At 37.8% G+C, this 72,089-nt stretch overlaps 2 protein-coding genes and 1 pseudogene across 2 annotated transcripts; 2 read left to right on the top strand and 1 right to left on the bottom strand.

Annotated features, from left to right (window-relative positions):
• Positions 1-29,198: 29,198 nt before the first annotated feature.
• Positions 29,199-30,158, top strand: LOC101964983 (mas-related G-protein coupled receptor member X1-like). Its single transcript, XM_078044908.1, has one exon. The coding sequence runs from the start codon at positions 29,199-29,201 to the stop codon at positions 30,156-30,158; it is 960 nt and encodes a 319-aa protein (XP_077901034.1).
• A 30,629-nt stretch (positions 30,159-60,787) lies between these two features.
• LOC144376651 (mas-related G-protein coupled receptor member X2-like) lies at positions 60,788-61,707 on the top strand (annotated as a pseudogene).
• An 8,412-nt stretch (positions 61,708-70,119) lies between these two features.
• LOC101965280 (mas-related G-protein coupled receptor member X2) lies at positions 70,120-71,088 on the bottom strand. Its single transcript, XM_005335969.3, has one exon. The coding sequence runs from the start codon at positions 71,086-71,088 to the stop codon at positions 70,120-70,122; it is 969 nt and encodes a 322-aa protein (XP_005336026.3).
• Between the last annotated feature and the right edge of the window lie 1,001 nt (positions 71,089-72,089).

The raw sequence follows: 72,089 nt of genomic DNA, 5'->3' as shown, positions 1-72,089 counted from the left end.
AGAGCTGGATTTCAGGAAAAAATTATTGATCTTATTTTACATTAATTAAATGTTTTATTTGACTTTTTCCTTTCCTGAATATATTCCTCTATTTTGGGAGGTGATTTCAAATAAAATCTCAGGACTTAACTTTGTAAATTCCTCTGGGGAAAAAAAATTAAAACTATCTTTTCCTTTGTGGCTGTAGAAAAACAAGTACATTTCCTCAAATTTGTGGGGGAAATAAATTGGTGAATTATAGATTCACCACAACATCAGGTTTTCTTTCTACAAATTGTTACTGACAATCATATATCATATTATCTGAATATAACAATTTAATGATAAGTCATATATGTCATAGTACTTATCAAATCCTAGAATTGTTCACATAAGATTTACTATCTACTAAATGAATTATTACCATGGAGATAGCAAAAAAATGAATTGTATGTATTATTAAGAGAACAAGAAATTACAAATAGACAAATATTGTGATTCACATTTTGATTAAAAATCATATGCAGTTACCTCTCTACAGGAAGAATGTATAATTATAAACATTTTTCTGAAGATTTTTTCTTTTTTTAGTTGCTTTAATTTTTTAGATACATAACAGCAGAATACACCACAATTCCTATTACACATATAAAACACAATTTTTCATATCTCTGTATATAAATTATGTTCACACCAATTCATGTCTTCACATATGTACTTTGGATAATGATGTCCATCACATTCCATCATCATTGCTAAGCCCCTGTCCCCTCCCTTCCCCTCCCATCCCTCTGCCCTACCTAGAATTCATCTATTCCTCCCATGCTCCCCCTCCCTACCCCACTATGAGTCAGTCACCTTATATCAGAGAAAACACTCACCATTTATTTTTGGGGGATTGGCTAACTTCACTTAGCATTATCTTCTCCAACTCCATCCATTTATCTGCAAATGCCATGATTTTATTCTCTTTTATTGCTGAGTAATATTCCAGAAAATATTGTGTTGGTCCTCTAGGTGATGACAAACTAGGAATTAGAACTGATCATTAAGAAGTGAAAAGCCCTCTAACACTCAGGAAATAAGCATTATGAAAATTCAAAGAAGGGCCTTCCCTATCTGTGAAGTTTTTAAGTGTTCAGTTTTAGATATATTGGGACACTCATTCAGAGCAAAAAACCAACTGTTCTCATTTTCACTTCCAGCTACCTAGAAATGAACTCAAGGTGTGGTCAAACTGTGGGTTCTAGAGGCAGTACATTTCACACTGATTGATACTGCTCTGATCCATTTTGTGAGAGATGTGGAAGGATGCTAATATTGAGGGGAACGCAAACCAAGAAAGGGTTCTGCAACTGGTTCAGTCTGCCCTCTATCACCACTTCTATTCAATATAGTTCTCGAAACACTGGCCAGAGCAATTAGACAAACGAAAGAAATTAAAGGCATAAAAATTGGAAAAGAAGAGCTTAAATTATCACTATTTGCGGATGACATGATTATATACCTAGAAGACCCAAAAGGGTCTACAAAAAAACTACTAGAACTAATAAATGAATTCAGCAAAGTGGCAGGATATAAAATCAACACACACAAATCAAAGGCATTTCTGTATATCAGTGACAAAACTTCTGAAATGGAAATAAGGAAAAACACTCCATTCACAATATCCTCAAAAAAAATAAAATACTTGGGAATCAACCTAACAAAAGAGGTGAAAGATTTATACAATGAAAGCTACAGAACTCTAAAAAGAGAAGTAGAAGAAGATCTTAGAAGATGGAAAAATATACCCTGTTCATGGATACGCAGAACTAACATCATCAAAATGGCGATATTACCAAAAGTTCTCTATAGGTTTAATGCAATGCCAATCAAAATCCCAATGGCATTGCTTGTAGAAATAGAGAAAGCAATCATGAAATTCATATGGGAAAATAAAAGACCCAGAATAGCAAAAGCAATTCTAAGCAAGAAGTGTGAATCGGGTGGTATAGCAATACCAGATTTCAAACTATATTACAGAGCAATAGTAACAAAAACAGCATGGTACTGGTACCAAAACAGGCGGGTGGACCAATGGTACAGAATAGAGGACTCGGAGACTAATCCACAAATATATAACTATCTTATAGTTGATAAAGTGGCTAAAAGCATGCAATGGAGGAAGGATAGCATCTTCAACAAATGGTGTTGGGAAAACTGGAAATCCATATGCAACAAAATGAAACTAAATCCCCTCCTCTCACCAAGCATAAAAGTTAACTCAAAATGGATCAAGGACCTGGATATCAAATCAGAGACTCTGCGTATGATAGAAGAAAAAGTTGGCTCCGATCTACATATTGTGGGGTCGGGCTCCAAATTCCTTAACAGGATACCCATAGCACAAGAGTTAATAGCAAGAATCAACAAATGGGACTTACTTAAACTAAAAAGTTTTTTCACAGCAAGAGAAACAATAAGAGAAGTAAATAGGGAGCCTACATCATGGGAACAAATTTTTACCCCTCACACTTCAGATAGAGCCCTAATCTCCAGAGTATACAAAGAACTCAAAAAATTAGACAATAAGACAACAAATAACCCAATCAACAAATGGGCCAAGGACCTGAACAGACACTTCTCAGAGGAGGACATACAATCAATCAACAAGTACATGGAAAAATGCTCACCATCTCTAGCAGTCAGATAAATGCAAATCAAAACCACCCTAAGATACCATCTCACTCCAGTAAGATTGGCAGCCATTATGAAGTCAAACAAAAACAAGTGCTGGCAAGGATGTGGGGAAAAGGGTACTCTTATACATTGCTGGTGGGACTGCAAATTGGTTTGGCCAATTTGGAAAGCAGTATGGAGATTCCTGGGTAAGCTGGGAATGGAACCACCATTTAACCCAGCTATTGCCCTTCTCGGACTATTCCCTGAAGACCTTAAAAGAGCGTACTACAGGGATACTGCCACATCGATGTTCACAGCAGCACAATTCACAATAGCTAGACTGTGGAACCAACCCAGATGCCCTTCAATGGATGAATGGATTTAAAAAATGTGGCATTTATACACCGTGGAGTATTACACAGCACTAAAAAATGACAAAATCATGGAATTCGCAGGGAAATGGATGGCACTAGAACAGATTATGCTTAGTGAAGCTAGCCAATCCCTAAAAAACAAATACCAAATGTCTTCTTTAATATAATGAGAGCAACTAAGAATAGAGCAGGGAGAAAGAGCAGGAAGAAAATATTAACATTAAACAGAGACAGGAGGTGGGAGGGAAAGGGAGAGAAAAGGGGAATTGCATGGAAATGGAAAGAGACCCTCATTGTTATAAAAAACTACATATAAGAAGTTGTGAGGGGAATTGGAAAAAAAACAAGGAGAGAAACAAATTACAGTAGATGGGATAGAAAGAGAAGATGGGGGGGGAGGGGGATAGTAGAGGATAGGAAAGAAAGCAGAATACAACAGTTACTAATAGGGCATTATGTAAAAATGTGTATGTGTAACCGATGTGATTCTGCAATCTGTATTTGGGGTAAAAATGGGAGTTCATAACTCACTTGAAACTAATGTTTGAAATATGATATGTCAAGAGCTTTGTAATGTTTTGAACAACCAATAAAGAATAAATAAAAAAATTTTAAAAAAGAATTGTAATGAAAAAGGTACATGTATAATGACATAAACATACTTTATATACAGAAATTTGAAAAATGTGCTCTATATGTGTGATAAGCATTGTAATGCATTCCACTGTTGTGTATTTAAAACATAATAAAACCAATAAAAAAGATTATGGAATGAGTTGGACATCATTACCCTATTTACATGTATGACTGCATAAATGGTGCAACTCTACATCATGTACAACCAGATTGAAAAGTTGGTCTCCATTTGTGTACAATGAATTGAAATGCATTCTGCTCTCATGTATAAATAAGTAAACTTTTTAAACATTCAAAAGAAAAAAGAAAAAGAAAAGAAAATCTGCAGTTGAGCAGAGCCTCCTTCATCAATTATCTTGACTCGATCCTATGGATATTTTGTTGGAGCTTCTTGTCAACACCTGATGCCTCATTTTGCACTTACCTGTTATGGAGATGATTTCTTAAACATCATGGAAGAAAACATTGCTAGGATCAGACTCTCCTTCCACAGCTTCCTTCTTCCTTTTCTTAACCCTCAGATCATTTAAGACAGTCAGAGTCTTGACCAGGATTACACTTTGGCTTAAGAGAAAATTATGGAAGGTGTGATTTTCCTTCTAGATGACAAAAGCTTCCCCCATATCACCAATCAGCCCAGTGTTCCCTGGAGCAGCACTTTGAATTTTCCACAAGAACTTTTTCTTTGGAGCTTCCACGTGAATAAATAGAACAAGAGGCCAAGCTTTCAGCCCAGGGTGGCTTTCATCATCTTTCTCACTAAGCTTCGTCATTTCTCATGTTCCATTTAGAAGGAGAGATGTAAAATTCATCCTTTCACTTGAACATTTAGAATGCCTTTAGGGTTATTAGTTGAACTGATTTCAATATTGTGGTGTTTCAGAATAGAATCAGGCCTCAGGAGAGGGGAGGAATGTAGAGTAGCCACTCCATGCAGCAGTCAGAACACACAGCCTTTATCACTAAGTTCACTGTCTAACAAAGCGTAATTCGTGGACACCCAAAATAACGATAGCAACATCCAAGAACACAGGTCACAATTCACCATAACAGATACAATGAGAATGTGAAAGATAGAAATATAGTCAAAATTCCCAAAATGTGACACAGAGACATGAAGTCAACATGAGCTATTGGAAAAGTGATGTTGAAACACTTCCTCAAAATAGGGTTGCCTCAAACCTTCAATTGGAAAAGAAAAAAATCAAGAAGAATGAGGAAGAGAACAAGATGGAGGACAGAAAGAAGAAAGGTGGAAACATATATGGATCACCATAAAGAAAGATGCAACAACATGAGGTGAGTCTGAACTTATCTATTAATAGTTACCTTAAATGTGAATGAATGACATCCAAATACAAAGGCACAGTATGACTTGTAGGATTTTAAATAACTACAAAGTCGACTTTGGAAAATTCCCAAATACATAGAGAATAAACCTGTTCCTAAACAATAAATGTGCAATGAAAAATTTACAAATATATTGAGAAAGTAAAAATTGTGACCAAAACTTACCAAAACATATGGAGTGTAGCAAAGGCATATCTAAGAAGAAAACATGCAAAAACATGCGAGCATCCAAAATAAAGAAATATTCCAAGCAGACAACCCAATGTAATGCTTTAAGTAAATAGAAAAGGAATAAACTGAGTCCAATTTAGAAGAATGAAAGAAATAATAAATGTTAGAGCTTAAAAAAATGAAGTTGAGAAAAACAATACAAGAGATGAAACAGGATAAAGATTTGACTTTTAAAAGATAAAGAAAAAAGCAACAAAATTTTAACTTCACTAGCAAGAGTAAAGCACAAGTCTCACATAAATTAAATCAGAAGGAAAGATAAGACACTGTCTCAGATACCACATAAATATGAAGGATAAAAAGAGGTGATTATGAACAAGTACACACCACAAAGAAGGTAACCTAAAAAATGAATAAATTCCTAGACATGTACAGCTCACTAATGCCTAGTCATGAAGAAGTACAGGATCTGACCAAATCAATAATCAGTGAGGAGAATGAAGCATGGATAAAAATATGTGGTTAAATAAAATCAAGGACTTGATGGTTTTGCTTCTCAACTGGATTGAATACTTAAAGAATTCAGCAACCCTCTACAAACTTTCTCAAAAAGTAGAAAGGAAGAAAATATATTCTATGTCTATTTACAATGCCAGGATTACCGTAATACTGAGGTCAGACAAAGACAAAACATGACAAGAAAACTAGGATAATATCCTTGGTGAACATAAATTCGCCAACAATCTTCTAGCAAACCCAATTCCATTCATGCAAATATCATGTAAAATAATTAAGTGGAAATTATCGCAATGATGCAAATATCCTTAATCATTCACAATTCAATAAATGTGAATCTACATCTTAACAAAATGAGAAACAAAAATCCTATGGTCATCTCCTTACATGCACAGAGATCATTTGACAAATTCAACATAATTTCATAATAAAACGCTAACAAATTAGGTATAGAAGAGCAGTACTTCAACACAATCAAGCCCACATATAATAAATTTACAAATAACACTATCTTCCTTAGTTAAAAGTTGAAACCCTTTCTCTAAGACATGAAGCAAGACAAGAATGCCCACTGCTGCCAATTCTATTCAATATAAAAATAGAAGTCTTATCAGGACAGTAAGGCAGCCAGAAAAAATGAAATATAAAAATAAAGGAAAGCAGTGTCACTGTTTTCGGATGACATGATCATATACAGAGAAAACTCTATAAAGATTACATTATAAATAGAATAGATAAATAATTCAGTATAGTTGCAGATACAAAGTTCTCACACAAAATGAATAGTGTTTATCAATAATAAAAATTTCTGAAACAGAAATTAAGAGTAATTTCATTTCTGAAAAACACAAAAAAACAGTAATAAAATAAAATACTTATTAGTAAATTCAATTGAAGAGGGAGAAGACCTGTACACTGAAATAAATAAAATATTTTTGAAAGAAATTGCAGGAGAGATAAATAAATAGAAAGACATTCCAAGTTCTTCTGATGGAACAGTATATACTATTTCAATGTCTAAATGGCAATAAAGGATCTACAGATTTAATGTTATAATTAAATGTGCTATTTAGTTTCCTTACTGCCTTGATAAGACTTTACACTTTAGTTGCCTTGCTGCCCATATAGACTTATATATTTATGTTTAAATATGCTATTTAAATATCCATATCATTTTCACAGAAAATTTAAAAATCTATAATTAACATGTAAATACACCAAAAATGTTTTATATAACTGAATCAATGATGAACCAAAGAACACATCTAGAGCCCTCATCATCTCTTATTTCAGGCTATACTGCAAGGACAGAGCAAATAAAATGTGATGGCGCAGCATCAACATTGATACACAAGCTCCTGGAACAGAAGAGTGCTCAGAAATTAGCCCCAAATATACAGTCTAATAGTTTTCAACAAAAACATTATGAATATATAACAGGAAAAGATTAGTCTCCTTAAAAAATGCTGCTGATAAAATTCTATATCCATTTGCAAAAAAGTAATTAAGTTGGTTTCATACTTTAATTCACATACAGAAATAGTAGCTCAAAAAATGGATTAAAGATTGCAATGGAAAACCTTATATTTTAAAACCACTACAAAAGAATGTGGGGGGCAGGCAGTGGAGGACTACACATTGGTATGGGCAATCACTTCCTAAATTTGACCCCAAAGTGCAGGGAATTAAATAAAAGTTAATAAATAGAATTTTATCAAAATTTAAAGCTTTTGCATAGCAAATGAAACAACAGAGTGAAGAGACAATGTAAACTGGGAGAAAATATCCCTAATTCTACATTTGATAAGGGATAAAGATCCAAAATATTTGAAGAAATCAAACTCTGTAAAAAGAAAACAGACAATCTGATCGAAAAAAAAAAAAAGGTTAAAGAACCTCAATTTTGTACTACAATTTGGAAGTCTTTCCCACTCCAAACTAAAAGTAAATGGTTTAAGAAGTTCTGATTGTATTTTCATCATTTATTTTTAGGTATTTAGTAATTTGGATTTATCACATCATATGGAAAGTGTTTGTTTTATTTTATATGGACCCTTGTTTTTCTCAATTCCATTCATTTAATAGTCCATGTTTTACTCATTGCTTTGACATGCAACCTCTGTAATATTTTAAATTCCCACATGCATTATAAGTTCAATTTCTAGGACATTTTCAATATTGAGGTTCTATAATGCAAATTTATATTTATTCAGGCTTTATACTATGTTTTAATCATCCCTATTAGGCTTTTCTTTCAGAATATGTCATTGTGTTTTATTTTCTCTGATGTTTACTTGCCTTTTTGAGATAGAACAAACTAATGATTGCTTATATCATCACATGTCATGCCATCACCTGTTTAAACTGTCTCTTGGCTGAGGTGATGTTTGAGACCTGTAGTGTCCAGGAGGTCCAAGCCATCCCTGCAAGTTGCTTACACAACTTGTCCCACTTGGCCCTCAGGACACCCTCCCTCTGAAAGCATGTGTTATCATGATCAAGAGTGACTCCACATAGTTAAATCAGAGTTCAGTTTATCGAAACTATCTACTGACCAAAGACCCCATACCTGGGTTCTGGAACACACCCTCTCCTTGTTTTTCCATTTTTTGTTGTTATTTAAATTATTTATTCTAATTTGTTATATATAATAGCAGAATGCAATTCATTTCATATTAAACGTATAGAGCACAATTTTCCAAGCCTCTGGTTGTACACAAAGTATTTTTACACTATTCCTGTCTTCACACACTTACTTGGGGTAATGATGTCTAACTCATTCTACCATATTTCCTACCCCCATGGACCTTCCCTTCCTCTCCCTCCCCTTTGCCCTATCAAAAGTTCTCCTTTCCTCCCATGTCCCCCCAATTGGCATTATGTATAAGCATCCTCAAATCAAATAAAACATTTGGCTTTTGGTTTTGTGGGGATTGGCTTACTTCATTAGCATTATATTCTCCAACTCCATCCATTTACCTACAAATGTCATGATTTTATTCTCTTTTAATGCTAAGTAATAATCCATTGTGTACCAATGGTACAGAATAGAGAACACAGAAACAAGCCCACATAATTACAGCTATCTCCTAAAAGAAAAAGGAGCCAAAAACATATGTTGGAGGAAAGATACACTATGCAACAAATGTTATTTGGAACCTGGGAATCCATATGTAACAAGTTGAAATTAAACCTCTATCTCTTACCATGCACAAAACTCAACTCAAAGTGGATCAAGGACCTAGAAATTAAACCAGAGACCTTGTGCCTAATGGAAGAAAAAGTAGGCCCAAATCCTCATCATGTCTGATTAGGTCCCTAATTCCTTATTAAGAGTCCTGTAGTGCAAGAACTAAAACCAAAAATCAATAATGAGGGGCTGAAGTTGTGGCTCGGCGATAGAGCGCTTGCCTTGCATATGTTGAGGCACTGGGTTTGATCCTCAGCACCGCATAGAAATAAATAAGTTAAAGATGTTGTGTCCATCTGAAACTAAGAAAAAAATATTAAAAAAGAACAGCTTTAAAAAGAATCAATAATGAGATGGATTCAAATAAAAAGCTTCTTCTCAGCAAAAGAAACAATCAGTGAGGTGCATAGAGAGCCTACAGAATGGGAGCAAATCTTTACCAGAAACACATCAGATAGAGAACTAATCTCTAGGACATATAAAGCACTCAAAAACCAAAGAAACAAATAACCTAATATGTAAATGGGCCAAGGAACTGAACAGAACTTCTCAGAAGAAGATATACAGTCAATCAATAAACATATGAAAAATGTTCAACATCTCTAGCAATTAGAGAAACACACATCAAAACTACTCTAAGATTTCATCTCACTCCAGTCAGAATGGCAGTTATCAAGAATACAAACAACAATAAGTGTTGGCGAGGATGTTGAGGAGAAAGCACACTCATACATTTCTGGAGGGACTGAAAATTGGTACAGTCAATCTAGAAAGCAGTATGGAGATTCCTTGGAAAACTGGGAATGCAACCACCATTTGACCCAGCTATCCCACTCCTTGGTTTATACCCAAAGAACTTAAAAACAGCATACTATGGGGACACAGCCACATCAATGTTTAGAGTAGCACAATTCCACAATAGGTAAATTGTGGAACCAATACAGATGCCCTTCAATAGATGAATGGATAGGGAAACTTTGGTATATATACACAATGGTTTTACCATTTCTAAAACAGCTGCACCTTTTCCTGATTTTTCCACTATTCTGACATTAAATTTTTACTAGATTCTCATATGCATTTCTGCTTAATTCTTAATTTGGTGAACTCACTAGTTCTTCTAAGCATTGACTGCTGGATATAATGCTTCCTCCATTTTTCTAATAAAGACCCCCTCAGAACTCTTCCCTTTTCAATCATTACTTGCTTTCTCAAAGAATGATTTAGTCCTTTGAGGTTAATCTCCAAAGTGTCTACAGTCTAATTTAGGTCACATTGAGACAGATTCCTCAAATAATGCCTAGGATGCAGTGAGTGTATATTAGTTTGCTAGGGCTGAAATAATGAATTACTGTAGACTGGGTAGATTAAGCAGAAATTTCTTTTCTCACAATGTTGGAAGTTAGAATACTAAGATTTTGGTGCTAAATGGTCCAGATTTTTCTGAGAATTTCCCCCTGTCCTTGTAGATATCATCTTCTCCTTTGTATAATTTATATTTTCTTCCCTCCGTGTGTATCTGCCCTAATCTCCATTTCCTTTAAGAACGCCAGTCATATTGAATTAGGAAACACCCTAATTATCTCATTTTAACTTCATCTTCTCTATAAAGATCCCTAACTTCAAAAAACATCCTATTCTTCAGTAGTGAAAATAAGGTCTTCAGAACAGCGATTGGGGGAAGAAAATAATTGAGCCCATAACAAGATACCTATAAAATATTTGCTAACTAAATCCTCTGAACCTTTCTTCTGAATATTGGAAACAGGTTCCAGCTAAAATGTCATGTACAAAGTGACTAATAACTTGCTTTGACTGGTACATGAGAAGAAGAAGGGAAGTTGTAGGAGAGGAATGAAAATTTTAATATCTATGATGTCAAATGAGGTAAACAACAATGTCATTAAGTGTAAGGAAGGGGAATGATGTTGAATGTGTGCCAAACTCTTTATTTGTAAAGTAAATTGATTCATTTGATCATATGGATAAATTAAAAATAGATGTTTATTTTTATCATTCAGAGCTGATAATGATACTAGAAAGAAGCATGGAAAGTTTAGTATGTGAAGGCCAATGGAGAATAGGATTCAGGTATACTCACTTTAAATGATACTTTGTGTTTGGGAAAGAAATAATTACTTCTGTGATGAAAAAAAAACACTAAAAAGTGAGAATGAGCCATGGTGATACTTGAAGACCTATTCATGTATATTTTATTATATATATATTTTATTCCTTAGGTACAAAGCCACACATTGCAAGATTACATTGCTAACATGGCAACCTAGCATTACAGTGGCTATGTAAGGATCCATAACAACAATGACTTGCAGGAAATTGAGCTGGTTGGGATGGGAGAGCCTGAGTGAGTGGAAATGGAACAGCAATCAAGACTAACTTGGTAATGGCCCACACCTGGAATGGCTGTGGATTCTGACTAGCCCCCAGTACTGTACAGAAAATAGCAGGCTGTTCAATAAGTTCATTGCTTTTTGGTCACCATCTTTCATGCCAATTCTTCTAGGCATTTCCCAGGTAGAGGATGAAATAGGGTCCTCTGGCCTCACTCAGTCCTATAAAGGCTATCCCCCTTCATCCTGGGTAAATACTACAATCTGGGTAGAAAATGCACAAAATGAAAGGCAATGTTCCTAGACTTTTTCATTCCCTTTTTGAATTATGATTTTTTTCAAAGTACAAACCCCTTTTTTTCTACCTTGTGGTGTTATATGTAGTTTCCTTCATGAAAAGGCAAGATACAGGAATCAATTTCGTGAAACAAGGTGCTGGCATTGCTGACTATTGGGTGTCTGATCCATCTCCCCATAAGCTCTCTTGTATTCACCTTTTGAAACCTGCTTTCCTAGAAAGAATGGCAATTTCTATATGAATTTAAGGAACAAGGTGACAGGAAGGCATTTCATGCAGACATGTGTTGTTATGAACTTGATTTCACTGATTTACTTGCTTTTCAAAAATGATTCTACATTAAGTATCTGAAAAATCTAAAAGAGGAAACAGATAAATCCATCTGAATTCATTGTGGATAATTCCATGAACAGACCATGCATAAAATTGGGAAGGAATGAGAAGTTTAAAATGCACAGTAAAGCATCCTAAGCAACAGTGCCACATCATTTCTATTCTGGGTTTAAAGTGACAAGGGAAGAAGCATGTGCCAATGAAAGCAGGTATAACTACAGCTTCAGAAGCAGGAGATGATGACCAGACAGGAGAAGAACCCCTGCCATTGTCAACCCAGAGCCTGTGGGAACATACACTCCTCATTCATTAGACAATATGTTTGACTGCTCTAATAGACACTAATTTTCATAAAGTCTAAGACCTGAGCTAGAGGCTCCAACACAATCAGACATAAGAATTCCTTTCAAATTGCTATTCTACCATCAAAGAGAAGTTACCCTTATTCTTCTTGTCCTACAAGGTTTCTGGACATATCATGGTGCCTCCTAGAGGAATGGGAAAAGAGGACAAATTATCTCCTATTAATCCCATGATCCAGGATTTGGTTACATTGCTTCTGCTCACATCCTCTTCATCACTACCTAGTAATATGGACTTTTTCTTATTTACTCCTCAGAAAATATTATGTCACAGAGGTTAGAATCAGTATTAAAGAAAATTAGCAGTTTCTACACGCCCCACAACATTCACATTCAGCATTCACAAGAAAATACTTTCATTATTTCTCAAAAATAGCGAGTAATATAAGAGAGAACAGTGAGAAAGTTATAGATAGTGCTCCAAGAGCTGGGTGCTGTGGCATAAACAAGTAATCCCAGATGCTCCAGAGGCTGAGACAGGAGGATCAGGAGTTCAAGGCCAGCCTGAGCAATTGAGTGAGGCTATAAGCAACTCAGTAAGTCCCTGTCTCTAAAATACAAAAAAAGGACCAGAGATGTGTCTCAGTTGTTAAGTGTCCCTAAGTTCAAACAATGGTACGAAAAGACCAGGGTGGGAGTAGGGTGGCTGAAGAGATCTGAAGGTGGCATTGGAATGACTACACTTGGTGTCATTTCAGAAAATTCTGTTGTCTGTAAAAGCCTTAGTTTCTTCAAGGAATAAGTGAGGAAATTACAATAGATGGCCATTAAGGAACATCATTAGTGCAAAAGAAACAAGCATGACCTATGCCTTATTGAACTTCTAATTTTAAGGAATCAAAAGCATCACACCCTAATGACAGACAATTGGGTGAAATGTAAGTCCTCTGAGTGCAAATAACAAAGGTTCTGGTTTTCCTCCCACAACTTTTTCTGGCCACTCCTTCTCTTAAAGAGCACATGGTGGAGGCCATCCATTCAGTCCTGGATGCATCTACATATTCAGGAGATATGCATTCTCTCTCCACTCAGAGATCCCATTTCCCCTGTGAGTGCTCTTAATTCTGAAGTCCTAGCTCCCTTTGTGAGACAACAAAGGGCACCTGGAATATCTATTCCTAACTGACTTCTATCAACCTTTCTTTTTTTGCTTACATGAGTGGATTCTCTTCCTCCCTCTTTGTGGAATGCACTTAGGCTAGATTTCATTTTCATCCACAATTTGACTGTGATGTTGTATATAACATGGGAATGACTCCTCTGCTTTTCCTGCATCTTTGTGGGACAGCACACAGAGAGTGTGAGTCACAAGGACTGTACTAAGGGCAGACAAGGAGACAGCACTTCTGGGTTCAAATTCATAGCACAATAGGACAATGGCTAATAACTTATCCTGTTTGTACTAAAATTCCATTCTCTATAAAATGGGAAAATACTAATTCTTGCATGACAGGTTTTTCAGAGGATTCAAGGATGATATGCCAGGTAAATTCTCAAGCCCATGCTGTTTGTCTTTCCTCAGGTAGGAGCATGTCATATGCTCCAGTTGAAATTTGCATGAGCAACTCTCCTTCCATTCAAGTCCTGAACTGCATCTACAACTCCTCATAAATGCCTCACAAAAACCATTGATCTCTAAATCAATTGTGCTAAGAATTATCTGGGAGAAAAAATGAAGTATGTTTCTATTGGACACACCCCAGAGCACCACTTAATAGTCCTCCACAGATATTCCAACACTTAAGTCTCTATTCAGTGACACTCAGACCCCACCATTGCTTATTCATTTCTCCTTGGGGCTGCTACACAGTTCAGTTCAAGTACAAATCCTACTCCCATAGTGGATGAAAATGCTTTTAAGTGCTTAATAAAACCATTTTGAAGCCTCACTTGAAATGCATTCAGTGGTCAATTTAATTTCTATGAGCCCACACAAGAAATGCTAAACACACCCAGATCTTTCCACAGAAAGACTGATAATATGAAGTTTGTTCATCTAACTATTTATGTATTTTCTGATACGTTTTATTGTATTTTCATTAAATCACAATCTGCGCTATACTTAGAATCCTCATTTATTCATGCATTCATTGAATTAAAGTGAATACAAAAGATACTGCACATAGAACTCTGATGCTGCAAATACAAACACTGCTTCTGTCTTCACTGAGACTGATGGACTGAGCCATTTCTAGTTCACCAGGCCAAGCCATCCTCACACCTGTCCTAGGAAAAACCCAAATTCCCTTGTGGGCCCTAAATCAAGGTCTTCTTCTCTTCCTAGCATGGAATATCTTCTTTTCATGGTGATGTCAGGACCAGTTCTCCATCTTTCTGAATTCCTGCACCTGAGACAAATTTCTGAATGCTGCTTACACTGAGTGATGCTTGGGGCCTTCACTCAAGCATATTGAATGGGGATGTTGGGAATAGACTCTCCCATATAATAGGGCATGTAATTCTCAGTAATTCTCAAACTTAATTTTGTTTCAAGACTCATTATGTCCAATCTTAGGATATCCCTCCTACTACACTCTAACATCAAAGCACAATGGAACTCCTAAAAACATTTTAGGAGAACCTCCAGGTACTTAGGCCACAGGCATTGTAGCTCTCTCTACTCCCACTACCCTGGGATCCAGCAAAAGATTCACTTCCCTCCTGCCAGCTCACCTCAGCAACAAGAAGTCCAAATACATAGGGATGCAGAACCTCAGTGTTGGATGGAAAGAGCACTTCACACAGAGTCAGGTATTCTCAAGTTAATCAGTGACCACCAGAGGCCACATGCCCATTCAGGGCAACTCAAGCAGGTAGTGAAGTTACAGAATTGCAATGCTCTGACCTTAGTGCCACATGAAGTATGGAATCTGTGTTCAGTATGTGCAGTGTTTGGTAGGGACTGCATGTAGCTACCATATGATGAGGAAAGATAAGTTCATGTCTCTATACCATAATTATAATCATAATGGACATAGGGTATCTGTTCCTGTATGTCAGATACCTGGAAATTGCAGAAGCTGTTGTGATGTTCTTTCTGTATGTTATTATAATATATACTGAACACAAATATTTTCAACTCACCAATTTAAGCCCTAAAAATAGGAAACAATTGGTTCCATTGCCTGGAAGCTTACTACAAACTATGGAAGAAGAGATATCCTTACATACACATAAAATATAGGCACAACTAGCTCTGAACCATTCCCAGATACAAGATGAGATGGGGAAGAAAGAGGCAGAAGATCTCATTAGCAAGTGTGTATACAGAGATGAGTAAATTTGGAAAGTCTTCTTGGGATGCTAAATTTGAGACTAATGACTCTACAGTTATACCATCCACACCAACTTTTGGTGATATGAATGTAAGGATAAATAGAATCTGATAAAATAAAATGGGAGAAAGGTAATTCATAGGTTTGTTTTTAATAAGTGTTTATGATTCTTTAGTGAATGACTTTCATGATGCATATATTTAATTCTCTGTGCCTCTCCGTGTATTTGGTCATAGTGGAAAGATTCCTTGTAAGAAGTAGAGTTCTCAAGCAAACAACCATGTCTCTCATGGGCTTCCAGTGACTGAAATTAGCATACTGTTTAAAAATTCATTGGAGTCAACTCCAAAATACTGTCAAATCCAAAGCAGCCAACCAGCTGACCTGAGGACATGGCCAAACCCTGTGCTTTGTACCCTCTTCCAAGGAATATGTACAACCTACTGGGTTAGAAGCCACAAATGAAAACCAAACACAAATAGAATAAGGAAAAACTTGGGAGATAAGGGGCAAAGAAATATGCAGTGGAATATATCCATTTTTCTGTTGCTTTCTGACTTGCAAAAAGCCCTTGTTGAGAGCAGGACAGATAACTAATCTTAAAAATATTAAAAAGGTTATTCTTTACATAAAAACTCAAAACTAACTTTTTATAGCCTTGATATGACTGATGGCTTAAGAGTTGGTAAAGAGTTTTTAGAAATGTCTTGAAATTATGTATGTCATCAGAATATCTATGGGCATATAGTAACAGTATATCTCTTTGGTTTGTTTCTTACAATGCTGGTCCTCTCACCTGCACAGCTAATGCTCTAACCTGAATTCCACCTCAGCCAATACTCTCCATGACTTTCAGATTCAATCTTTGTTCTAACATCCTGTGACATATGCGACAAATAAATGCTTATCTACTGGACAAGTTCAGAGAGTGCTGTGGGAGAGCGGATGAAAACTTGAACCTATAGTTCTACCTGTAATTTTTACTGATTTCTTTTTAAATTGTTTTTGAAAGAAAATGTCATGAAATTTTAACATTCACTTAATTATAGTGGAGAGTGTGTGAATTCTCATGATATTTTCTACTACCCTTGGTTTATAAAACTATCTCTAGCATCCCCTATTTCCTCTTTGATAATGACTCCATCCAAAAAAATGAACTTTTCAATTATTTTTAAGCGATTCCTTCCAAATTAATTAAAGACTAGCAAAAATTGCAAAACATAGTACAGTTTCTGTATATTCACTACTCACACAACACTTTGGTGACATTTACACTAATATGGTATATTACCAAAATCAGAAGTTGATGGTAGCATAACTCAATCACCTACACCACAGATCTCATTTGGGTTTCATCATTTTATGCCTGTATCACATATAGGTAAAAATTCATGACATTTAATATTTAAAAATGCAAAAACATTTCCTGAGTAGCTGAATCACTCTCCCACTAGCAATATATTTAAAAAATCCCACTTATCCAAATGCTTCCCTGTTTAAATTAAGAAATATTATATATAATATAACAAGAATATAGCAGACTCTTGTGTTTTGAAACATTTCCCATGCCTTTAATTGGGATCCTTTTCTTCTTGGGTCTCCTTCTTGATCCTACTTCTGCATGTTTGTTTCTTATCTCTTATTCTTTTAAGTACACCATTCACTTTGGATAATATTTACCTTAGTAGATTCCTCTTAATTATATTTAAGGATGCCATCTCCAAATAGTTATATTCTGAGATAATGGAGATTATGACTTCCAAATAAATTTTTCAAAGACAGATCAACAAATAAATAAGGTTCTTATGAAATATTTGTTGAATAAATCTACAGAAAAAATTTCTGAATTTTTAAATTGATTTCTTTATTATGTAGCTTTACTTACTATATCTAAATTTTTAACACAAGCTACTCCTAAAATAGAGATTAAATTACCTTAAGTTTTTTTTTCTTTTTTTATTGCTTTCTCAAGACAATATAACAATCTTGACATATCACACATTAGATTCAACTGGTGTATGAATTCTCACTTTTCCATGTGTGCAGATTGCAGGATCACATTGGTTATACAGCCACATTTATACATGCAGCAATACTAGTGTCTGTTGTATTCTGCTGCCCTTCCTATGCCCCATCCCCTCCACTTCCCTCTTATAGTTTTGATGGAAGTCAAAATGTCATAGTCCAGGCTCTGGGCCAGGCTCAATGGTGGGTGATGGGAGTGCACATGGAGTAAGGGTCATACATCCAGCCAGGAAGCAGAGAGTTGGATGGGGAAATGCTTGTTCCTTTATAAGAACTCCATCACATGATATCTAAGGGTTGTATGAAAACTACATGATCTAAGGACTATTACTAGGTCCCACCTCTCAAATTCCACAAAACCTCCCTATGATGCTACTCTTGAGACCAAGCACCAATAAAAAGAATGGTGGAAACAAAATTAAACCATATCTAAACCATAGAATTATCCAATGACACCCAAGATTTATGTCCATCTCAGCACAGCATCCAATTCAAATTACAGTATTAACAAATTATATATAACCTACTATGAGGTACATGAAGACAAAGAAGGGAAGACATGTGAGATCATATATCAAATATTGAATGCCTACACTACATGAAAATTTTAAAATAACAAATTTCATTAATTTAAGGGGGGAAGAATATTTTATCTACTGAACACTAACATTTTGTAAGAGATGTTAGTAAACTTCTTTATACTGGCAAATTAAAAATAGAAATGGTTCCTAATCAGAGCTAATAATGAGAAAAATAAGAAAGGGTAGAGATAGTAAGTAGAGAATAGGATTCCCATCCCTTTGCTCTGTTATTTGGAACAAACAAATAGAAATGAATGCATTGCTGATAATATAAACAAATAAAAATATGGGACCAGGGCATGATGAGAAATCTCAATGACCCAAAGATATACTTTGTTATTTAGTATAAAACTCAGTATGAAAGCTCACATTGCTTACATTCTTACCTAGGATCCTAGTTGGTGAGGCACACAGAAGAGAAACTACTTACAAGTAGGTGGAGTGAAAGGGATGGAAGAGGGAGGCTGATATGTGAGTGGAAATGGTGCAGAGGCTCAGATACATCCACATTAAAATGAAGCCTCAGATGACTATGTCCTCCAATTTGTTCGCAATCCCGGAACAGGAAATCCCAGGGGTCATTCAGAATCTTAATAGCTGCAATTGGCCCTTAGCTTTATATACAACTTCCATAAGCATCTCTCCACTTGGAGAACAAAGAATTATATCTTGGTGTCACTTCATCTGAGAAAGACTCTCTCCTGTCAAGACAGCTCAGCTCTCCACCTCTGGACAGAAGAATGGCAGAAATGTAAGAGGAGTCAGAATTCCTGTTATGTATGGGGTTTGCTCTGGGTTAACATCCCTGTGTTTCTACTGTAGGGTTCTACCTGGAGAGGGTCAGGGTGCTTCTTACAGGGAAAGGCAGGAGACAGAATTGTCCTTCTGAAGACTGGGTGCTACAGCTCCTACTTTGAGTTTAAAATGGGTTTCATTAGATCTTTTCCCATTCTGATTTATCTCTCATTATCCCCTCTTTCCACCATTTAAACCTGCTCTAATGGATAGATTTCTGCCTATTCCTAAAATTTATTTAAAAAGTTAAGCCACAGGGAGATATTGCTTACTTGAGATAAGAGGCTATATATGTCATGGGTTTCATTGCTTTCACTTATTATTAAAAAATAATATCCCATCTTAATTCTAAGATTCTAACAAGAAATAGGTGGTTCAAATTGTAATAATTCAGGAATATCCAGGAAGAACTAGTTACAAAGATGTGCAGGATTAGGGGAACAATAGCAATGCATAATGAGGTGCCCTAAGGAAAGCAGAAATGAAGCACTGTTTCCACACCTAGAGTAAAAGGGACACAGGAAGGAGCAGCTACCAGGGATGGAGCATAGCCATAGCTGTAACTGTACTACTAAAGGATGACCAGGCAGGTGGAGAAGCAGTGCCACTACCAGCACACTGCCTAGCAGGAGAGAGTTAGAAGATTTCAAACTCAAATCCCTCCCTCCCATTCTCTATTGTCTTGATTGTATCACCAGGTAGGTCAGTTCAACCAGAAACAATAAGGAAAAAAATGATATTGATGGTGTTTGATAGAGTTCCACCAGCTTGGAACTCTATCAAGACAGAGATGAAAGATGGAATAAAAACTGTCAGGACACATAACACTATCCCTCACCACTGCTTGTATCTTCCTACAATCTGGAGATTTCTCAATCTGATATCATTGAATCCATTCCCATTTTATCTCCATTGAAATAATTTTTCCTATTTACATGTTAATTCTCTTGAATCAATTTTGGAACAATCACCGATATTAATAAAAAATGCCTTGAAAGTTGAATGCCATTTTAAAAGGGAAAAGCTTCTTTCTTGTTTGGTGTGAAAGTGTGGCTCAAAATGAACCACTACTCACCTTCACAGAATATGTGCTAGATCTTTGCTGTAAGCTCCAGACCATCAGACTCAAGAAATTCTTTGAGAGGCAAAAAAAAAAGATGGCCGCTGCGTACAGGGGTTGCTGAAGTGCTGAGCGTGGGGCTCTGAGCAGCGGCTTTAATCAAGATTTCACGCAGCGTGTTAGAGCCCCTATCACCATTAATCTGTAGTGGACCACCTTGCCAAGCAGCAGAAAAAACAAAGAGATTGAAAGAGAGACGCTTTTCTGCTCAGACCCGCGGGCACTCTGCGCCCATCTCCTGCCTCTTTCACTTCGCTACCGGCAGAGAAGCTGAATACGTAAACAACAGCGGATTGTAAGTACCTGACAAAGAAAGCTCAGTACACCACCTTTTTTTTTTTTCTGAATACTTTCTATACAAGGAGAGTTAGTGGATTGGGATTGTTGGCTGGGCTGTGGTTTCGGGGCCGAAAATCCACTCCACGGGAGCCGCCATTTGCTTCCTGCATGCTGTCTTAATGGCTCTGTCTACATGGTCCTGCTGCCGCACCTAGAGACGGGAACTGGGCTGCGTGCCGAGTCCTATCCTCTGAAGGCGGGACCACCACCCCGAACTCAGCGGTTGCTTGTTCCCTGCTGCACCTTTGGGCAGAAACTGTTCTGGAGTTGTTTGGCAGTCCCCTGAAAGGGGACCCGTGCTCTGGAGGGAGGGGCTGGAGAGCTGCGGCGGCAGCCGCTTGGGGAGCCAGGCACCTAGCCGAGGAGCGACAGAGGTCCCTGCGTCGCTGCTAAGGCCACGGACAAGCGTGGCGCCCGAGCGCGGCCCAGAGCCTGCTTGCTTAGGATCATTAGGCAAAGCTGAGCTGACGTGGAGCTAAAGCATGCAGCCTGGGCCCCTCAGAAAACACACACTGAGCACAAATCAGCTGCATGCAAGCTCTGGTTCGCCTGCTTCTCGTGTCTCAGCACTAACGATCCCACTGAAGTAACTAGTCCCACCTGAACTCACAGAGGTAAAAACCAACTGAGCACCATAGCCGGACCCAGGGAATCAGAAGGGATGTGGGACCTGCAGCGCAGAACTCCCAGCTATTGATTCCACCAGTGCTGACAACAGAGGTCCCTTGCACCAGATACCAGGGGAGTTACTACCTGAGGGCAAACAAGTTCGCTAGGGCCCTCAGCCCCAAGCCATACAAACTTGGGGTCTGAGGGAGGCAAACAGAAAGGGTGTGGCCAGGCATCCAAGAAAACAGAGCTCCCAGGAGCAGCAGACCCAGCGTGTAGCCAGTATTGTGGTGTCACAGGTGAGCGGGGCCTGGATTGAGGAACCACAAGAGAAGGCCCTAAGCACTCAGGATTGGAGACCCGCACAGTCTGGGAAGAAGAGCTGATGCACAGTGATTGGATCCCACCTATCAAGAAGAGAAGCCTGGCCCAGTGGGCATAGCTCCACCTACTGGAAGAGAAGTTAATCGAGCTTTATGACTGCATTTATTATTATTATTTTTTTCAATGATTATTATTAGTACTTCTTTTTTATTTATTTATTTTTAATTTTTTTATTTTTATTTTTATTTTTTTTTTACTTTTTGATGTTGATTTAGTTGTTGTTCTTTAACTTTCTTATTAATGGTTTCAATTTTTTAAATTCTTTTTATTCTATTATGTTTACTATTATTTTTTAAACTTTAATTTTAATTTTTTATTATCACTATAATTTTTTTTGTTTTAAATTTTTAATTTTTCGTTCTTTTCTTTCTTTCTTTTCACTTTTTTCTTCTGTCTTTTCATTTCTTTTCAATTTTCTTAGTTCCCCTTTCCTGAATTCTACCTGCCTACACTCATTCTCTTTAGTGACTTCTTCCCTTCCCTTCTAATATCTCTCCTCCCAAGCATCAAATAAATTTATAAGAGTAAATAGTAACTCAGCAGTCAAACAGAACAAGAAGTAACATGAGCATAAAAAAGCAAGGAAGAAAAGGAGTACAAACAATGAAGGACAGCCTAAATATTCAGGAGGACTTAGAGTCATCAGAAAAATAACCATATAAAGAACTCAAGGAACACCTTAGACAGATGGAAAAGAAACTTAAAGATCACATTGAAAGTGAATTACAGAAACAGATAAAAGAAGAAGTTAAGCATCTTTATCAGGAAATAGAGATTATTAAAAAAAATCAAACTGTAATCCTAGAAATGAAGGAAACGATAAACCAAATTAAAAACTCAATCGAGAGTATCACCAACAGAGTGGAGCAAGTAGAAGCCAGAACGTCAGATAATGAAGACAAAATATATCATCTTGAAAGGAGTCTAGCCAACTCAGATAGGCTGGTAAAAAATCACGAGAAAAACATCCAAGAGATTTGGGATAATATAAAAAAACCAAATTTACGAGTCATCGGGATAGAAGAAGGCACAGAGATTAATACCAAGGGAATGAGTAACCTGCTGACTGAAATAATTACAGAAAACTTTCCAGAAATAAAAAAGGAAACAGATATACAAATTGTAGATGCATACAGGACACCGAGCACACAAAATCACAGTAGACCAACGCCAAGATACATTGTTATGAAGATATCCAACATACAGAACAAAGAGAAAATATTAAAAGCTACAAGAGAAAAGAGGCAGATTACATTTAGGGGTAAACCAATAAGGTTAACAACGGATTTTTCATCACAGACCCTGAAAGCGAGAAGATCCTGGAACAACGTATTTCAAACATTGAAAGACAATGGTTGCCAACCAAGAATTTTGTATCCAGCAAAATTAAGCTTCAGGTACAACAACAAAATAAAAATCTTTCAGGATAAACAAAAGCTAAAAGAATTCGTAGCCAGAAAACCAGCATTGCAAAGCGTCTTGAGCAAAACATTACATGAGGAAGAAATGAAAAACAATAACCAAAACCATCAGTGGGAAGAGCCTCTATAAAGCCAGAGGGTGGGGGGAAAGCTAATCTAGGAGAAACAAACTAAAAGAAGATAAATAATAAAACATGGCTGGAAGTACAAACCATACATCAATAATAACTCTAAACGTTAATGGCTTAAACTCTCCAATAAAGTGACATAGGCTGGTAACATGGATTAAAAAAACAAACCCAACAATATGCTGCCTCCAGGAGACGCATCTGATTGGAAAAGACATACACAGGCTGAAGGTGAAAGGTTGGGAAAAAATATACCACGCACACGGTCCTCGCAAACAGGCAGGAGTGGCCATCCTCATATCAAATAAAATCGACTTCAAGACTAAATTAATCAAAAGGGATAAGGAAGGTCATTATATACTGTTAAAAGGAACCATTCACCAACAAGACATAACAATTATCAATATTTATGCACCAAATAATGGGGCTGTGACGTTCATGAAAGAAATTCTCCTCAAGTTCAAGAATCAAATAGACCGCAATACAATAATTATGGGTGACTTCAACACACCTCTCTCACCATTGGACAGATCTTCCAAACAAAAGTTGAATAAAGAAACTATAGAACTCAATATCACAATCAACAACCTAAACTTAACTGACATATATAGAATATATCATCCAACATCAAGTGGCTATACTTTTTTTCAACAGCACATGGATCCTTCTCAAAAATAGACCATATATTATGTCATAGGGCATCCCTCAGTAAATATACAGGGGTGGAGATAATACCATGCATTTTATCTGATCATAATGCAATGAAAATGGAAATCAATGATAAAAGAAGGAAGGAAAAATCCTACATCACATGGAAAATGAACAATATGTTACTGAATGATCAATGGGTTACAGAAGACATAAAGGAGGAAATAAAAAAATTCTTAGAGATAAATGAAAACACAGACACAACATATCGGAATCTAGGGGACACAATGAAAGCAGTTTTAAGAGGGAAATTCATCGCCTGGAGGTCATACCTCAAAAAAAGGAAAAACCAACAAATAAATGAGCTCACACTCCATCTCAAAGACCTAGAAAAGGAAGAGCAAAACAACAGCAAATGTAGCAGAAGGCAAGAAATAATTAAAATCAGAGCAGAAATCAACGAAATTGAAACAAAAGAAACTATTGAAAAAATTAACAAAACTAAAAGTTGGTTCTTTGAAAAAATAAATAAGATTGACAGACCCCTAGCCATGCTAACGAAGAGAAGAAGAGAGAGAACTCAAATTACTAACATACGGGATGAAAAAGGCAATATTACAACAGACACAACAGAAATACAGAAGACAATTAGAAATTATTTTGAAAACCTATATTCCAATAAAATAGAGGATAGTGAAGACATCGATAAATTCCTTAAGTCATATGATTTGCCCAGACTGAGTCAGGAGGATACCCACAACTTAAACAGACCAATATCAATAGATGAAATAGAAGAAGCAATCAAAAGACTTCCAACCAAGAAAAGCCCAGGACCGGATGGGTATACAGCGGAGTTTTACAAAACCTTTAAAGAAGAATTAATACCAATACTTTTTAAGTTATTTCAGGAAATAGAAAAAGAGGGAGCTCTGCCAAATTCATTCTATGAGGCCAACATCACCCTGACTCCAAAACCAGACAAAGACACCTCAAAGAAAGAAAACTACAGACCAATATCTCTGATGAACCTAGATGCAAAAATCCTCAATAAAATTCTGGTGAATCGGATACAAAGGCACATCAAAAAAATTGTGCACCATGATCAAGTAGGAATCATCTCTGGGATGCAAGGATGGTTCAATATACGGAGATCAATAAATGTTATTCACCACATCAATCGACTTAAAGATAAGAACCATATGATCATCTCAATAGATGCAGAAAAAGCTTTCGACAAAGTACAGCATCCCTTTATGTTCAAAACACTAGAAAAACTAGGGATAACAGGATCTTACCTCGACATTGTAAAAGCTATTTATGCCAAGCCTCAGGCTAGCATCATTCTCAATGGAGAAAAATTAGAGGCATTCCCCCTAAAATCTGGAACAAGACAGGGATGCCCTCTATCACCACTTCTATTCAATATAGTTCTCGAAACACTGGCCAGAGCAATTAGACAGACGAAAGAAATTAAAGACATAAAAATAGGAAAAAAAGAACTTAAATTATCACTATTTGCGGACGACATGATTCTATACCTAGAAGAACCAAAAGGGTCCACAAAAAAACTACTAGAACTAATAAATGAATTCAGCAAAGTGGCAGGATATAAAATCAACACGCATAAATCAAAGGCATTTCTGTATATCAGCGACAAAACTTCTGAAATGGAAATGAGGAAAAACACTCCTTTCACAATATCCTCAAAAAAAAATAAAATACTTGGGAATCAACCTAACAAAAGAGGTGAAAGATCTATACAATGAAAACTACAAAACCCTAAAGAGAGAAGTAGAAGATCTTAGAAGATGGAAAAATATACCCTGTTCATGGATAGGCAGAACTAACATCATCAAAATGGCGATATTACCAAAAGTTCTCTATAGGTTTAATGCAATCCCAATCAAAATCCCAATGGCATTTCTTGAAGAAATAGATAAAGCAACCATGAAATTCATATGGAAAAATAAAAGACCCAGAATAGCAAAAACAATTCTAAGCAGGAAGCGTGAATCAGGCGGTATAGCGATACCAGATTTCAAACTATATTACAGAGCAATAGTAACAAAGACAGCATGGTACTGGTACCAAAACAGGCGGGTGGACCAATGGTACAGAATAGAGGACACAGAGACGAATCCACAAAGTTACAACTATCTTATACTTGATGAAGGAGCTAAAAGCATGCAATGGAGGAAGGATAGCATCTTCAACAAATGGTGCTGGAAAAACTGGAAATCCATTTGCAACAAAATGAATCTGAATCCCCTCCTCTCACCATGCACAAAAGTTAACTCAAAGTGGATCAAGGAGCTAGATGTCAAATCAGAGACTCTGCGCCTGATAGAAGAAAAAGTTGGCTCCGATCTACATATTGTGGGGTCGGGTTCCAATTCCTTAACAGGACACCCATAGCACAAGAATTAATAACAAGAATCAATAAATGGGACTTACTTAAACTGAAAAGTTTTTTCTCAGCAAGAGAAACAATAAGAGAGGTACATAGGGAGCCTACATCATGGGAACAAATTTTTACTCCTCACACTTCAGATAGAGCCCTAATATCCAGAGTATACAAAGAACTCAAAAAATTAAACAATAAGAAAACAAATAACCCAATCAACAAATGGGCCAAAGACCTAAACAGACACTTCTCAGAGGAGGACATACAATCAATCAACAAATATATGAAAAAATGCTCACCTTCTCTAGCAGTCAGAGAAATGCAAATCAAAACCACCCTAAGATACCATCTCACTCCAGTAAGATTGGCAGCCATTATGAACTCAAACAACAACAAGTGCTGGCGAGGATGTGGGGAAAAGGGTACTCTTGTACATTGCTGGTGGGACTGCAAACTAGTGCAGCCAATTTGGAAAGCAGTATGGAGATTCCTGGGAAAGCTGGGAATGGAACCACCATTTGACCCAGCTATTGCCCCTCTCGGACTATTCCCTGAAGACCTTAAAAGAGCTTACTACAGGGATACTGCCACATCGATGTTCATAGCGGCACAATTTACAATTGCTAGACTGTGGAACCAACCCAGATGCCCTTCAATAGATGAATGGATTAAAAAAATGTGGCATTTATACACCATGGAATATTACGCAGCACTAAAAAATGACAAAATCATGGATTTTGCAGGGAAATGAATGGCACTAGAGCAGATTATGCTTAGTGAAGCTAGCCAATCCCTAAAAAACAAATACCAAATGTCTTCTTTGATATAATGAGAATAACCAGGATCAGAGCAGGGAGGAAGACCAGGAAGGAAAGATCAACATTAAACAGATACAATAGGTGGGAGGGAAAGAGAGAGAAAAGGGAAATTGCATGGGAATGGAGGGAGACGCTCATTGTTATACTAAATCACACATAAGAGGTTGCGAGGGGAATGGGTAAATAAACAAGGAGAGAAGTGAAATACAGTAGATGGGGTAGAGAGACAAGATGGGAGGGGAGGGCGGGGGGATAGTAGAGGATAGGAAAGGGAGCAGAATACAACAGTTACTAATAGGGCATTATGTAAAAATGTGGATATGTAACAGATGTGATTCTGCAATCTGTATTTGGGGTAAAAATGGGAGTTCATAACCAACTTGAATCTAATGTATGAAACATGATATGTCAAAAGCTTTGTAATGTTTTGAACAACCAATAAAAAAAATAAGAACAGAGGCACAAAGCTTTCTGTTAATGGAATCCCACTACAAAAAAAAAAAAAAGAAAGAAATTCTTTGATAGTGCTGCTGTGCAACCCTGGGAGGGTGCCATCATCTGTGGTCCTAAAGGACTTACACCCATATCAGAATGGATGCCTGTGAGAAAATAAAAAAGGAAATGCAGGCTGTGATCCTTCTATTAACCCTATAAACCAGGAATTAATTATATCCCTCTCCTCGCTGCCTTTGGTCAGGGTTTAGTCATGTGGTGATATCAGCATTAAGAGAGAAAGGTAAATGGAATATCGAGACCTACAACCCAAAGAATCACTGTTACAGAAGATAAAACATTGAATTGCGGGACTGTAGAAGTTGTGAGACAGCAAAGGGCTTCTGGATTCTCATATCTGCTCCTGATTTCTACCCATTTCCATTCTGTGCCCTATTTGATGGGCTTCACTTCCTCTCTTTTTCTGAGCTGTGCTTAGGCTAGATTTCATTTTATTCACAATTTGACTGCCATCTGAGATTAACTTGGGATTTACTTATCTGTTTTTATTTTCTCATCCACATATAATTAACACAGTGTGGTGGTGGGTTCAAAAGCTGTAGAACCTAAGGTTCTGGAATCCATACTGTGTGATACCAGCTTTAATTAATCATCCTGCTTGTGCTTCAATTCCATCCTCTATAAAAATGGGACAGATAGAAATTCTTACCTTATTGGTTTTTGAGAGGATTCAAAGAGAAATTATGTGGTGCACTGTAAATTAACTCCTGTTAATCATTAAGATATGAGTGGATCCCTTTACTTGTTGGAAATGTACTTGAAAAACTCATTTTTTTACACCTGAAGTCTAAAATCTCTCTTTATACCTCAAGCCAAGCCCTCTTTCAATTTCACTTCATATACTCTTCTCACACAAAAGCTATCATCAAGAATATACTGTTACTGAGGATTTCCTGGGAGGGAATGGAGTAAGTTTATATTGTACACACCACTATAATCCTCCATAGTTATACTCCTATTTAAAATACCTCCTTTCATTGGCAATCACACCTCACCCACATTCACATGCTCCTGTTCTATACTGTTGAGAAATTCAGCTGAGATACAAATCTGACCACCCCACCCTGCACTGTGCACCAAAGGCCTCTAGGTGCTAAACAAAGCCACCTTCAATCCACATTCCAAAGGCACATCAGGAGTCAATATCAGTCATTTGGTCCCATAGAAATAATTCTAACTACACCAATACTGCTCACAATAAGGATTATGATGGATATCATTTTCTTCATTTCATTATGTGTATATGTTAAGGTCTTTCATTGTATTTTCGTTTTTATTTTCCATTTAACTCACACCATCCTGCACTGTCATGTATTCAGTCATTAAATAGATATTAAGGGCGTGTGGGCCACCCAGAGAGCTCAGCTCTGGGGATGAAAAAGTGAACCTGTCTTCAATGCCTGACACACTGAGCTATGTTTATTACCAGTCATTCTCAGTCCTGTTTTAGCAAAAGCTCACGTTATCCTAGTAGCCATAAACCCATGTCTTCTTTTGCCTCCTTGAGTGAAACTCTTTTTGTGATAGGAATGTTATAATCACCTCTTTGTCTGTATCAATTCTGGCACCTGAGAGAAACCTGTCCCAGATCATCGTAGTACTGGTCCCATTCTGAGTGGGAGTGTCCAGATTACAGCATATTTCCTTGTCACTTAGGTTCAGGTCAGAGAACTCCAGCTGTTCAGACAATAGCTACTGGATTTAATTTGATATTTCATAAATCCCCTGCTGTGGATAGGTGACTTCACCCATGCAATCCTCTGCTCTCCTTCTCTTTAAAATGGATATAGTAATCTCCACATTGTAGGGTGGTCCTGATATCTGAGCTATTGCTGTGAGTGCTCAAGTCTCCTTTGTGTTTTCAGGAGCACCACTGAAGTGATTAGGAGCCTGGACCCAACCCTCACAGCCTGGATGACAGAAGCCACACCAACCAATGGAAGTGATGAGTACCGTCCTCCAATCTGTGACATTGATAGTCTGACACCAAAAGCATTGACCTTCGTCATTTCCCTGGTTGGGCTGACTGGAAATGCATCTGTCATCTGGTTTTTGGGTTTCCGCATGCACAGAAATGCCTTTTACACTTACATCCTAAACCTGGCTGTAGCTGATTTCCTCTATCTCTGCTTTCATATGGTGAATGTCCTGAAGGAAGTCATCTCAGTCATCTCTACCATCCACAGCCCTACATATGGCATCATAACATCTGGGAAAATAATTTTCTACATTGCAGGCCTGAGCATGCTGGGCGCTATCAGCACTGAGCGCTGCCTGTCAGTCATGTGGCCCATTTGGTACCACTGCCATCGCCCAAGACACACATCAGCTGTCATTTGTACCCTGCTCTGGGCCCTGTCCTTGGTTCTGGGCATCCTAGAAGCAGTTTTTTGTTTATATTTCTATATAACTGAAGGTCTTTGTAAAATAGTTGAATTTACTATAGCTGCATGGCTGGTTCTTTTATTTGTGGTTCTCTCAGTGTCTAGCCTGGCCCTGCTGGGTAGGATGCTCCGTGGATCCCAGAAGAAGCTTCTTAACAGGCTGTTTGTTACCATTATGCTCACAGTATTGGTTTTCCTCTCCAGTGGTCTGCCCTTTTGTGTCTATTTTTTCCTTTATTATTGGATTAATAATAGTTACCATGTATTTTATTGCCTTTTTCTGGTTTCCAGTGTTTTGTCCTGTGTTAACAGCTCTGCCAATCCCATCATTTACTTCTTTGTTGGCTCCTATAGGCAGCGGGTTCAGAGGTGGAACCTAAAGCTGGTGCTTAAGCAGGCTCTGCAGGACACTCCTTGGGAGGGTGAAATTGGAGGCAGCCTTTCCCAGGGAACCCTGGAGATGTCAGGCAGCAGAGTGGAGCAGGGATGAAGACCCTCAGCTCTTGTACATCAGATGTGCCTTCAAGAGCCAACAATGCCCAGCCAGACTCAGCAGATATCTGCTCTCCTCTCAGCCTTTTGCCCCTGAACTTGTTGCATGTCATCCAATGGGTTTATGTTAACTAGAATTTTCTTCCTTCTCTTATGGAAACCAATCTTATGTACGAATGCCTCAATTCATTTTTGATATTTCCAATAAATGTCTCATCATATCTTCATCTCAGTCTTTTTCATTAATGCTTTTCTTTGACATATTCATTCCAATGGAAAAAGGATACTTGTACAAAATTATAAACCTCTTTTTTTCTGACTGTTTTCCACCTGAACTTATAGAAAATAATGATCTCCTATCTTTTTATGCCTATGATGCTAGCAATTAGTCTTGTGTTGTATGTTGGGACATTGATGCAGAGAGAAAGCTTGGTTATGAATGAGTGAGTTCTGGTACAGTAATTCTGTATTACTGAATTCTGTCAATTTTGAAGGCAGAGTTCCTACCTGCATAACAACAACTTGGGAAATTAGTTTATAAAAAGTCTTCTGGTAACATTTGTCCTTGGTATGGTGATAACTTGGCTTTGGGTTTTAACAGTTAAAGCCATAACCTTTGCTCTTGAGTACTGGTAAGTCATTATTTAGCTGTTTACTGTTCAAGTAGTCAACTTAGAAACATGTTCCATAATCTGAAATCATGGCATGGGTAGAAACAGAGATCCTGATATTGATAGATTATAGATTGCACAAGACTTGGTATCAGGACACCTGGATTCTCAATCTGATCCCATGATTAAATTGAGAGACATGCTCACCCCAGGCACTCTAAAGAGGTACTAAGTTTATTGAATTGCCAAACCTAAATCTTATGCTATTTGTGAACTGGAATCTGTTTTTCAAAATAAGATAAGGGCATAGACTCACTAAAAACATGGATTAAAGGAAACAGAATTGTGTGACAGCCAGCCTGAGAAGTTGACAACATTGACCTTTGACTTTTCAGGACTGGCTTGCTTTACTTAGCATGATAGTGTCCAGATCCATCCACTTACTGGCAAATTCCATAAAGTCATTATTCTTTATGGATGAGTAGTAGTTCACTGTGTATATGTATCATATTTTCTTTATCTAATAATCTGTTCAGAGCACCTGAGTTACCTCCAAAACATGACTATTGTGAATTGTGCTGCTATAAACATTAATGTTGCTGCATCACTGTAGTATTCTTATTTTAAATTTAAATACTAATTTAAATTAGTATTCTAATTATACTGAGAACTGGATTAGCTGGGTCATATGGTGGTTCCATTACAGTTTTTTGAGGAATCTCCATGCTGATATGCAAAAGCTATTCCAAATAATGGGGGGGTGGGTAAAAGGAAGCTCAATGGAGTAGACAAAGGGGAATGAAGGTAAAGGATGAAGAATGGGATAGGAAAAGACAGTGAAATGAATCTGACCTAACATTCCTATGTACATATGTGAATATACCACAGTGAATCTCACCATTGCATACATCCAGAAGACACTAATTTTTTAAAAAAATAATAATCAAATAGCAGAAGTATTAGAAAAGTAATGGGAAAGAAACAGGAGGTTGGAAGAAGGAATGGGAAGGGGAAGAAGTACGGACTTGATTAGAACAAATTATATTCCATGCATTCACAATTGTGTCAAAATGAATCCTGCTGTCATGCATAACTAAAAAGAACCAATAAAAACATTCCATGTGTCTACTCCTAGCTATAACCACAGTGATCATGCATTCTTCAACCTATGTGGCAGGTACTTGCACTCAGTAGATTGTGTGGTATATTTTGGGAATCAATATCATTCATACAACAAGCTCACAAGTAAGTGTGTGTGTGTGTGTGTGTGCTGGCCAGTAGAGAGGGAAGTCTTCTTGAAAAAAAAAAATTCAGGATTTGATGTCTTCACTGCTCACTTGGATCAAATATTATTAAAGATATCACCAATTATCCACAAAATTTCCCAAAAAGTAGAACAGAATATTGTCTATGTCTTTTTCAAAGACCAGCATTATCTTAAATCTAAAGCCATACAAAGACACCACCAGATAAGAAAACTATAGGATAATATTCATGATGAAGTAGATACAGCATTCCATAGATACACCCAATTGCAGACATTAAAATACAATGCACCATAATCAAGTGAAATTTATCCCACAGATGCAAGCAAGCTTACACATTCATTATCAATAAATATGAATCTACATCTTGAAAAATGAGGACAAAAATTATAGGGTCATCTCCTTAGGTTTATAAAGCTAATTTGACAACTTCAACATACTTTTATTAAAAAAAATAACAAATTAGGTATAGGAGGAATGTACTTCTCACGTTAAATTTCATCTATCACAAGCCAACAAATAACACTATATTCAACACTTAGAAATGGAAACCTCTTCTCTAACATTCAGGACAAAACAACAAGGTCCACTCTTGCAACTTCTGTTCAAAATAAAAATAGAAGGCTGGGAATATAGCCCAGCTGGTAGAGTGCTTGCCTCACATGCACAAGGCCATGTGTTCAATCCCCAGCACCACACACACACGAAAAATAGAAGTCTTATCAGAGCAGTAAGGAAAGCCGAGGAAAAGCATTATAAAAACGAACAATAGAGGTGTCACTGCTTTCTGATGAAATGGTCATATGTAGCAAAATTCTAAATGTCATTACAAAAAGTGATATAATTGATATAAAATTCAATGAAGTTGCAGATACAAAATTGTAACACAAAATTAGCAATGTTTCCCAACATTAACAATGAAAATTGCAGAAAAAGAAATGAAGAGCCATTTTATTTCCTACCATAAAATACCAATACTTTTCTAATAATAAATGTACTAGATTTTATGATAACAAATATAATAATAGTTGATTCTTTCTTAATATCAAAATTAAGGTAAATTTAATAGAGAAAGTGAGAGCATTAGAAGTTCAGTTTCCTGAATTTTTCATTATTACACATTTTCACTATAATGTTATACTTACTTGGGCTTTATATTACTTTTAAATCATCCCTATTACTCTTCGCTTTCAGAATATGTAATTCTGATTCATTCTCTCTTTTTTAAATAAATTTATTTATTTATTTTTAATTACTTTTATTTTTTAAATAAAGGACAGTGGAATGCATCACAACAATTATTCTTACAAATATAAAACACAATTTTTATATTTCTGTTTGTATATAAAGTATGTTCACACAAATTCATGTCTTCATACATGTACTTTGGATAATGATGTCCCTCACATTCCAACATCCTAGCTAACACCCTGCCCCCTCCCTTTGCCTCCCACCAATCTGCCCTACCTAGAGTTTATCTTTTCCTCCCATGATCCCTCTCTCTACCCCACTATTAGTAAGTCACCTTATATCAGAAAAAACATTCATCATTTGTTTTGGGGGGATTGGCTAACTTCACTTAGCATTGTCTTCTCCAATTGCATCCATTTACCTGCAAAGGCCGTGATTTTATTTTCTTTTATTGCTGAGTAATATTCCACTGTGTATATATGCCACTTTTTAATCCATTCACCTAGTGAAGGGCATCTAGGTTGATTCAACAGAGTAGCTATTGTGAATTGTGCTGCTATAAACATTGATGTTGCTGTATCCCGGTAGTATGCTGTTTTTAAGACTTTGGGTGTAGACCAAGGAGAGAGATAGCTAGGTCAAATGGTGGTTCCATTCCAATTTTTCCAAGGAATCTCCATTTCCACATTGGCTGCACCAATTTGCAGTCTCACCAGCAATGTATGAGTGTACCTTTTTCCCCCACATCCTTATCAACCCTTATTATTGCTTCTCTTCATAATAGCTCCCATTCTGACTAAAGTGAGATGATAATTTAGTTTTGATTTACACTTCTCTAATTGCTAGAGATGATGAACATTTTTCATATATTTGTTGATTGATTAAATATCCTCTTCTGAGAAGTGTCTGTTCTTGTCCTTGGTCCATTTATTGATTGGGTTATTTGGGTTTGGTTTTGTTTTGTTTGGGGGGGTTGGTGTTTAGCATTTTGAGTTCTTTATATAACCTAGAGATTAGTGCTCAATTTGATGTGTGAGGGGTAACAATTTCCTCCCAACATGTAGGCTCTCTAATCAGCTTACAGATGGTTTGTTGCCAAGAAGAAACTTTTTAGTTTGAGTCCATCCACTTATTGATTCATGGTTTTAGTTCTTGCACTTAGGAGTCTTTTTAAGGAAGTTGGGGCCTAATCCCACATGATGAAGATTAGGGCCTACTTTTTCTTCTATTAGACACAGAGTCTCTGGTTTAATTCCTAGGTCCTTGATCCACTTTGAGTTGAGTTTTTTGCATGGTGAGAGATAGGGGTTTAATTGCATTTTGTTACATATAGATTTCAAGTTTTCCCAGCACCATTTGTTGAAGAGGATATCTTTTCTCCAATGCATGTTTTTGGCACCTTTGTCTAATATAAGATAATTCTAATTTTGTGGGCTAGTCTCTGTGTCCTCTATTCTGTACTATTGGTCTACCAGTCTTTTTTGGTGCCAGTACCATGCTGTTTTTGATACTATTGCTCTGTAGTATAGTTAAGGTCTGGTATAGTGATGCCACCTGCTTCACTCTTCCTGCTAAAGATTGCTTTAGTTATTCTGGGTCTCTTATTTTTCCAGATGAATTTCATGAATGCTTTTCCTATTTCTATGAGGAATGCCTTTGGGATTTTGATGGGAATTGGATTAAATCTGTATAGTGCTTTGGTAGTATGGTCATTTTGATACTATTAATTCTGTGTATCCAAGAGCAAGGTAGATCTTTCCAAATTCTAAAGTCTTCTTTGATTTCTTTCTTTAGAGTTCTATAGTTTTCATTGTAGAGATCTTTAACCTCTTTTGTTGATTTCCAACTATTTTATTTTATTTTTGAGACTATTGTAAATGGGGTAGTTTTTCCTCATTTCTCTCTCAGAGTATTTGTCACTGATATACAGAAATGCTTTTGATTTATAGGTGTTGATTTTATAACCTGTTACTTTGCTAAATTCATTTAGTAGTTCTAGGAGCTTTCTGGTGGAACTTTTTGGGTCTTCTAGCTATAGAATCATATCATTATCAAATACTGCTAATTTAAGTTCTTCTTTTCCAATTTGTCTCCATTTAATTTATTTCATCGGTCTAATTGCTCCAGCGAGTGTTTCAAGAACTATGTTGTTTAGAGATGGTAAAAGAGGGCATCCCTATCTTGTTTCAGTTTATAGAGAGAATGCCTTCAATTTTTCTCCACTTATACTTATGTTGACCTGAGGCTTAGTGTAGATAGCTTTTACAATGTTGGGATATGTTCCAGTTATCCCTAGTTTTTCTAGTGTTTTGAATATGAAAGTGTGCTGTATTTTGTCAAATGCTTTTTGTGCATCTATGGAGATGATCATATGATTCTTATCTCTAAGTATATTGATGTGGTGAATTACGTTTATTCATTTCCTTATGTTGAACCAACTTTGAATGCCTGGGATGAATCCCACCTGATCATGGTGCATAATCTTTTTTATATGTTTTTATATTCGATTTGTCAGAATTTTATTGGGAATTTTTGAGCATCAATGTTCATTAGAGATATTGGTCTAAAGTTTTCTTTGCCTGGTTTTGGAATCAGGGTGATATTGGCCTCATAGAATGAGTTTAGAAGTGATTCCTCTTTTTCTATTTCCTAAAATAAATCATAGACTATTGGTATTAGTTCTTCTTTAAAGGTCCTGTAGAACTCAGCTGTGTATCCATCCGGTCCAGGGCTTTTCTTTGTTGGTAGGCTTCTGATGGCTTCTTCTATTTCATCACTTCATATTGGTCTGTTTAAATTGTGTATATCTTCTTGATTCAATCTCAGAAAGTTGTATGTCCTAAGAAATTTGTCAATGCCTTCAATATCTTCTACTTTATTAGAGTATAAGTTTACAAAATAATTTCTAATTATCCTCTGTATTTCTGTAGTGTCTTTTGTGATATTACCTTTTTCATCCTGTATGCTGGTAACTTGAGTTCTCTCTCTCTTTCTCTTCATTAGCTTGGCTAAGGGTCTGTCAATTTTACTTATTTTTTCAAAGAACAACTTTTTGTTTTGTCAATTTTTTCAATTATTTCTTTCATTTAGATTTCATTGATTTCAGCTCTAATTTTATTATTTCTGGCCTTCTACTGCTTTTGTGTTGATTTGTTCTTTTTCTGGGGCTTTAAGATATAGTGTGAGGTCACTTATTTGTTTACTATTTTCTTTTAAGGAATGAACTCCATGCAATGAACTTTCCTCTTAGAACTGCTTTCATAGTATCCCAGAGATTTCGATATGTTGTGTGAATGTTCTCCTTTACCTCTAAGTATTTTTTAATCTCCTCTTTGATGTCTTCTGAAACCCAATTTTCATTCAGTAGCATGTTGTTTAATCTCCAGGTGTTGGAGTAATTTTTATTTTTTATTTTGTCATTGATTTCCAATTTCATTCCATCATGATCTGATAAAATGCATGGTAGTATCTCTACTTTTTTTATTTGCTAAAAGTTGCTTCATGGCATAGTTTATTTTAGAGTCTATTTTAGAGAAGGATCCATGTGGTGCTGAGAAGAAAATGTATCCATTTTCTTCTCAGGTTGAAATATTCTGTATATGTCAGTTAAGTCTAAGCTATTGATTATATTATTAATAAGCTCTATAGTTTTTTTATTCAACTTTTGTTTGGAAGATCTATTCAGTGGTGAAAGAGGTGTGTGTTAAAGTCACCCAATATTACTGTGTTGTGATTAATTTGACTGTTTAACTTGAGAAGAATTTGTCTGATGAACATAGCTGCACCACTGGGGGGGGGGCATATTTTATGATTGCTATGTCTTGTTCGTGTATTATTCCCTTGAATAGTATGTAATGTCCATCTATATCTCTTTTGGTTAACTTTAGCTTAAAGTCTACTTTATTTGATATAAGGATGGGAAACCCCGCTTGCTTCCACAGTCCATGTGGGTGGTATGATTTTTCACAACCTTTCACCTTCAGCCTGTGTATGTTTTATCCTATCAGATGAGTCTCCTGGAGGCAGCATATTGTTGGTCTTTTGCTTTTAATCCAATCTGCTAGCCTATGTCTTCTGATTGGTGAGTTTAAGCCAGTAAGATTCAGGGTTACTATTGAGACATGATGTGTATTACCAGCATATTTTTTTTTATTTTGTTATTTATCTTGACTTGATTTTCTTCTTCTATTAGGTACTTTAGGGTACTACCTCCCTCTGCTGATTTTTATTGTTGGTTTTTATTTCTTCTTCATGAAATATTTTTCCAAGGATGTTTTGTTGTGTTGGTTTTCTAGCTATAAATTCTTTTAACTTTTGTTTATCATGAAGGTTTTTCTTTTCATCTTAAAACTAAAGCCTGGCCCCTCTGCACCAGACCAGAGGAAGCCCATCAACCCTTAAAACCCAACAACGGGGGCATGGCTACCAGCATGGTTCTGCGGCTGATCCAGATACCCGGTTTCCAAATCCTCCACTGTTAGCTGTGATAACTCAAAATTTTTCCCACAAGCTTTTGGGGGGTTTAGTTATCAACACAAAAAGCAACTGTACAGGCACCTGGTTTCCACCTCAGAGACTACAGTAGTGAGGATACAGGTGGAAGCTCATGTTCTTTCACACTGGCTACATCCACCACCCTGAACACAGAGGCTCAAGCTAGGAATAGACAACACCACCTACTGGAAGAAGAAAAACAGAGTTCTGAGAGACTTTTTTTTTTGCTATCTTTTCTTCTCACTCTTTCACAACCTCAATATATGTGAAACCAAGAACTGTGCAAGAAATAGGACTTTAACAACTGAATCACCAGAATAATATACTATAGAGGAATTGCATATGCCCCACCCCCCCCTTTTTTTTCTTTTTTCTTCCTTATTTTTTCCCTCTCTCTTTTTTCTCTTTTCTTCCCTGTTATTTTTTCCCTTCATTTTTACTCACTCTACCCCACTTCCAACCCCCTAATTTTACTATCTATACATATGGTAACTTTCTAAACACAGATAGCAGGTTGAATCTATACATTCTTCCATAAATTACTAGTCTATTGATTAGAGTTCTCCAAAATTGCTAAGTTATATTAACCTCATACCCTCACTCCTTTCCCCCTAAGAACAACATCCTTTGTTTGAAATTTAGTTTTCTATATGCCACCAGAAATGGTGTGCCTTTTATGAAACTAATGACTATATTTTTAAATAATAATTAAAACCAATATATGTAGACTTAAAGTCTATCTATAAATGTATTAATAATGAAAACTTGTGTTTAGATGATGTACTATTGATATTGGGAACTGTTAACATTGTCTTTCTCCACAAAAGATGGATTTTAGAGCTACACAAGAGCAATATAAATATATAAGGGGAAAATCATTAACACAACAGTTTCACAAAGCTGGAGAGAAACATGAGAAGTATAAAAAGACAAGGAAAGAAAGGACCACAAATAATGCAGGTCAATTCAACATTAGAAGAGATAATATCTGCAGTAGATGGAATGTCAGATAAAGAATTCAGGATATACATGTTTCAGATGATCTGGAGTCTCAAGAAAGACATTATACAGCAAAATCAGATAATGAAAGATCATTTTGACAATGAATTACATAAACAAATCCAAGAAGCAAAAGATCAACTATACAGGGAGATAGAGGTTATAAAAAAAAAAACAACCAGAAATCCTGGAAACAAAGGAAACAGTAAACCAAATTAAAAACTCAAATGAGAGTATTACCAACAGAGTAGAACACTTAGAAGACAGAACAACAGACAATGAAGACAAAGTATTTCAACTTGAAAAGAACATGGACAACTCATTGAGAATGTTAAACCATGAGCAGAACATCCAAGAAATATGGGACAACATAAAGAGACCAAACTTAAGATTTACTGGGACACAAGAGGGTATAGAGGTCCAAACCAAAGAAATGAGCAATCTGTTCAATGAAATAATACTACAAAACTTCCAGAATGTGAAGAATAAAACAGAAATCCAAATCCTACAAGCCTACAGGATGCTGAATGTACAAAATCATAAGAGATCCACACCAAGACACATTATAATGAAGATGCCCAACATACAGAATAAGGACAGAATTTTAAAAGCAACAAGAGAGAGGAAGCAGATTACATGTAGGGACAAACCAATCAGGATAATAGCTGATCCTTCAACACAGACTCTGAAAGCTAGACGATCCTGGAACAACATATTTCAAACACTGAAAGAAAATGGGTTCCAACCCATTTGTATCCAGCAAAATTAAGCTTCAGGATTGACGATGAAATAAAAATCTTCCATGATAAACAAAAGTTAAAAGAATTTACAGCTAGAAAACCAGCTCTTCAAAACATCCTTGGCAAAACATTACATGAAGAGGAAATGAAAAATAACAATGAAAACCAACAGCAGGAGGTAGTACAGTAAAGGAAAAACTAATCAAAGAGGAAAACCAAATCATGTTAAGAAACGTAAATAAACAAATATAGTTGGAAGTAGAAACCATATCTCAATAGTAACCCTAAATGTTAATGGCTTAAACACACCAATCAAAAGGCATACGCTAGTAGACTGGATTAAAAAAAGATCCAAAAATATGTTGCCTATTTGAGAATTAACATGATAAGAAAAGACATACACAGAATGAAGGTGAAAGATTGGGAAAAATCATACTACTCATATGGACCTCGGAAGCAAGCAGGGGTGTCCATTCTCATATCAAATAAAATAGACTTCAAGCCAAAGTTAATCAAAAGGGATAAAGAAGGACAATACATACTGCTCAAGGGAACCATACACCAACAAGACTTAAGGATCTTTAATATGTATGCCCCAAACAATGGTGCAGCAACATTCATCATACAAACTCTTCTCAAGTTCAACAGTCAAATAGACCACAACACAATAATCATGGGATATTTTAACACACTTCTCTCACCACTGGACAGATATTCCAAACAAAAGTGGAATAAATAAACTGTAGAGCTCAATAATACAATTAATAACTTAGACTTAATTGACATATACAGATTATACCACCCAACATCAAGCAGATACACTTTTTTCTCAGCAGCACATGGATCCTTCTCAAAAATAGACCATAATATTGCTATTTATCTTAGCAAATAAAAAGGATAAAAATACTACCATGCATTTTATTTGATTATAATGGAATGAAACTGGAAATCAAAGATAAAATAGAAAGAAAAATTACTACATCACATGGAGATTAAACAATATGCTACTGAATGAACAAAGAGTTTCAGAAGAAATTGAAGAGGAAATTAAAAGATTCTTAGAGGTAAATGAAAACTCAGACACAACATATCAAAATCTCTGGGACACTATGAAAGCAGTACTAAGAGGAAAATTCATTTCATGGAGTTCATTCCTTAAAAGAAGGAAAAGCCAACAAGTAAATGACCTCACACTACATCTCGAAGCCCTAGAAAAAGAAGAACAAATCAGCAACAAATACAGTAGAAGGCAAGAAATAATTAAAATCAGAGCTGAAATCAATGAAATTGAAACAAAAGAAACAATTGAAAAAATTGACAAAACTAAAAGTTGGTTCTTTGAAAAACTAAATAAGATTGATAGACCACTAGCCATTCTAACAAAGAGAAGAAGAGAGAGAACCCAAATGACTAGCTTAGGGATGAAAAAGGAAACATCATAACAGAAACTTCAAAAATACAGAAGATAATTAGACATTATTTTGAAACCCTAAACTCTAATAAAATAGAGGATAGTGAAGGCATCGGTAAATTTCTTAAGGCATATGAGCTATCCAGATTGAGTCAGGATGATATAAAAAAGCTAAACAGACCAATATTAAGTGAGAAAATAGAAGAAGCCATCAAAAAATTACCAACAAAGATAAGCCCAGGAATGGGCAGATATATAGCATAGTTTTACAAGAACTTTAATGAAGAACTAATACCAAAATTCTTCAATCTATTTCAGGAAATAGAAAAAGAGGGAGTACTTCCAAGTTCATTCTATGAGCCAATATTACCCTGATTCCAAAACCAGATAAAGACACTTCAAAGAAAGAAAACTTCAGACCAATATCCCTAATGAATATAGATGCAAAAATCCTCAATAAAATTCTGGCAAATCAGATACAAAAACATATCAAAAAGATCGTGCACCATGACCAAGTGGGATTCATCCCCAGGATGCAAGGCTGATTCAATATACGGAAATCAATAAATGTAATTCACCACATCAATAGACTTAAAGATAAGAATCATATAATCATCTCAATAGATTCAGAAAAAGCATTGGACAAAATTCAGCATCCCTTAATGTTCAAAACAATAGAAAAATTAGGAATAACAGGAAATTACCTCAACATGATAAAAGCTATATAAGCAAAGCCTCAGGCCAGCATCATTCTAAATGGAGAAAATTGAAGGCATTCCCTCTAAAATCTGGAACAAGACAGGGATGCTCTCTCTCACCAATTCTATTCAACATAGTTCTGGAAACACTAGCCAGAGCAGTTAGACAGATGAAAGAAATTAAAGGCATAAATATAGGATAATAAGAACTCAAATTAGCACTATTTGCCATTGATATGATCCTATACCTAGCAGACCCAAAAAGTTCAACCACGAAACTTCTAGAACTAGTAAATTAATTCATCAAAGTGGCAGGATATAAAATCAATACCCATAAATCCAAGGCATTCCTGTATATCAGTGACAAATTCTCTAAAATGGAAATGAGGACAACTACCCCATTCACAATATTCTCAAAAGAAATAAAATAAAATACCTGGGAATCAACCTAACAAAAGAGATGAAAGATCTATACAATGAAAACTACAGAACCCTAAAGAAAGAAATAGAAAGAGACCTTTGAAGGTGGAAGGATTTACCTTGCTCATAGATAGATAGATTTAATATTTTTAAAATGGCCATATTACCAACAGCACTTTACAGATTCAATGCAATTCCCATCAAAATCCCAATGACATTCCTTGCAGAAATAGAAAAAGCAATCATGAATTTCATCTGGAAAAATAAGAGACCCAGAATAGCTAAAGTAATTCTAAGCAAGAAGAGTGAAACTGGGGGTATCGCGATTCTAGATTTTAAACTATACTATAGAGCAATAGTAACAAAAACAGCATGATAGTGGCACCAAAACAGGGTGGTAGACCAATGGTACAGAATAGAGGACACAGAGACAAATCCACAAAATTACAACTACCTTATATTAGACAAAGGTGCTAAAAGCATGCATTGGAGAAAAGATATCATCTTCAACAAATGGTGCTTAGAGAACTGGAAATCCATATGCAACAAAGTGAAATTGAATCCCTTTCTCTCACCATGCACAAAAGTCAACTCAAAATGGATCAAGGAGCTAGGAATCAAACCAGAGACTCTGCGTCTAATAGAAGACAAAGTCTAATAGAAGATAATCTTCATCACAGGGGGCAGGCCCCAAATTCCTTAATAAGACACCTAGAGCACAAGAGCTAAAACCAAGAGTCAACAAATGGGATGAATTCAAACTAAAAAGTTTTTTCTCAGCAAGAGAAATAATATGTGAGGTGAATAGGGAGCTTACATCCTGGGAACAAATTTGTACCCCTCAAACATCAGATAGAGCTCTAATCTCTAGAGTATACAAAGAATCGAAAAGTTAAACAACAAAAAAAATTAATAACTCAATGAACAAATTGGCCAAGGACCTGAACAGACACTTCTCAGAAGAAGATATACAATCAATCAACAAATATATGAAAAAATGCTCACCATCTTTAGCAATCAGAGAGATGCAAATTAAAACTACACTAAGATACTATCTAACTCCAAAAAGGATGGCAGCTACTATGAAGTCAAACAACAACAAGTGCTAGTGAGGATGCGAGGAAAAAGGTACACTCATACATTGCTGGTGGGACTGCATATTGGTCAAGCCAATTTGGAAAGCAGCAAGGAGATTACTTGGAAAGCTGAGAATGAAACCACGGTTTGACCCAGCTATTCCCCTTCTCGGACTATACCCAAAGACCTAAAAGAGCATACTACAGGGACACAGCCACATCAATGTTTATAGCAACACAATTCACAATAGCTAGACTGTGGAACCAACCTAGATGCCCTTCAATAGATGAATGGATTTAAAAAATGTGGCATTTATACACAATGAAATATTACTCAGCACTAAAAAATAACAAGATCATGGCATTTGCAGGGAAATGGATGGCATTAGAGCAGATTATGCTAAGTGAAGTTAGCCAATCCCTGAAAACAAATGCCGAATGTCTTCTCTGATATAAGGTGGGTGACCCAAAATAGGATAGAGAGGAAGAGCATGAGAAGAAGATTACCACTAAATCGGGAAGAGAGGTGGGAGGGAAAAGAGGGAGAAGCAGAGTTGCACGGAAGATGAAAGGAGACCCTCATCATTATACAGAATACATGTATGATGTTGTGAGGAGAAAAAGAAAAAAAAGTGTGTCACATTAGATTGGATAGAGAGAAATGATGGGAGGGAAAGGGGGGATAGGAAGGGCAGCAGAAGAGAATAAAAATTATGATTGCTGTATGTATATAGGTGACTCTATGACCAGTGTGATTCTGCAATCCGTACAATCAGAAAAATGAGAAATCATACCCTAATTGATTCAAATGTATGAATTGCCAAGATCATTGTAATGTCATGTATTGCTAATAAATTTTTTTTTAAATCTAAAGCTTAATTTTGCTGGATACAAGAGTCTTGGTTGGAATCCATTTTCTTTCAGAGCTTGATATATTTTGTTCCAGGATTTTCTAGCTTTCAGGGTCTGTGTTGAAAAATCTGCCATTATCCTAATTGGCTTTCCCCTATATGTAATCTGATTCCTTTCTCTTGTGGCTTGTAAAATTCTCTCCCTATTCTATAAGTTGGGCATTTTCATTATAATGTGCCTTGGTGTGAATCTATTGTGATTTTGTATATTCGGCATCCTGTAGGCTTCTTGAATTTGGATTTCCAATTCATTCTTCATATTTGGAAACTTTTCTGATATTATTTCTTTGAATAGATTGTTCATTCCTTTGGTGTGGTGAGCCACCTCTGCCGCTTATGCAGATTATGGTCGCCATTACAAGATGGCGCTGGCTCCGCTGTGGTTTGTGACAAACAACTCCTTATTTGGGAGAGTTGGCACATGGATTTTCAGCACCCTATGAGAAAGTTCCACGTGGCAGCTTCGCATTGGGGCTTCAGATGCTATATTAAGGCTGGGAGGGGCATCCGAGGGATCAGTAGAAGAAATATCAAGGGCCTGAATAAACCGCTGAAAGAAGATTCCCGAGTTGCGTCTTCCTTGCGGGCAAGGGGTTGCGACAAGTGGTGCCAAGACCCGGGAACCAGAACTTTCAGCGGTCAGGGGTGGTGCACCAGTTAGTCCCAGGTAAGTGGGATCCGCGATCAAAGCGGGGCAGTTCCTCTGTAAAGAAAGAGAGAGCGGGAAAAAGGTATTTGATCCTCTGCAAATAAAGAGAGAGCGTTATATTTTATTGCGGCTGCACTGTGTACTTTCGCTTTTACTTTCGCTTTTGTTTTTTGTGCTTCTTTTGTTTGTTTTTTGTGCTTCTTTTGTGGTGTCATGGGTGCCGCATCTTCAAGTCCGCTTCTCCTGGCCCTAGATGGCCTGTTACGTTCCAAGGGACTAGAAGTAAAGCGTAGTACTTTACAGAGATTTTTACAGAAGGCAGATATTGGTGCATCGTGGTTTGCATTTTCGGGCAGCCTTACTATACCTAGTTGGGATAAATTAGGCAAAGATCTTGACTTTGCTTCTGAGCAGGGCATATTAGAGGGTGGGGTGATACCCCTTTGGAAGATGGTCCGTAGTTGCCTTACAGATGGCAGATGTCAGGAAGCACTTACTAAAGGAAAGGAAGTTCTAGAGCAATTACATGAGGAGAAATCAGAAACGGCAACAACAAAAAGTGAGATATCTCAGGAGGATGGGAGTGTGCGGGACGTGAAACAGGGGAGGAGACGATTGTATCCAGATCTCAGTACGCTGTGTACACCCCCATGAGAAAGTGGGTCAGAGGAAGAAGAGGATGAGGAGGAAGAGCTTGGGAGGCTGTCTTATCAGCTAGAGAGTGTAGATATAGGAGAAGAAAACAGAAATAAACAGGGGCTCAGGAAAAATGATCCTCCGGATCCACCGCCGTATGGTGGGGGTGTTTCGGGGAGAGCTTTCCATGCCCAAACATGGAGGGCTGTTAATGCTGAGATGGGTCTTGCTTATCCAGTTTTTCAGGATGACAATAGGGGAAGATTCCATGAACCCTTAGATTTCAAAATTGTGAAGACCCTGGCGGAGTCCGTGCGCACTTATGGGGTGGATGCCGCCTTCACACTAACTCAGGTAGAGAGTCTGTCTAGATACTGCATGACTCCCTCTGATTGGGCTAGCCTTGTTCGGGCTTGTGTTTCTCCAGGCAAATATTTGGACTGGAGAGCATTTATGCTAGAGGGAGCTGTAGAACAAGCTGCCCAGAATCATGCAGCAGGCCGTCCTGCCTGGGACAAAGATATGCTTCTGGGGCAGGGCAGGTTTGCTAACCAACAAACGGGGTATCCTCCTGAGGTATATGAACAGATCAATAATATTTGCATTCGGGCATGGAAGTCACTTCCAAATAGAGGAGAGGTGTCTGGTAATTTGACCAAGATTATACAAGGCCCTACAGAACCCTTTTCAGATTTTGTAGCAAGGATGGTGGATGCCGCCGGAAAGATTTTTTGGGATCCTGATAGAGCCATGCCCCTTATCAAGCAATTGGTCTTTGAGCAATGCACCAAGGAATGAAAAGCAGCAATCACTCCTTATAAAAACAAGGGCATAGAAGCATGGATGAAGGTGTGTAGAGAGATTGGAGGACCTTTAACTAATGCAGGTCTTGCAGCTGCTGTCCTTCGGATTGCAAAAGGGGGCGGTCCTGGTGCTGGAACATGCTTCCATTGTGGTCAACCCGGTCTTTTCAAACGTGAATGTCCCAAAAAAGGCAATTTTACTGGACCTTCTCACTGTGGCCCTTCCAATGGCCCTCGTCAACCGGGGCTGTGTCCAAAATGCAAAAAGGGGAAGCATTGGGCTAAAGAGTGTAGATCAGTGAGGGACATCCATGGACAGCCTATTTCAGCTGGGCCAAAAAACGGCCGACGGGGCCCCCGACCCCAGGGCCCACAAATATATGGGGCAGTGGAGAATGCCACACCCGAACCCGAGACATGGCCATCTCTACGCCATCCCATGAGACGCGGAGAGCCACTACAGGTGCCGTGGGATTGGACCTCTGTTCCACCTCCAGACTCGTATTAACACCTAAGATGGGAGTCCAATTGGTGGAAACTGAGTTCAAAGGGCCTTTACCATCTGGCACTGTAGGTTTGCTAATTGGACGTGCATCCTCTATCTTACAAGGTCTTCATGTTTTCCCCGGAGTCATAAGCCCTGATGCTGTAGGGGCAGTAAAGGTTATGGTGGAAGCTCCAAGGGGCATTGTGTCTATCTCCCCAGGGGATCGGATTGCTCAATTGCTAATTTTGCCTAGTTTACATAGCCACTTCCCTGCTGACTCAAGGTCACGGACGGGAAGTGAGATTGGTACCACCAGAGGGAATTGTGCCTATTTGTCACTGGATATGAGCAATCACCCCACTTTGGAATTAAGCATAGAAGGTAAATCTATTGTGGTATTGCTGGATACAGGAGCAGACCGTAGTATCATAGCCCTTAAGTACTGGTCTAAGGGATGGCCAGTGCAGACTTCTGATCAATCCCTAAGAGTACTTGGATATGCCCAAGCTCCTCAAATCAGCTGTAGACATCTTTCTTGGAAGCACCTGGAAGGACACAATGGTACCTTTCAGCCTTATGTACTTGATCTACCTATTTCTTTATGGGGCCGTGATTTGATGAAAGACATGGGGTTCACTCTTAGTAATGACTATTCCCCAATGTCTCAACAAATTATGCAAAATATGGGGTATAGGCCAGGTCTAGGACTAGGAAAACACCTATAGGGGCGTAGGCATCCAGTGCAAGGTCATCAAAAGCTTAACATATTTGGTCTGGGTTTTTCCTAGGGGCCACTAGGGCTTAAATACCTATAACATGACTCACCGAGGAGCCTGTTTGGGTGCCTCAGTGGCCTCTTCCCTCGGCTAAATTGGCAGCAGCCCATGATTTAGTTAAAGAACAACTTGACTTGGGTCACATCCAACCTTCTACTTCTCCATGGAATACTCCCATATTTGTCATTAAGAAGAAATCAGGGAAGTGGCGCCTACTGCATGATCTACGAGCAGTTAATGCTTAAATGCAACTTATGGGGCCCATTCAAAGAGGGATGCCTCTGCTCTCCTCTGTTCCTCAGGGCTGGCATATTATTGCTATTGACATTAAAGACTGTTTCTTTTCTACTCTTTTGCATCCTAAAGACTCACAACGTTTTGCCTTCACCCTTCCCTCGTGTAACCATGAGGAACCAGATCAAAGGTTTGAGTGGGTGGTGTTACCGCAGGGAATGGCTAATAGTCCTATGATGTGTCAGATGTACGTGGGGAAGGCACTCGCACCTCTCAGACAAAAGTATTCCTCCATCAAGATCATTCATTATATGGATGATGTATTATTGGCCGCTAAATTAGAGCAGACAGTTCATGAGGCCTATAAAGAACTAGTAAAGCTGTTAGCTCAATATGGACTGCATATTGCACCTGAAAAGGTTCAAACAGGGGATTCTATTAAGTATTTGGGAGCGACAATTGGGTATGACAAATTAAAACCACAAAAAATCACCATAAGAACTCAGGATCTCCACACTCTAAATGATTTTCAAAAACTGCTGGGAGATATTAATTGGATAAGAGGATATTTACATATTCCTAATATTGTGCTCCAGCCTTTGTATACTACTCTTAAGGGTAATCCAGATCTTGCTTCCCCTCGTAGCCTCACCAAAGAAGCTAGAGCGGCCCTTATAAAAGTAGAAGAAGCCATACAGCATGCTACTCTATGCAGGCTCCAGAGTGATAAACCTTTCCAGTTATGTGTACTTGCCACTATGCGGCAGCCTACTGGAGTACTGTGGCAAGATGGGCCTTTACTATGGATCCACCCACATGTATCCCCGGGAAAATCCTTAGAATATTATCCTGATGCTATTGCAGCGTTGGCACTTAAAGGGATTCAACAAAGCATTCAATTTTTCGGAAAATCACCTTCTTCTCTTATTATACCCTACACTAAAGCTCAAATTAATGTTTTGTGTGCTAATCTAGACAACTGGGCTATTCTATGTTGCTCGTTTCAAGGAAATATTGATAATCATTACCCTTCTCATCCATTACTCCATTTTTTCAGGAACATCCCATCATTTTCCCTAAAGTAACTTCATCCAGTCCAATTCCGGGGGCTGTTAACATCTTTACTGATGGTTCCAAGTCTGGAATGGGAGCTTATGTAATTAATGATTCTCCCCCTGTCCAGCATCAATTTGCTCCTGGAAATCCACAATGGGTAGAACTACAAATTGTTATTGAGGTTTTTAAGCAGTGTTCTTTTCCTTTTAATCTCATTTCGGACTCCATCTATGTGGTACAAGCACTAAAAGTCCTGGAGGCCGTGGGAGCTATTAGTGATGCCCATAATGTATCTGCTTACTTTGATCAGCTTCAACAGCTTATCTGTAGCCGCACTGCTCCTTTTTATCCAATGCACATCCAGGCTCACACCTCTCTTCCTGGTCCGTTATCACAGGGTAATGCCTGTGCGGACTCAGCCACTAGAGGTCAGTTGATCTGCTTGGCCTCCTCCTTAGAGGGGGCTAAATTGTTTCACCAGAATTTCCATGTTAATGCATTGATGCTGCGCAGGCGTTTTTCCATTTCAAGAGCGGATGCTCGTCAAATAGTATTACAATGTCCCCATTGTGTCATGTTTCTTCATCCCCCTACTTATGGAGTGAACCCACGGGGGTTAAAGCCATTGGTTGTCTGGCAAATGGATGTGACACACATACCTGACTTTGGTAACCTCAAGTATGTACATGTTTCTGTTGATACGTGCTCTGGAATTATTTATGCTTCTGCTTTATCGGGAGAAAAGGCACGTAATGCTGTTACTCATTGCCTAGAGGCATGGGCAGCATGGGGTGCACCTGCATCCCTTAAGACTGATAATGGACCTGCTTATACTGGCAGGCAATTTACATCTTTTTGTTCTACTATGGGAGTACACCTTACTCATGGTCTACCTTATAATCCTCAAGGACAAGGCATTGTTGAGCGTGCTCATCGCACCTTAAAGGAAACTTTGCAAAAACAAAAAGGGGGAATAGGAGCTGAGCACACTCCTAAAGAACGCCTGTCCTTAGCTCTCTTTACCATTAATTTTTTGAATTTGGATATTCATGGTCGCTCTGCGGCTGATAGACATGTGTCCCCTCAGCCCTCTGTGATTGGCTATGTTAAGTGGAAGGATGTTCTTACGGGCCAATGGAACGGCCCCGACCCCGTGCTGACATGGGCACGAGGATCTGTATGTGTTTTTCCCCAGGATCGCACGGAACCGTTGTGGGTCCCTGAACGCCTGACAAGAAGAGTCTTGACATCAACTAACCATCAACAAAGAGATACCACAGCAATCCTGTGATGAGGATCTTCATTCTGCTAAGTGCTCTGGCTCTGGTGCTGGTGCCGATGGCACAGACGACACCAATGCAGTGGTGGGCAGTGGCACGGGCATGGCCAATGCCAATGCCGGTTCATGATTTAATGATTCCAGGAATGCTTCCCGCATCATCGGTGACTATTTGGCCGGGAATTGGTCCATGGCGGCGGAAGACATGATCCAGTCTCAACTGACTCAGATAGCTGTCTTGAACAGTACCCGTGTTGATCCCGTGACTTTGGGTCAATTCACCGATTGGATATCTTCTGCCTTTTCCTTTTTTAAAGAGGGGGTGGGAGTAGGCATTTTTGGTGCAATGTGTTGCTTTGGTATGTTCCTCTGTTTGTGGTTTCTCTGTCGCCTCAAGGCCCGCAGTGCTCACGATAAGGCTATGATCATACAAGCTCTTGCAGCTTTAGAAAATGGCAACTCACCTCAAGTCTGGCTTGCGCATCTTAAACAGTAAATCTTTGACATGGTCATTGCACCCCAAGTTATTATAACATTGCACTGGGATTGACATGTCTTTCCTCGTTATTCTTTTAGTGTTGGAAAGCCCTTGCACTCTGCCGGTCTTGCTACCATTGCACGCAGATGGGTTTCCACACTAGTGCCTTTGACATGGTCGTTGCACCCCAAGTTATTCTAACATTGCACTGGGTTCGACATGTCCTTCTTTTGTCTTTCTTCTAGTGCTGGAAAGCCCTTGCACTCTGCAGGTCTTGTTGCCATTGCACGCAGAAGGGTTTCCACACTGGTCTTTAGCTATGGCTTTAAAGCCCATGCCTGTCTCTCAGGGTGTCGCCAACTTAATTGTGGTTGTCCTACAGAGGTAGTCCCAGCTACCCCCTTTTGTTCACCATCGTCACGATACAGGATGCGAGGCAAAGCACTGCACTTGAGTGATCCCGCAGTGGACCGGGACCTCAAGGAGAGCATGTCCTATTGCATGCGGGTTTGACGCGTCCACGCCCCGCCCCACGAAAAAAGGCGTCGGCTGATATGGAGTCAGATCTGGGGAAGGCGCCTCCTTAGGACTGAGCCATACTATGCAGCCATTCTGCACAGTGGGATAGGACCTCTATTCTCGCCTGTATTGTTTTAAGAAAACAGAAAGGGGAAACTGTGGTGAGCCGCCTCTGCCGCTTATGCAGATTATGGTCGCCATTACAAGATGGCGCTGGCTCCGCTGTGGTTTGTGACAAACAACTCCTTATTTGGGAGAGTTGGCACATGGCTTTTCAGCACCCTATGAGAAAGTTCCACGTGGCAGCTTCGCATTGGGGCTTCAGATGCTATATTAAGGCTGAGAGGGGCATCCGAGGGATCAGTAGAAGAAATATCAAGGGCCTGAATAAACTGCTGAAAGAAGATTCCCGAGTTGTGTCTTCCTTGCGGGCAAGGGGTCGCGACACTTTGGTTTGGACCTCTATGCCTTCCTCTATCCCAATAACTCTTCAATTTGGTCTGTTTATGCTATCCCATATTTCCTGAATGTTCTGCCCATTGTTTCTTACCATTATCACTGTGTGATCTATGTTTTTTCAAGATTATACATTTTGTCTTCATTGCCTAATGTCCTATCTTCCAAGTGGTCTACTCTGTTGGTGACGCTTTCATTTGAGCTTTCAATTTGGTTTATTTTTTCTTTCATTTCAAGGATTTCTTTTTTTTAACGAACCTTTTTTTTCGAACAGGGGTTGAGGTAATCTTTTGCTTCCTGTATTGGTTTATGTAGCTCCTTGTGGAAGCAATCTTTCACTGCCTGTGTTTGTTCTCTTATATCTTCCTTGAGTTCACAGAACATTTTAACCATGTACACCCCAAACTCTTTCTCTGTCACTTCTTCTGCTGTTGCTACCAATGATTATAATGATGTGGTGACTTCATTTTTTTGGGTCACTTTCTTCCATTGGCTTTTCATGTTGCTCATGTGTCTTCCTTTCCAGCTCTGTGCATCTAGATTATTACTGTTTTTACCCTATAGATTTGTGTTTCTTTTGTAGGGTTCCAAGTACTCTCCTTTGTGGGGAAGGACAATGTTAACAGATCCCAATATCAACAATATACCATCTATGAACAATTTGTTGCTATTAAGATGTTTAAAGTTTAGTCTCAATGTACAGAAATGTTGGACTTAATTATTATCTAAAATATAATCAGGAGTTTTGTAAAAAGGTTTACAGTTTCTGATGGTGGACAATGAACTGGGGGTGGGGCATAGGACGATATGTGGAGGAGGTAGGATGTGAGGATAGTGAATATATCTTAGGAAGTGTGAAGGAGAAATCTAATGAAAAGGGTTAGTAGCAAGAGAATAGACAGGAAGTAATTTATGGTAGGCAAGTTCGTGGGATGAATCTAGAGTAAATAAAGCAAACACACATGTGTATTTAGAAAAATACGAATGTTAAAACTGTAAAATTTGGAGGGGAAAGAAAAATGAGAGAAGAAAAAGGAAAAGAAACAAAAGGGCATATACAACACCTCTAGATAATATTATTCAGATGACTCAGTCCTCAAAGTCCTATTTCATGCAAAGTTTTTGGTTTCACATATTTTGGGGATTTGAGGGCTGAAGGATAGAGGGGTAGAAGAGAAAAAACAACAAATAAACAAAAAACTTGAATGAAGAAACCAGGATTGTAGCTAGCTTTAGAGATCTGTGTCTTTCCTGCCTCTCTTCTCATCCAATAGATGGAGTCATCTGTTATAAGCTGGTGTCTCTACCCTCTGGATGGTGGAGGTAACCAGGGTGGGAAGACTGGTTCTGGTGCAGGGCACCTGGAGGCAGGGAGTGACACCTGCCAGTCCCTGCAGGGAGACTTCACCTCATGGGTCTCTTTTTGAGACTGCTTGCATGACTTGAGTGCTCATCTCTGTCTCCCTATCTTGCCTGGAGATTTCCAAGTTCCTGTATTCTCTGTTAGGTTTCCAACTTTAACCCCATCTCCCTCTCCTCTAGCAGTTCCCAATTGAGAAAACTCTCACCCCAGGGCTCCCATGGGCAGCTCACTGGTTGCATAGCATACCTGTGTTGGGCAGCTACTGTGTTGGGTTACCGCTGCTGGGGAGGGAGGAATGTTGGAAACCAGGTATCTGGCTGCTGGAGATCTGATCTGGGAACTGCCCCCACCTAATATGGCGAGAATGTTGAGCCGAGATGGCTTTTAGCGCTGGGATGTCTGTTGAGGTAGAGGGAGCCAGGTTATGGGGTTGTGCTAACAGTAGGTAGCAGCTGAGTGACCTGCATGGGACTGGAGTGAAGTCTTCACGATCTACGATTTTGTGTTGATAGGTGACTTATTTATTTATTTTAATTAGGTATATATAAGAGCAGCATGCATTTTGATTCATTGTACCCAATTGCAGCACAACTTTTCATTACTCTGTTGTATATGATATAGTGTAGCACCATCTTTGCAATCATACCTAGGGTAATAATGTCCATTGCATTTCACCACTTATCTTGCTCCCATACCCTCTCCCTCCCCTCCCTCCCCTTTGCCCAGTGAAAGTTCCTCCATTTTTCCTATACCTATGGATCAGCATCCACTTATCAGAGAGAACATTCAGCCTTGGTTTTTTGGGATTGGCTAACTTTGCTTAGTATGATATTCTCCAAATCCACCCATTTACCTGCTTCATTTTTAATGGCCTCTTTTAGATACAGACACACTAATGACTGTTTATACAACAGCATGGCAGGCCACCACTGTTTAAATTATCTCCTTGGCTGAGATGGTATTTCAGTTGAGACCTGAAGTGTCCAGGAGATCCAAGCCATCCCTGCCAGCTCCTTGCACACATGTCTCACTTGGCCCTCAGTATACTCTCCCTCCGAGACCATGTTAACAAGATCAACAGTGACTCCACAGAGTTAAATCAGAGGTCAGTCTATCTACATCTCACTGCTGCTGACACTATCTACTGACCAAAGACTTCATCACTTGGGGATCTGCAATACTCCCCACTCCTTGTTTTCCTGTTACTGAAACAGCAGCTTCTTCTCATGTTTTACCCACTGATCTAATACTAAGTTTCTACCAGATTCCCATATCCATTTCTGTCTAATTCTGAGATCTTTGATCCATTACCTATTCCCTGTATGTGAAGATTACTGGGTCCGATGCTTTCTCCAGACTTGTACCTGATGATGACCCCTTTGGAACTCTTCCCTGTTCAATTTTTATTTGCTATCTCTAGGAATTATCTAGCCTTTGGTGGATAATCTCCAAAAAGTTTATAGTCTAATCTAGATCACATTAAAATGCCAATTCCTGGCTAGTATATTATTTTGCTGATTAAACAACAGAAATCTATTTTTTATAATTTTTTACAATGTATTTTTTCACAATTTTGCTTAAATATTGCAATTTGAGTGTTGAATTAGTTCTTTTTTTTTCCTGAGGACCCACACATTGCTGGTTGTATGTTACCATCATATTTTCTTATCGTCTTCCCTTTGTATATCTCTGACCTAATCTCCTCTTCCTGTAAGAGCACTCATCATATTAGATTAGGAACACCCTGATAATTTAATTTTAATTTTATCACATCTTTAAATATTCCCATCTTCAGGGGCTGTAGCTGTAGCTCAGTGGCAGAGCACTTACCTAGCATGTGGAGGCACTGGGTTCAATCCTTAACACCAAATAGAAATAAATAAAATAAAAACATTCTGTTCATTTACAAGTACAAAGAAAAATTTAAAAACATGTTCCTATCTCCAAAACACATACTATTCTGAGGCACTGAAGAAAAGGCCATCATAATAGGGATTGACGAAGGAACACAAAAGTTTCCTGTTGAATATTTGCTAAAAAAAAAAAAGAAAAAAGAATAAAAAAGAAAAAGAAACAACAAAATTCTTTTGAATATTTGAAAATTGTTATAATTCAAATGTCATTTAAAAAAAAGATGAACACTTTAAGTGACTGGAGCATGAGGCATAAAAATAAAGCCATATGAGAAAAATATTTAAAATTTTAATCTCTATGCAAAGGAAATAACAATTTCATTAAGTGGAATAAAGAGGATTTATATGTTGTAGTGCCACACTCATTACATTTTATAAATGAAATCAATAGATTCAATTGATCATACTAATAAATACAAATTTATTATGCAGAGCTAATAATTTTAAAAGAAACAAAAATGGAAAGTATAGGATGTAATGGCCTATAAAGAATGGGATTCAGGAATATCCACCTTGTATATAAATATATGTGGTAGGGAAAGAAATTATACATACCAATGCATTACTTCTGTGATAAAGAAACATACCCCCAAAACCTTGGAACAAGACATGATGATCCTTGAAAATACATTCCTATATTTTACAAAGCTCCACATTGCAATACCACATTGCTAACATGGCTACCTAGGCTTACACTTGTCAATTAAGTGATCCACAATAGCAATAATTTATAGGAGGTGAACTTGTTGGGTTGGAAGATTAGAGAACAGAGGCCAAGAAATATATCAGGAACAGATCAACCTTATGTGGCTCTAGTTTCAGATTTTCCCACAGTACTGTACAGGACATCTCAGGGATCAATATTTAAATAAACATCTGTCTAGTAGACTCTACATTCCATCTAGGAAATACACTGATTGATTCCTGAAAATGCTGAGTCCTCACATCCTTTGATTGACCTTAGAGCGCCTGTGCTCTACCCTTAATGTACTGAGTCCTCTGCTTTAACAGGACAACATGGACCTGTTTCCAATTCTGCTAATGCCAGTTGAATTTGTCAATATTGCTGCCTATATTATCATAACAGAATGTAAATCAACAAAGTAACAGTACACAAAAGCTAATGTAAATGTTAAAAAACTAAAAGGTAGAATCAAAAATATTATTAGTAAAATAGTTGCAAGCCTGAAAACGATATTATGATGAAAAAATTTCTGAACAATTAAAAATATCCTTGTGCACACTGTTCTCTCTCTAAAATGATAAGATCTCCACTATAAACAATCTGAACTTCAAGTAATAGAAAATGCATGAGGAATGTGCCTCCTGCACATAGATAGAAGGGCTAGAAATCTATTTGCTGAACCCACTCATAAAAAGTCATTCACTCTTCTTCATTTTTGGTGAATTAATTCAGATAAAAATTAAAACATTCATGTTACAAATTTATTTTACAATCGTTGCATGTACATTTGCAAATAACCTACAGAGCTGTGTCCTCAAAGTGTCATTAAGTGGGCTTTCTACTGCAGTATCACTTAGTCAGTCTGTTTATTCTGTAAGTGCTTATTTAGCATCCTCCATGTTCCAGCCCTCATGCCGGACAACGGAGATACAAAGACAATGAACCAACCCTCACGGAGTCCATGAAAGGAAGGAGTCTAGTGTAGTAAAGAGAGCCACACAATGTGACACATGCAGTCATAGAGATGTCCGGAGGTGAACAAGGGTGTTCACAGGAGGAGCTGATCTAAAAGTAACTTGTCTTTTTTCCAAGATAAGGAGAATATCACACCATTCACCCTTCCAGATAGCATGACCACATGGTTCAGAGAACTGTGAGAATGTCCATTAGGTGATTCCTCATAATGGGAAACAACTTCAGCAATCAGTTTCCAACTGATGAAATATTAAAATTCATTATGTTGAATTTTCTACCTGCAAATAAGAGGGGTGCCTGTGATGCTCTTTCTGGAAGATGGCATGGCATGTATTCTGCATCAGTATCTTTAATGCATAAATGCTGGCTATTAATATAAATGAGATTTGCTTTCTGGTCTCCAGGAGATTATAGTGGAGTATGGAAGAAAAATACCCTTACATATATCTCTCACATTGATAATATTGACAAACACAGAAAAAGAGAGTAGATAAGGTGGAGATCTCAGAGTGTACATGTGGCTCTGAATAGATAAAGTTTCTTCAAATACCTGGAATTTGAACAGATGACTCCAACTTACCAAGTGAGGAACCTATTAGCAGTCCAATCATCTCCTTGAGAAGGCAAGGGAAAACTGGATCATGATAGATGGAAATGGCAGAAGAAATTGACTATATAGTCACTTCTCTGCCATCTGGAGTGAAAATTACACATGAATACATTACTACCGTGATAAGAAAACATGAAAGAAATAAAAGAAATGCCATCCTTTAATGACCTTATATTGATTGTACTCTTTTATTTGTTGGAAAGCCCCACAATGAAAACTTACATTGCTTGATATTCCTATCTAGGCCCCAAAATAGCACTATTTGCAGGGATTACTTATAGTAATTACTTATAGTACATTGCTAGATGGAAAATCAAGGCTCCAGAGTAACAAGTACTGATAATGAGGTGGACTGATAGATGAGATGGGAGATGGTGAAATTTGAGTGAAAATGAGGCAGATGCCAAGGAATACCCCAGGGTGGAATTATATCAACAGCCCGGGTCTCTGGGGTTCTTGAAGTCCTGGTACAGGAAATCACTGGGTGGTCCAGCATCGTGATGGGTTCCCTTGGCCACCAGCTTTCACTCCATTTCCTCTGTAGACACTTCACAAACTGAGGACAAACAAGATCCTTTTGATATATCTCAATGTCAGAAAGGCTCTTCTCCAAAATAAAATAAAATAAAAGCATGGAGGGACTGTGTGGATAGACACCAAGAAATTTCTTATTTCTAGTTACACTCTTCAGCCAATGTTCGCAACACTGTTTCTACTTTGGGGTGCTACATGTAGGGAGTCATGCTGATTCCTTAAGGAAAAAGCAAGAGACAGAAGCCTCCCTCTGAAAACTGGGTGCTGGCAGCCTCAAAAGTGGGAGTTCTCAAAGGGATCAACCAGATCATTCTCCCTTCTGATCCATTTCCCCCTATCCTGCTCTTTATTTCAAACATTCAAATCTGCTGTCATGGGTAGAATTTTGCCTCTTGTATTCATTTAAGGGGTCAAATGACATGTAGGCATTTCATCCAAGAGTAGAAACTGCTAAAGACCTAGTTCTCATTTTTTCATTTGCTATTTAAAGTTATTTGTTTTTATTATCCCAAGTAGAAAGTGTTGACACAAATTGGAATTTTTGAAGAGCACTTCATGATAGAAAAAAGGCAACACCAAAATTATTAATTTATTTATATGTGGTGCTGAGAATAGAAAAAAGATGGGCAGGTTAAGGAAAAGTGACAAGTGCATGGTGAAACAGGGAAAGAACAAGGGAAGGAACACTGAGGAGACAGGGCATTGCAGAGGTGGGAGAGAATGAGCATAAAGATGGACAGGCACTGTCTCTGCCAACACAGAGACTCAGACAGAGGGCCAAGAGATGTAAAACCCAAGTTCCTTTCCTCCTGTCCTCTACTTTCCTGGGTGATGTCTCCCTGTGACTCTATTCAACCAGAAACTTGGAAGAAAATATCCCATGATAATGGCCACAGAAACACCACTCTTAATATGCCAAAACAGAGAAGGAAGAAAAATTCTTTTGGCAAATGACACTATCCCTCAAATCTCCGTCTATCCTCCTACTTCCTGGAGTTTTCTCTACCTAATTGATACTGTTTGCTTTTCATAGTTGAAAAGGCTCTCCTCTTCAGCACAGATCAGCTCTCCTCTTGTGGACAGAGAATGGAAGAAAGGTAAGAGTATATTCTAAACACTTTCCTGTTTCCAGTGATTGCTAATATGTTTGTTCTGAGTTCATATCTCTATGTTTCTACCTTGTGATCTTCATGCAGGGGGTCATGGGTTTCCCTCAGGGAAAGGCAGAAGAGATGATGCCTCTTTGAAAAACTGGTGCTGCCGTCCTTGACTGTGCGTGTTCTCAGAGGGCTTCTCTAGATCATTTTCCCTTCTGACCCATCTCCCCACATTCTCCCCTTAGTCTGAACATTCAAATTTATTATCACATCCTAGAGCTGAGCTACAGTAAACCCAGGTTTTATTTTATTTATTTTTCAGGGGATGGAGGGTACTGGTGAGTGAACTCAGGGACACTTGACCACTGAGCCACATCCACAGCCCTATTTTGTATTTTATTTAGAGACGGGGTCTCACTGAGTTGCTTGGCACCTTGCTTTTGCTGAGATTGGCTTTGAACTCACATTCCTGCCTCAGCCTCCAGAGCTAGTGGGATTACAGGTTTCTGCCCAGATGCCTATCTGCCAGGTTGTCATTGTGTTGCTTGCTTTTCAACATTGTTGTTCTCTGAATATTTAAGAAGAAAAGGCAACACCAAAATCAAGTAATTGAGTATTTCTTTCGTTAAGTCGCTAACTTATAAACTCTCCATCATCAATTATTATTTACCTAGGTGTGAGCTAGTTTAATTTCTCTATTTAAAATATATGCAAGCATCTCTTTCCATTCCAACCTTTTTCTTCTCCTCATAGACTAACCTCACACAAACCTTCTACCTGCAAAGCAAACTCTATTGGGAGAGAAAATGGAAAAGATTTATATTATATACTTTATAGCACATCACTTAATAGCTTTTCTTTAGATATTTTCATACTTCAAAAACCTTTTACTAGGGGCTGAAGTTGTGGTTTGGTGGTAGAGCCCATGCCTAGCATGTGTGAGGCACTAGATTGTATTCTCAGCACAACATATAAATAAATGAATATAAAAAGGTCCATCAATATCTTTTTAAAAATTAATAAACAAATGAACAACAAAGTAAACTCTTTTATTAGCACTCAGACTTTATCCCCTTTTATTCTTCTGTCCTATAAATTGCTGGGCAACTCAACTCAAACTCACATCCTAACCCCATACTCTGCACCAAAAGGTTACAAAGTACTCAGCAAGCCATTTTGTGTGTGTGTGTGTGTGTGTGTGTGTGTGTGTGTGTGTGTGTGTGTGTTGCTGGGGTTTAAACCCAGAGGCAAGCACTCTGCCAAATGAGTTATAGCCCCAGCCCCAAACTATTTTTGTTCCTTGCTTTCATGGCCAGTGGTCCACTTCAGTTATTTGGATAAACATAAGTAAATCTTCTAAATGCTCTAAGTTATCCACAAAAACAATAATGGTAGATGAAGTTTTCTTCATCTAATTTTACATAAATGTTTTAATTTCTTTAATTGTATTCATTTTATTTTTCCATTTAACCCAAGTCTTCTGCTACCATTAGTCTCCTTATTCATGCTACCATTAGTCTCCTTATTTAAATAGTTTTTTTTAAAAACTATTCCCTGAATAACCATTAGGAATACAGTGTGTAACACCAAATCTAGACAAGGGAATATGCATAGTGTGGCTGTTCTCCGTGGCTGACACACTGAGCCATTTCTATGACACACTTAGCCATTAATAGCCTACCAGTCCCAACCATCCTCACACATGCCTAACCAAGATGTCACATTCTTTTTACGATCCCAAAGCAACCTTTTTATCTCCACATACAGCACTTTTAGTCAAGAGTGTGATCTGAGATCAACTTTGCCTTTTTAATCTGAACCTGAGGGAAAAATTCTGGCCCAGGACAGGCTAATGCCTTTGACCACAGTCCTTTCCTGCTATCTCAGATCCTATCCCAGACTTTTCCTTCCTCAAGAAATTCTGGAGACATCCATGTCCTCTGGCAGGAACAGGAGGGGGTCCATGTGCATGATTGGACCATAGAATATTCCTGTCAGTAGATGAACCTGTGCAGTAGCAGCCAGCACAGCGTTTACAGTCGACATGAACTTGGTTTGAGTCCAGGACCCCAGACCCCCTCGGCTTTTTAAAATAATTTTTACAAGCATCTGTGTCCTCCCCTGTGACACACAGCAGGGTGGTCCTGGGACTCAGAGGTTATGCAGCAGGAACTCATGACTTTCTTTTTGTTCTTAGCAGCTCCAGTGGAGGAGTTCTGAGCATAAGTCCAACCACCCCAGCCGAGGGGACAGAATTCACAATGATTATCGGAAGTAACTGGAATTATCTTCAACCTGTCAACTTTTGGACCTCGATCGAGGGCTTGCCAACTCTCATCACTGCACAGATTGGGCTGGTGGGAAATGCAGTTGTGCTCTGGCTTCTGGGCTTCCGCATGCATAAGAACGCCTTCTCAGTCTACATCCTCAACATGGCAGGAGCCGACTTCCTTTTTCTCTTTTTTCCTGTTACAATTTCTCTGAATGAATTCAGCCCCACTTTCCTTTCCTTCATTGTAGTGACCTGTTCCTAGTTACAGGCCTGAGCATGCTGAGCGCCATTAGTGCTGAGCGCTGCCTATCCATCCTGTGTCCCATCTGGTACCGCTGCCACCGCCCAAGACACATGTCAGATGTCATATGTGCCCTACTCTGGGCCCTGTCCCTGCTACTGAGCATCCTGGATGTGTACCACTGTTCCTTCCTATCTATAAATTTCAACTATTGGTGTCAGACATTTAGTTTCATCATAGCTGCATGGCTGATAATTTTATTTATGGTTCTCTCTATATCTAGCCTCACCCTGCTCATCAAAGTCATCTGTGGCTCTCGGAGGGTGCCGCTGACCAGGCTGTATGTGACTATTGGGCTCACAGTTCTGGTCTTCCTCTTCTGTGGCCTGCCTATAGGCATCATGGATTTTCTGTTGTTATGGATTGATAAAAACCATATGAGTCTGCATTTTTTAAATAACATTACTTTATTTCTGTCTAGTATTAACAGCAGCGCCAATCCCATCATTTACTTGTTTATTGGCTCCTGTAGGAGGGGACAACACCATCAGAGGTAGCAACTATCGCTCAAGATGGTTCTAGAGAAGGCCTTTCAGGACATACCTGAGGTGGAGAAAAGTGGAGAAAGTCTTCCTCAGGAAACTATGGAGAGTCCAACATTCTCCTAATGTAGCGATTCTGCATCTTCAGGGGATCCTTTAAATAAGTAGTACCTCTGGAAGATACATAGATGATTGTATAGAGTCCAAAATCAACATTGATATAGATGCATGGAGAGACAGAGAGAGAGAGAGAGAGAGAGAGAGAGAGAGAGAGACAGAGAGAGAGAGAGAGAGAGAGAGAGAGAGAGAGAGAGAGAGGGATATGCCATTTATTGATGTGTTATCCGTGGCTGCTTTCACATAACAACAGCAGAGACAAATAGTTGTAACAGAAATCAAGTGGCTTCAAAAACCAAAATGAATATTTTAACTTGTTCTTGCTGGTGTGTGTGTGTGACCTTATCATAATCATAAGTTCTACTTAGTCTGTGTAAAGCTTTTTTCTGTTGATCTTAGGCTAATACTGAAGTCTACAAGAAAAGCTAGAACCAAGAAACCTATAAGAACCAACTAGAACCCCTATCAATCTCTTTCAGTACCTGTGAGCTTGATGATATTAGTGTTCTGCAGAAGCTGGCTCTCATCATCAGGGAGTTAAGCACACTGTGTCCAGCAGTCAGAGAAGTTGAAGAGGAGATCAAGCGTAGGTAGAGCAGTTGGAAGTTTAGTGCTGGCTCATGCCAAAGATGTAGCCAACAGGAAAGCCACACAGCAGCCATTAACAAACCTGCAAAGCCTACAAACAATATGACTGCTACTGTTTTCTTATCACCAAATCTTAAAGTCAACCTAACCAGAAACATGGGGAAGGAAATCTGGGAAATAAGTTTGATCCAAATGGACACTTTCAAACCTTCACAATCTATCCATTTTCATCTTGGTCTCCATTCAGCCTCTTTAAACTACAGTTAATTCCAAATAAGGACAATATCAAAGTCAAGTCCTTCCCTTTTCTGACACAGTTGTCTAACACACAAGGTAAAGGTGCCATTCCTTTACCGCCAATATATATACATATGCATATATATCTTTTCATGTGTTTAATAACTATATATCTTTTGTGAATTTTCTGTACAACACTGCTGCCCATTTTCATTGAGTTGTGTTTTTACATTTTTTGTTCTAAATAAAAATCTTTTGTCAGATGTATATAATGCAAATATTTGTTCCAGTTTGAAACTTTTGTATTCATTTTTAAAGCAACCATTTTCAAGTGTACAATTCATTGGTGTTAAATATTTTCACATTTAAGTATATTTTGAAGTGCACTAGTTATTATATGTTATCAAGTCTAATTTATCCGTCTTTTAATTTTATGGTTAGTGCATTATGTGCATCTAAAATTACAGATGTGCAGCACCACTTCTGGCTACTTGCTCTGTTTCTCTTCTTTACTGATAAGTCTACTAGAATTTTATGAATATCATTAATATTTTTGAAGTGCTACCTTATAACTTTGACTTTTTTCTCTATTAGTTATTTTATATTTCATTGACTTCTGTTTATTGTATCTTCCTATTTATTTGGGCTTGAAATTGTATTGAAGCTTAAATGTTTGTTTGAAAATCTTTGCATTTTTTAGAATTCACTAGTGCAGTCATTTAAACTTGAAGCTTTCTTTATAGAAGACACTTTAATTACAAATTTAATTTTCTTAGTAAATAGAGGGATACCTTTGCATTTTAGTTTATTCTTGATCAAGTTAGTAAGCTGCATTTCTCAGAGAATAGTTTTTAAATTGCCAAATTTCATCAAAATCTTCAAAACAGCTTTTTTATTATTACTTTTATAATATTGGTAGTGTACATGGTGATTGACATTCTGTGATTCCTACCTTTTACTGGTGAGAAAGGAAGCTGAGTGCTATTTCAACCTGTTTCAGTTTAAGGCCACTTCAACTAGTAGATCTGCAACAAGCAACACAAAAAGAGAAAGAGGTTAACAACCCCTAGCTGTTATTTATCTCTCTCTCTCTCTCTCTCTCTCTCTCTCTCTCTCTCTCTCTCTCTCTCTCTCTGTCACACACACACACACACACACACACACACACACACACACACACGCTCACTCAGTTGGAAAGGATAGTAGTTTTTAGACAATGACCATCCATCCTTGCCAACTGTTTAGAGCACCTTAGTGTTACCACTCCTTGTACTTTAATATTGAAGAATCAAAGTCATCATACTACAGCAATTAATGCATACTCAGGTTTATGACACTACAACACACCATAGCCAAACTATGGAACCAGCTTAGGTATCCATCAATGAATGACTAGGTACACAGTGGAATTTGGTTCAGCCATAAAGAAAAATAAAATTGCATCAGAAAATCAAGAGTTATATGCTTTCTCTCAAAGGACAAAGGAAAAGAAAGGTAGGAGAGATCTCAGATAACTAAAGGGCGATCAGCAATGGAAAAGGACCAGGGAGGTGGAAGAGGGGAAGAAAGAGGGAAATACTACAGGGGAAAAATACAACACAAATTATATTGTTATATTGTGTGTGATTAAGTAGAAAATCCCACCAACTATGATGCACCAATAAAAAATACAGAAAAAAAAGATTTAAATTTTTTTAAAAAGCTTCAAATCCACTTGGTGAGTGAGAAGTGCCCAGCTTCTCTCTAATTATGGGTGGAAAACTGTGGTGACTTGCCATTTTGTAGAGATCATGCCTCAGTCTGCAGTGCTGGAAGAAAATTTATCTTTACATCCCATCTAGAGATACCAGAAAATAATATTGCAGGGAATGCCATTGATATGGCAATCTGATTAACCTGTGTAGTGGGATCCTGGTTAGCTGAAGGCTGTTGACCATCCTCTTCCCTCATCATTGGCAATGGGAGAGGAGGGGAGCAGAACAAAGTGCAAGACACTGCCAGGGAGAGCAACATGTGGAGAATAACCTAGCACATGTGCCAGCCATTGGCTGCAGCCACCTGGGTCCCAGTTGCTAGCTGAAGCTAGTAGTGGTCCACTGTCACAGACACTCCTACAGTAATCTGCCATCATGTGTGACCCAGAAGCCCACTGAATGTTCTGCAGCCAAGTCCAAGTGCCTCTGTCATGGGTCACCCAACAGCATGGCTACCAAGTGGCTGTACATCTGCCATAAGGTGCCATGTCTCTCACACCTCAAAATCTACATGAGCAAACTCACACCTGTTTTGGTATCTCTGGTCCTATGAAGCATTTCTATAGGTGAGTACACAAATCTGCAGTACTAAGCAGGGAGATACTTGACTGCAAAACCACAGACATTTAGAAGAAATTTCCTCTGATCCAAAAAAAAAAGGAAAGGAAAGAAAACTAATAATTCCTCAGGCCCTCACTCAAAAGAGTGAAGAGATTCTCCTATATTGAGCAGAATGAGGTCCTGGAGGAAAAACTAAGTATACATCTCTCCAACTCAACAGGGACATCACTAGTAGGGTTCCACCTCTATGTCCAAAGAAACTTTGAACACAAGCCATGGAGGCATGAGCATTTAATGACCCTTCTATAATCTTACAGGATCCAAGTCTGGATGGCCCAAAAGGAGATCTCTCCATCTCAACTCAGCAAGCAATAATTTAAGACTCTCTTAAATATCAACTCAAATGTTATTATCTCCTAGGTACATTTTGTAGGTCACTTGCTATTGCATGTGTTAATCCAATTTTATAAATTTCCTTTGATATTTATGTGATAATTGGATTTATACTTTCTATCTTTTTCCTTATGTCTATTATAAACTCTTTTTTTAAAATTTCTTCCTCTCTTTATATTATCTGCTGTTTCTCCCACAACCATTTTGTCTTTTTACTTCCTTTTTTGTAAATTTATGCCCTATAGAGATTATTCATTTTATTTTCTTTAATTCCTAATTTCTCAGCCTATTGTAGAGTATTACTCCTCACTTACATATTTGGAATATAGGAAATGTGAAGCACATTTTCACTAAGTTTTAAAATGGTTTATGAGTGTATAGTTTTGCTCAAAAATGCTCACAGTTACTAATGATTATTATCTCCTCTCAATGTGGTGTTAAGAACTGAACAGAATATTGTGATCACATTGAACAGGATTTTCACCACTGAAGTCTACCCACACTAAGAGCACATAGTTAAAAGAAAAAAATGTAATTGAAAAGACCCTCATAACAGTGGAAGAGATGCCCATCCAGACCTATGAACAAATATCAACATATAAATACTGTAAACAAAGTGTCAGAGACACAGTAAAAGCAGTTCTAAGAGAAAAGTTATAGCAATGAGTGCACATATTAAAAAATTAGCAAGATACAAAATAAATATCCTAATGATGCATCTCAAGGTGTTAGGAAAACAAGAATGAACACACCATTTCCAAAACTAGCAGAAGGAAAGAAATAATGAAGATCAGAGCTGAAATTAATGAAATGGGAAATAAAAGATGAATACAACAGATCAATTAAGCAAAGTCAGTTTTCTGAAAAGAGAAACAAATTGACAAACTCTTAGGCACATTAACCAAAAGAAAGAGTAAGAAAATCCAGATTAATAAAAGTAGAGTATAACCAATATGATCCTGCAATCTGTACATGTGGAAAAATAAGAATTCATACCCATTTGAATCAAATGTATGATATGTCAAGATCATTGTAATGTTTTGAGCAACAAATAAAAAATTTTAAAAAAAGGATACCACTGAAATCCAGGGCATCATTGGAGGCTACTTTGAAAATATATATTTCAATAAATTCAAAAATCTAAAAGATTTTAAATCTAAATCTAAATCTATATAGAAATATAGACCTAATGAAATGGAACCAAGAGGATATAGAACACTTAAATAAACCAATAAAGTTGATGCAGGAAAAAACTTTGAATAAAGAAAGTCCAGGACCAGATACACTCACAGCTAAATTTTACTGGACATTTAGAGAATAAATAGTGTCCATGCTCCTCAAATTATTTCAGGAAATAGAAGGGGGGGACTTCTAAACTCCTCATATGAACCCAGTATAATACTAATACCAAAATCAGGTAAGTCCACTTCAAGGAAAGAAAACTCTGGACAAATATCCTTCATGAACCTAGATACAATTATCCTTAATAATATACAAATAAATCATATGCAACAAGAATTTAAATGATTGTGCATCATGATCAATTCGGTTTAATTCCAGGAATTCAAGGATGGTTCAATATATGTGAATCAATACCTGTAATGCACCACATAGATAGAATCAAGGGGGAAAATCACATGATCATCTCAATAGATGCAGAAAAGGCCTCCCACAAAATTTAATATCCATTCATGACAAAAAGCCTTAGGCAATAAAGGTTAGTTGACAAACACAAAGTCAACATCATGCTGAGTAGGGAAGAACTGAAACATTTCCTCTAAAATCAGGATTACAACAAGGAGGCCAATGATTCCCACTCCTGTTCCATATATTACTTCAAACTTCAGACAGACTAATGCAATAAGAAAAGGAAGTAAAGGGGATATAAACAGAAAAGAAGTCAAATTATCTTGCATGAAGATTACATAAGCCTATACTTAGAAGATTCTAAAGAAAATATGGTATGTACACAGTGAAGTTTTATTCAGCCATAAAGAAGAATGAAATTATGTCATTCACAAGAAAATGGATAGAACTTGAGATTTTTAAGGAAGTAAAACTCAGAAAGTCAAGGATCATATTTGTTTTCTCATATTGGAACCTAGAGAGAGTAAAGGTGAAGAAAATGTGCAAGGTGAATTTAGAAAAGTATATAGGAGGCCAGTACAGGAGAAAAATTAGATGAGGAGGAAGGAGGAAAGAAGTGAAGGGGGAATTAAATTAACCAAATTATGATATGTGCATGTATGAACATGTACAATGAATCCCACTATTGTGTATAATTACAATATACCAATAATATAATTTTTGAAAATCACACTGGTATTATTTTTCACAGAAACCTTTAAAAGCCTAAAATTCATATGGAACCACAAAAGACAAAGCAATTCTGAGAATAAAATCCAAGTTGGAAGTATGACTTCCAGATTACTACTATATTACAAAGCTATAGTAATCAGAACAGAAGGATACAAAGTGGTGTGGTATAAATATTATGGTACATGACATAAAAAACAGGCTCATAGGCCAGTTCAACAGAATAGACCAGCCTGTAAGTAAATCCAAACAAAAATGATCAACTGATTTTCTACAAAAGCACCAGAAGACATGATGAAGAAATGATAGTCTCCCAAAAAAATTTCCTGGGAAAGCTGTATTTCTATAAGCAAAATAGTATAGTTGTGTATCTCCTATATCATACAAAATGCTAACTCAAAAATCAATCAAAGACCTAATCAAAATACTTAAAATGCCAAAAAAAAAACTGGCAGAAAACAGAAGTCTTCTAAAAACTGTCCTTAGTGATGGTTTCTTGGAAACCCCACTAAAAACCCAAGCTAAAAAGCCTAAACTAGGTAAAGTGGACTACATCAGACTAAAAAGCTGCTGTATAGCAAAGGAAACAATCAACAAAATGAAGGCAACCCACATATTAGGATAAAATATTTACAAACAAAAGAAACAAAAGAAATTAAATTACCACCTTGTAAATATATCTGCACCCCCATGTTTTTTGCAGCATTATTCACAATAGCTAATCTAGAAGAGCAACCTAGGTATCCAAGAATCGAGGTGCACATATTTAGCAGATCATTATTCAACATGAAAAAAGATAAGATATACTGTCATTTGCCACAACATGATGTACTTAGAGGACAGTATTCTAAGGAAGAGCTTGACTGGTGTCCCACTAAATGCAGGAAGAAAAATATTTCATGATCTTATTTATATGTGGAATACTTTTTTATTAGAGCATTGCATTTATACATAACATTTGGGTTACTTTTGACATAATTATACATACAAGGAATTTGAATTCAATCCCCCTTTCCCTCACCCCTTTCTTCTCCTCTTCTCTCCCATTTTTTCTCTACTGTATTCTAATGATCTTCTATGTGAAATACTTTTTAAAGAAGAAATACATAGAAATAGAAAGTAAGATAGTGATTACCAAGTATGGAACAGTAAACACAAAATGAGAAAATATAGGTAAAAAATTTAAAGTGATAAATATGTTGGATGAAACAATGTACACTCGTATTATATTTGAAGATAGTGATTATATTCAAGATTTTGCTAAATTAATAGATTATAGGTGTTCTTGCAATAATGGAAAAATTAAAAACTATGTGATATGATAGATATTTTAATTTTTTGACTATAAAACCATTTTTACCTTATCTACATCTATCTTATAGCATGTTATACCCCTACAATCTACACACTAAAATTTATTTTAAAATTAAAAAAGGAAGTAAGAGCCATCCTGACCTCTGGGTCAGGGAGGACTGACTGGAAGAAACAATGGAATCTAACAGAGGTATAAAACTGTTTTGTGTCTTGATGTGTTTGGAGGTCCTGTAGCTATATTTCTTTTTTATACTCATTGAATAGTATAATTATGATGTGTGCTCATTATTATCGTTTGATTATACATGAATTAAAATTATAAGACCCTATATCCCTGAAAATGAAAATATTATTTTCTCAGAAAGTGTTAAGCAGAAACACATGCAGTTCAATTAATAAAATATATGCTGTGAGCCCATAGAAATAGTCTAAGATTCTAATTAGAAAAGTCCCCCAGAGAGTCAAGGCAAAGAGGAAAGAACAGGAAGAGATGCACCTGCTAACGGAGGACACGAGGAATGAAACCATAGGAAGATAGTTTGTGTCAAACCTCAGATTTGCATGGATGTGGATTCATCCAATTATAACCTTACCATTGAGCTTGCCAAAGTTGAAAATGATGAAAAGAATAAACATAAATGTAGTCATTCAAAACTGGTAAGTGGAGATTTTAGCACAGGATTGACTTAAAAATCAATTAGCTATATTCATCCATTAAGTCATTCATTCAGTAAACATTTATTAAACCAGGGCAATATATTCAGGCCTATCAAAATCAAGGGATACTGAGATTACTGGGTAATTTATTTAATTCTTCTAATAATATTGAGATAGGAATTATAAGAATTAGGGGGAAAATGTCCAAAATGTAAGATTCTTTTAGTCTTTATCGGGTGCACTGATGAAAGAAATTGAGGGTTTTCCCCCCTTACCGCTTTCACCTTCTGCTGGAAAACAGATTTGTCAAAAGTAGAAGCAATCCTGGATCCCAGAGCTGATGAAGCTCACAAGCAAAGGGGTGAAGCACCTGAGTAAGGCAGTTCCAGAGACACAGTAATCAGTGTTTAACAGGCTCTGTCACAGTGGAGGTGTGAACAATTGTTATCTTTCCATTTAAAACTAGGTAACCAACTGAACCAGGTTCTGAGCATCTCCCATACTGATAGGGCCAGGAAGGCTCTCAGAAGCACATGTGTCTGATCAAAGCAGAGGCTCTCATGAATTGCACCAGAGAGCTGCAGCAGCACCAGACTGCTGCTTACTCTCCAAGGTATCCTGATGAAACCCTGCTTCCAGAGTCACCCTTGTCAGGGGTGTCCTGCATGGCCCTCTGTAGAACCAGCTTGAGGGTTCTTCGCTTCCACCGCCGCTGCCTAAAGGAGCCAACAAAGAAGTAAATTATGGGGTTGGCACAGCTGTTGACACAGGATAGAACAACTGTAACCCAATAGGATTCACAAGGAATAGCATCATATCTCAGGATCCAGACTAAGAGGAACCAGTAGATCCCAAAGGGCAGGCCAAAGGAGAGGAAGACCAGCACCGTGAGCCCAATGGTCACACACAGCCTCGTCAGTGTCATCTTCTGTGAACCACAAAGGATCCTGACAATCAGGATTAGGCTGGACCCTGAGAGGGTGACAAATAAAACCATCAGCCAGGCGGAAGTGATGAAATCTAATGTTTTACACCATTCATTGTTATACTCTGTACCCAGGAAGCTACAGAACTTCCCTTCAGGGATGCTCAGCGACAGCGACAGGGCCCAAAGCAAGGCACACATGACAGCTGGTGTGTGTTTCCAGCGGCGGCAGTGGTACCAAATGGGCCACAGGACAGACATGCAGCGCTCAGAGCTCATAGCACTGAGCATGCTTAGCCCTGCAAGATAGGCAAAGGTTGACACAAACATGAAGAATGTGGGAACGGGGATGGAGTTGGAATAGAAGACGTTAATGATTTTCCACAGGGAGTCTATGATCTGGAAGCAGAGGAAGAGAAAGTCAGCTGCAGCCAGGTTGAGAATGTAAATGGAGAAGGCCTTCTTGCGGACACAGAAGCCCAGGATCCAGAGCACAACTGCGTTTCCTGCCACACCGATCGGGGCAATGATGAGGGACAGGAAAGCCAGGATAAGATTCTTCTTATAGCAGTTTGGAAGAATATATTGAAAATTGTCATTCATGGTTGTGGTTTCTGTCTCCCGGGTTGGCATGACTGTATCCATGCTCATGAATCCTCCGCTGGTGCTGCTGGGAATACAAAAAAGATATGAACAACTGCTGTAAGATCTCTGATTCTTAAGACTACCCTGCTGTGTGGGAAGTATTGCCCCTGTGGCACAGGGAAGGGAAAGACAGGCCTGCAGAAGTTAAGCAATCCCTCACAGGCCAGGAAGTCATGGGACCTAATTTCAATCCCAGTTCTCACTGACTCTAAAGCCTGGGCCATCTGCAATCGCCTCTTTCTACTGACAAGAAATATTTAATGGCCTCAATGCACCCACTCAGCATCCTAGACTGTATGGGACAGATACAGAATTCTGAGCCCAACTTTCTTTCTATCCTGGGACAGAAATAATGTATCAGGTGCAGGAAGCTGGAAGCCCCAAGCATGACACATGCCCACCCTCACTGACTGGGTGGGTCCATAGTACATTGAGAAAGGAAATCATAGTTAGACCTATAATGAGAATATGACCTATTTGTAGGATACTTGTGAAGACAGTCAGATCGCTTAGATTAAAATTGTTCCGTGTCTGTTTCAAATTTTGGAGACCACAAAAAGAAGAAACTAAGCAGGATAGACATTGATGTGACCCCATTGTCCCCAACTCTGTTTGAGGGTCACAGCAGATAGTCAAGATAGTCAATAAATGTGACTTTCTTGTGAATGACAACTGTATAAAGGAGAGAGGAGCCCAAGCTTAGTTGAAAATTTGGGATAAATATCACCCAAGCATTTTTAAGTGAAATCAGTCATCAGAAAACATACATTTAGACACTGAAGAAAATGCCATTGCTCATGGTTCCTTCTGTGGAAATCTCTGATATGTTTCAAAGAATTCCTTATGCCTGCAGTGATGGTCCAAGGTGGTCACTGTCATGTCTCCAACCCATGGAGAGTCAGAATATGACTTTAATGATCACTTAAAAAAGTGTAAGCCTATAGTTCAAGGAGAGATTTCCAGGTTTAGTTGAACTTGTTGCACTTGTGATGAGTAAAATG

The sequence above is a fragment of the Ictidomys tridecemlineatus genome, chromosome 4 (assembly GCF_052094955.1).
Source record: "Ictidomys tridecemlineatus isolate mIctTri1 chromosome 4, mIctTri1.hap1, whole genome shotgun sequence".
Taxonomy (NCBI): Eukaryota; Metazoa; Chordata; class Mammalia; order Rodentia; family Sciuridae; genus Ictidomys; species Ictidomys tridecemlineatus.
The sequence above is the reverse complement of the archived record's forward strand: the minus strand, read 5'-3'. Positions and strand labels throughout refer to the sequence as shown.

Bases quoted from the DNA above. Each gene is read 5' to 3' on its own strand.
- LOC101964983 (XM_078044908.1), top strand. From the start codon at position 29,199: ATGACAGAAGCCACACCAACCAATGGAAGTGATGAGTACCGTCCTCCA.
- LOC101965280 (XM_005335969.3), bottom strand. From the start codon at position 71,088: ATGGATACAGTCATGCCAACCCGGGAGACAGAAACCACAACCATGAAT.